General features: G+C 31.8%; 7 protein-coding genes across 7 annotated transcripts; 3 read left to right on the top strand and 4 right to left on the bottom strand.

Moving 5' to 3' along the window:
* Positions 1–491: 491 nt before the first annotated feature.
* LOC105787556 (homeobox-leucine zipper protein ATHB-40) lies at positions 492–2313 on the top strand. Its single transcript, XM_012614002.2, has 3 exons — positions 492–644; positions 733–1058; positions 1925–2313. The coding sequence occupies exons 1-3, from the start codon at positions 554–556 to the stop codon at positions 2162–2164; spliced, it is 657 nt and encodes a 218-aa protein (XP_012469456.1). The 5' UTR covers positions 492–553; the 3' UTR covers positions 2165–2313.
* Positions 2314–6693: 4380 nt separating this feature from the next.
* Positions 6694–8797, bottom strand: LOC105787554 (scarecrow-like protein 15). The gene has a single exon (XM_012614000.2). The coding sequence runs from the start codon at positions 8611–8613 to the stop codon at positions 7012–7014; it is 1602 nt and encodes a 533-aa protein (XP_012469454.1). The 5' UTR covers positions 8614–8797; the 3' UTR covers positions 6694–7011.
* An 11173-nt stretch (positions 8798–19970) lies between these two features.
* On the bottom strand, positions 19971–23613 carry LOC105787555 (probable protein phosphatase 2C 80). The gene is made up of 5 exons (XM_012614001.2): positions 23345–23613; positions 22034–22399; positions 21599–21923; positions 21326–21475; positions 19971–20450 (listed from the first exon to the last, which is right to left on the bottom strand). Exons 2-5 carry the CDS (start codon positions 22387–22389, stop codon positions 20154–20156), a joined length of 1128 nt encoding a protein of 375 aa, XP_012469455.1. The 5' UTR covers positions 22390–22399; positions 23345–23613; the 3' UTR covers positions 19971–20153.
* A 4303-nt stretch (positions 23614–27916) lies between these two features.
* Positions 27917–30987, top strand: LOC105787551 (zinc finger protein GAI-ASSOCIATED FACTOR 1). Its single transcript, XM_012613995.2, is given in 5 exon segments — positions 27917–28584; positions 28674–29070; positions 29163–29353; positions 29587–30493; positions 30495–30987. Coding segments are annotated over 5 exon segments (1662 nt in total). The 5' UTR covers positions 27917–28460; the 3' UTR covers positions 30538–30987.
* Positions 30988–35978: 4991 nt separating this feature from the next.
* Positions 35979–39015, bottom strand: LOC105787552 (zinc finger protein GAI-ASSOCIATED FACTOR 1). Its single transcript, XM_012613997.2, has 4 exons — positions 38354–39015; positions 37868–38264; positions 37575–37777; positions 35979–37337 (listed from the first exon to the last, which is right to left on the bottom strand). Exons 1-4 carry the CDS (start codon positions 38475–38477, stop codon positions 36412–36414), a joined length of 1650 nt encoding a protein of 549 aa, XP_012469451.1. The 5' UTR covers positions 38478–39015; the 3' UTR covers positions 35979–36411.
* Positions 39016–49179: 10164 nt separating this feature from the next.
* LOC105787550 (transcription repressor OFP7) lies at positions 49180–50375 on the bottom strand. Its single transcript, XM_012613994.2, has one exon. The coding sequence runs from the start codon at positions 50368–50370 to the stop codon at positions 49309–49311; it is 1062 nt and encodes a 353-aa protein (XP_012469448.1). The 5' UTR covers positions 50371–50375; the 3' UTR covers positions 49180–49308.
* Positions 50376–57419: 7044 nt separating this feature from the next.
* On the top strand, positions 57420–61028 carry LOC105787549 (uncharacterized). The gene is made up of 3 exons (XM_012613993.2): positions 57420–57783; positions 57894–58109; positions 60523–61028. Exons 1-3 carry the CDS (start codon positions 57547–57549, stop codon positions 60583–60585), a joined length of 516 nt encoding a protein of 171 aa, XP_012469447.1. The 5' UTR covers positions 57420–57546; the 3' UTR covers positions 60586–61028.
* Positions 61029–61092: the final 64 nt, after the last annotated feature.

Here is a 61092-nt window from a genome sequence, read left to right as displayed (position 1 = left end):
CCCAAAGCAAATTTTAAAGTTTTTGACCAAGTTGGTATACCCGTAATCAGTCTCAACTGATATTTTTATCTTTTACATGAAATCTAGAGAAAAATACATACTTTTAAACATAATTACTTTCACTCCATCGTGAATGTAATATAATCTAGTTTTAATTTATATATTTTTCGATTATTGGATGAAGTTTAAATTGTAAAAGATAATTATCAATATCATTGCAATATTATCTTTTCCTTTGTCTCTAAACTTGAACTTCTTTTATATATAAAATCCCCATACATGCACAAGTTTATTAAAAAGTGAAAACAAACTATTTAAAGCATAAACTTTCTTTTTGTCCCAAATTTGATATACCAAATATTGAAACACTAGAAAGGGGCATTGTTGTCATTCAAAATGCAAATGAAGTTCCCATCTTTGAATAGTGTACTCCTTTTGTAAGTCCTACTCAACCCTATAAATAAACAACATTACTTCACAAACATATCCACTTCTCTTAGCATAGATAAAACCCATTGCTAAATTCAAGAGCAAAAGAAAAAAAAAAATCATCATGACAACCCAAATGAAAGAGCTTGAAGATCCAATGGCTCTAATCACCCAAATGTACCCTTGCATATACACTCAAGTTGCACCACAACAAGGTAAATAATTTGTGTACTTAAACTCAAATCTTTATGATTTCTTTCATTAATCTTGGTAACTTATAGGAACCCTTTTTTTAAATGGCAGGGGAAATATCGAAGCCTCGACGACGACGGAAGAAGAACAAGGGAGGGGAAAGCGGGGCGGCAACCGCGGCGGAGACAGCTAAGAAAAGGAAGCTTAGCCAAGAACAAGTTGATCTTCTTGAACTTAACTTTGGGAATGAACATAAACTCGAGTCCGAGAGGAAAGACCGACTCGCTTCAGAGCTCGGTCTGGACCCTCGGCAGGTCGCGGTTTGGTTCCAAAACCGAAGAGCTCGTTGGAAGAACAAGAAGCTCGAGGAAGAGTATAGCAAGTTGAAGACAATCCATGAAGGTGTTGTTGTTGAGAAATGTCGCCTTGAATCCGAGGTGTATATATATATATATATATATATATATATATATATTTCATGCATTTTATGAACAGAAATGATTTAGTTGAATGTTTAAACACAAACTCTTTTCTTTATTTTAAGCTTTTAACCATTTTTAAAAAAACCCTTTTTTCTTTTGGTTTCTCAGGAACCAAACAGATGTTAATAATACTATCAGGCTGTTTCCTTCTTACCCATATAAAGCATGTCCTGTTTAATGGTCAAATTCTATTTTTAGTCCCTTTATTATTTTCAAAATTTGGATTTTCTTAATTATTCTAATTAAAATGCTGACTATATTTTTTGAAAATGCTTTCCAACTCATCATACTATCATAAATTTTTCTTTTTGAAAACAAAAAAGAAAAATCCAATTCAGTATTTGGACTAACTAATAAAGAAATTTGGGAGTGAATCTAAGATTTAAAATAGTAAAAGCACCAAAACTAAAATTTTGACTTTTTTTTTTTCACGAGGGCTTAGTTCCGCAATTTATGAATTTTTTTTAAAGAAAAAATTAATTATTAATTAACAAAAAGAATTAAGAGCGTTGGTTCGAAGAAAATCAAGCAAGTGCTTATCCCTTTCTTATCTTTTATCCTTTGAAAACAATAAAGACAAAAGGGTTTACCCCACCATGCATGAGCTCTAGGCTCGAAGAAAAACAATGCCATGTTGTTGGGTTTAGTCCATTAAAAAACCTTTCTAAAAAGAAATTTCGGACAACAATGACATGGAACAACAAACCTTTGCCTCCCTTTATTACACAACAAAAGAGTACTTGAAAAATCCCTAATCCAAAACATGTTTCTTTTATGTGAAATTCGAATCTCAAAATTTACGATTTCCTTTTTTTGGGTAGGTTTTAAAGTTGAAGGACCAACTTCGAGAGGCTGAAAAGGAAATCCAAGGATTGACAGAACGAGTAGACGGGGTTTCGAGTAATAGTCCGAGTTCGTCGTCGGTTCTTTCGATGGAAGCCGTGGATCCACCACCTTTCCTAGGGGAATTTGGAGCACAAGGATTTGAGGATCAAGATGTATTCTATATAGGGCAAAATAGTTACATTAATGGCATGGAGTGGATGAATCTATATATGTGACTTAACTTTAATATGTGTAGATAATTATGATATTTAAAAATATATCAAATGTAATGTAATTATATCCTAATTAACCTTAAATTTAGAGATTAATGTTATTAACTACTATATTAAGTAAACTTAGCTTTTGACTAGGATGGTTGGGTGAAGTTGCTAAAGTCTAACTATATTTCTTCTTTCTTGTTTTCCCTCTTGATTAATTAATTATCATAATTTCCCTTCAATTTTTGACTAATAAAGAAATTTTTATATACCCCAAAGACTTCAAAGTCTTTAACCCATTGGCTGAAATTAGTTCATCCAAATTTGAAACTAGGGTTCGACCTGTAGGTTCGTTTGTGTGTGGGTATGTGAGATTGAACTTGTATTATATAAAAACATTATAATTAATTCCACTCAAATGTAAAAGGACTAAATTTTAAAAATTAGAAGAGTACATGGGCCAAGGGCATAATTAAACCATTAGAATAATGCATACATAAAAATGATGATGATCTTCGCACACTTAGGGAGGTTTGGTTCAAGGAATGTTCAGTATGTTTGATTGATAGAATGGAAGATTATCTAGAAGCACATTTTATTAAATTGACTTTGTTATAGATTTTTTTTTAAAAAAAATTAATATTTTTAGTCTCAATTTTCATAAAATTTTTATAATTATTTTATTACAATTTACATATGAATAAGTAAATATATGATGTTAAAATAAATTTATAAATGATAATTATAATAATTCTTGAAAAGCAATTGCATTACCAATCATAATTAGACCTAACTTTTATTAGAAAAAAAAGATTGAACTGATAAAATAATAAAATAAATGGTAAACTGGTCTAAAGTTTAAGATTACTTCAGAATAGGTGGTAATTAATGAGATTATATCCTATATTACAACATTTTAACACTATTTAGGGTTGTGGGATTACAAAATGACTGAAATATTGAGAATTTAAACAATGTAATCTTATTCAAGTATAACATTACGGGCTATAATATAAGATGAAATAATATTTGATACAATCGTCGATGCATAAGTTTTGTGCATCATTGGTATTTAATAATAACATGTTAATCGTAACTATTATAAATAAATATTAACTCTTGAATTTAGGATCTTGAGCTTAAAGGTTAAGGGTCTCGAATCTCGAGTTTAGCATTTATTTATAAATCCTTCACTATTTTTTTACTTTATTTTATAATAAAATATTATGTTATTATTCTTTGATAATACTTAAAATTTATACACGACAATGCATCTAATATTCTCACAGGGAATATTTAAAATTCTTCACATTCATGTGGAACTTTTGTAGGGCATCATCATCTATAGGGGTGTGTATTCGATCGAGTCGAGTCGAATCAAGTCAAAAAATTTCGAGTTAGTCGAGTTGACGAATCCTATTTTAGCAACCGAACTCAGTTTGAATTTTTTTAGAATCAAATCGAATCGAGTCAAAAAATTTTGAGTCGAGTTAACGAATACTATTATTTATACTCAATGTTGCATTTACATGGACTGATTATTTAACTAGTAGACGAAGTATAAGATTATTTAACTATATAAACAATATAATGGTTTTGCCTTTTAACTTAATGAGTAAACATTTATCAAAACGACATAGATTTACCTTTTTAACTTAATGGTTTTGACTTTTAACTTTAGAAAATGTAAACTTTTAGCAAAACGACGTAGTTTTGCTTTTTCTTATTCGGATTTTCGAATAACTCGAATTGTGTAATTCATATTCGAGTTCAACCGAAAAACTTATTTTTTTATTCAAATTAATCCGAATATCTTAATCAACTCAAATAACTCGAATTATTTAATTCCTTTTTAGTGAAATTAAAACTTGATTGAACTCAAATTGATTATAAAAAGTTAACGATTAAAATTTGTCCAATACAATTCTAAAATTATCCGAAACAAAAATAATTTGAACTCAAAATAACTCGAATACAGAATCAACTAAATATGTTACAAAAATGGAAAAGCGGATCATGGAAGGGTATATTCATGAAAGATGCCGACGAAGATTACGAGGATGATCATGGTTTTTGTTTGTTGATAGAAGGGTAAATTAAAAACAAGCTAGCAAAAAGAATTGATCAAAGTATCACGAAGGCCTTTATATTAAGAGTCAGATTGTATTTTGTCTTCTCTACTAAAAAATAGACAAATTAATCATTGTACGTTAAATTAAAGAGTAAATCAGTCTTTTTTATTAAAAAATTTATCCATTTTGTATTACTAAAAATTGGCATGGCATGCCAAGTGTACCTCATGTTGATATATAGGGACCCGTTTTTAATAGTAGAAATGGATAGAATTTTTAACAGAATAATCAGTTTTCTGTTTGATCTAATGTGCAGGGACTAATCTGCCTATTTTTTAGTAGAATGGGTAAAATGCAATCTCACTCCTAATACTAAAACTTCCTTAGTATTTTTATCCAGAAGAATATTAAATATTTGCAATAATGAAGCTAAAAATGAAAGGATAAAATGATAAAAGATGATTGATGATATATAATGAACTTTTAACAGGGACTACCACAAGGACAACACAAAAATAAAAGAGATAAAAGCAATATTTAATCTTTGAACTTAGTATTTTTTTTGGTCTACATTATTATCCGAATTTGACAATTTCTTTCAATTGATTCCTAAACTTACGTTTAAGTAAAGTGTGACGAGATGACACTTTAAGATTTTGTCCTATTATCACTTGAAATTTTAAAAAGTATATGTACTTTCTTCATAATATTTCAATAATTCTTTTTAGAATTGATATAAATTAAGAAAAATTGAAAAAAAAATAGTGTGAACAAAAAAAAACCTCAAAGACCAAATTGAAAATTTTATCAAATTGAGGGATATATGAGGAATATATGCCTTTTGGGGGACATTGTGGTCCTCGCCACAAGATTGCATGAATTTGCAATTTAAGGTTGTTGGTCGGTGGCCAAGATAAGTGTTGTGTTGAATTTTTGTTATTTTTATTTTATAATAATAATACTTTTTATATAAATTTTGATACGATAATAATATGCGTTATATATAATTACATGATGTTGTTGGGAGGGACAGTCACAATCTCCGAATATAAACCGTAAAATGGATATGAAGAATACAAAAACAAAAACAAAATCTCTTTCTTTCAATTTAGTTGCTCTCTAGATATGTCACATTTGATCGGATCATGCATGATTAGTGGTAACATACTAAGATAGCTAACATTGACTTGAAATTTCGAGAAAAAGTCAAGTGTCATAACAGTACTTAATAGAGATCTCTGGTTGATCTCATGGGTCTTACATGACTTAGAAGCACATGTCAAATCTTTTATTACCCGTATTGATCATATACGCACATGTGATAAAATACATGCTATGATATTACTCTCTTGTATCGTTGAGTGCATGTCTTTATCAGAATTTCAATATCATACAGTTTGTTTCTTGTTAGCTTAAAAAGATTGTACCGTTATTTAATAATAAAAAACATATCAACAATAATTATTTCATCTATAGAACCTAGTGATTTTTCAATTATTATTATCAAAAATATTTTATAATCTATTGGTAATTTTCAATTTTTTTCAATTTCCTCCCCAATTATTCTTTAGGGCCATTGAGAGTCGACTTTGCTTAAAGTAAACAGCCCATCCATTAGGGTATCTTTACAAGCCCATTACAATTTATCGTTTTAGGCTATAGATCAACAATGCCATGATGATTCATTATATTTGGGTTAATTTCATCAACATATTTAAATTATCGTCTAGATTTTAAATTCATTCCTAAACTTCAGAACGTTCTAATTGAGGGATTGACCCTCAAAGTATCAATACAATATTAACGGCTAATTCATAAACGATGTGGATAATGTTTAAAGTACATAGATCAAAATTGACATACGTGTGTACCACCAGATAAGTACACTAGTGTTTACAATTTGATCATCGTATTTTAAATATAGTTCGAGTCGGATTTGAATCAACCTTTAATACTTAAGTTAATGATTAGGTTAATGAAAGAATATTGTCAATTTAAAATTAGAGCAAAGCCAAAGAAAATCAAGATAAAGAGCTCATGAAAAATAGGTCCGAGTTGTTTGAGATTGGTCTTGTTCGAATCTTGATTGTGTGTAACTCTTTAAGTTTACCTGATTTCATCTGCGTCGCTCCTCAACTTCGAGTAAACCGATTTGATAATGAGACCTTTTGGCACATGTTGATAAATCTTGTTATGTACTCTTAAATAAATATTATTTGGAGCCATTAGAATAAGATCTGATTTTATTACTTATTATATTAGTCTTATTGAAGAATAAAATCTTGCATTTTCAAGATTCGGATAAAAACTTCAAATTTACAAATAATTGTGTATAATATTATACTATTGTAACTTTTTTTTTATGACATATACTATCGGTTTATGATCCACGTTCAGAGTTCAGAGTTCACAGTTACCCCTCCCAATAATATCGTCTTAGAAAAAACTTCAACCCCCATCCACCGGAGCAAAGCAAAAAATAAATAAAATTTGATTTAATTATTGGGGTTTAACCCCTTGGATACATATTTTTTGGGTTACAAATTTTGTGTTGCATTCATATTTATATAAATATTATTACATATTTTTTATATAATTTATATATACTTATATATATATATATATATTGGATAAGGAAGAAACTAGGCACTAAAGGACTCCATTCTCCTACCTCTTTTAGTACAATTTAACTACCAGCAATTTTTTTAATTTAATTACCAAATTAAAATTTAAAAACCCCCATGCAAAAATACTAAAATTCTAAGAATTCCAGCTAGGCTAAATTTCTTACATTCAACACCTCCATGCTGACGTGGCAACCAAGGCACTCTCGTACCAGCAAAGCACCAACTCAGCTTGTCGTTTCGCCACGTGGAATCCCCTGACCTGAACTTTCCCCAGTAAGCACTCCGCTTGGAACTCCGCCAACTGGCTCAAATGCACAGCCCTCATCCCCGCCCCACGGAACCTCTCCCTCCACGGGGGAGCCGTACTCCTCGCAGCCGTTTCCACTGCCGCTAATATCCTTGGCCGGAGAAGCAACGTCTCTATTTTCCTCACCCATTCCCCGTTCCCCACGACCGCCGCATCCAAAGACTCAAACATCATAGCGTAGAATTCCAGTCCGTTAACGAAATTCTTCCGGAACGATGTCGTACCGGACTCCATCCATACCTCGTTATCAACAAACACGACGATGGTAGGATTAACCCGCCGGAGATCGTTCAAGAACGCCGTTAAGTTTAAACCCAAAGACCGAAAAATCAACGGAGATAAAAGGATCGCCGTTTTTTCACCGTCGATGAACTTAAAAGATTTAAAAGACAACATTTCGAAAGTACGAAGTAAAACAAATTCAATCTGGAACCTTAATTTAAGCTCTGAAGCGAACTGCACAAGGTTGTCTTTAATTAACCTTGTTTCTATAGCGTATTCTTCTGGTACCACCGCTGTTACACGTATGAACTTACGTGAATGGTCATGTCTTTCAAACATTTCTCTCATCAACGACGCGTATTGACCGCCGAATCCGATATCGAAATCGATGATGTGAATCAACGGTGATGATCCATCCAGTACTGCTTCCATTAAAGCTTGATTGGTCGTGAAATGACTAAACATCGGAATCGGATTAATCCCTGAAAAAGCTTTGTAAGCTTTGATTGTTTGAACGATGTCGTTCCACGACGATAACCGAGTCGTACGAGTTAACCCGCCGGTGAGAAGAGATAAAAGAGCTTCTTTGAAATAAAACGCCGCTCTTTGTAACGGCTTCCCGGACGGTGATCGTAGCCGCTGACCAAGCCGAGCTAATATCACCTGAGCTAGCTGCAATTCCTGGGTGTCGAAACAATCAGCGGCTCGTACAAGCTCTTCTATAAAATCAAACCCGGAATTGATGAAGTTCCCCATATTATTAAAACCATAAGTAGTAGTATTAGAAATATCAATATTATGAGACGGGTAGAAATCATATAGATTGTTAAACTCAGTTGGGTGAGTTAACTCGCAGGAAGTAAACTCAGGGAGGTTCTGTATATGATTCTCTTGTGGTGGAATAGTTTTGATGGACGGTACTGATTCATCATCTAATCCCAAATCTTTCATGATGGAATCCCAATCCATGTTTCGTAACACATGTTCATCCCACTCAAGTGGAGCTTGATGCTGCTGCTGCTGCTGTTGATGCTGATGATGATCCACCGGATTATCATGCCCGGGACTCGGGCTTCGCCGGAGTTCAAGAACCGAAGTAGGCTCATAACACGAAGTTGAAACACTGTTAATAGTAGCACCATGGAAACTTATGTTCCTAGTACTACTAGTGTTAGTATTGTTGTTAGGTTTAGGGCTTTGGCAATGGTTGCTTTGTGGAGAAGAAACGGGGACTCTCATAGCTTTTTGGGTGGGGGGTTGATTATGTTTAAATGAGTGTTCTTTTAGGGTTTGAAAGTGTAGGAGAAGATGATAAGGGGCTTTTAGAGGTTATAATTGTAGGCTTTTTATCTTTGCATGGAGGGGTTGAGGGGTCAATGGGGGAGAGGGTATGGGTTGAAAGCCATGGCATTATATGGGGATGATGACATATTATATACATACACAACATAAGATCAGACCTGTCTTCTTCTTTTTTTATCAACTTTGAAGCTTCAACCTCAAGCTTTTGCTTTCGTTTTTTTTCTTTTTCTTGTGGAGGATTCTCACCCTTCATTTTTGTTTCTTTTCAAGATTTATTTTATTAGGTTTTATATATATTTATATTACTCATTTCCTTTTTATTGTATTCGAGATTCACGATTTGTCATTTTCACATTACTCGTTCAATTATATATATTTTCATCTAATCATGAAAAATTATAATATAATCATTCAATTATTCAATTCGCTGCTTTCAGTCACCCAATTATCTTGAATCTTTGGGTATTTTTATTTTTACGCTAGCTAATTGGTGACTAAAAAGACAAAATTAAATTATTGGGTGATCATCTTATAACTTTTCATAATTAAATAACCAAAAAAAGAACATGACTAGATGACTACCAATGTAATTTACGTTAAAAACACGTAATAAAAACATTTACATGGGATGAAATTCGAAAATAAAAACTTAAGATCGTAAGGACTCAATCTTAATTAATAGACATGAAACCACACGTGTCATTTTGAAAAATAAGACAAAGGAATTACTCTAAAATCATAAGACAATATATGTCCAAACAAACAGAAAGCTAACCTTATAAGTAACATAACCAATGGTGTTGGTCAAAAGTGAAAATTTAAAATTTCATCAAAACCATATGAAATAAAATTAAACAAATACAAGATGCTATTTTATATTGATTTAACAAAATAAAATAAAATATGAAGATTGATGCTTTCATTAAAAGAGAAAGAAGTAAATAGAAAAAGGGTGTTTTAAATTTGGATCCAAAGATGACAAATAAGTCAACATTTTGTGACTTAAAGTTCTTCTTTCTTTCTTTCTTTTTTTATCTTTTTCTTTTATTTTGGTTTGCCCCCACAAAAGTAATAAAATAGGGAGCTAAAGACAAGGCAAATTCACCCCCCTCCCCCATTCACATCACCTTAGAAAGGGAGGGCATTAGCATAAAGTAGTTTTGAGACTTTGAGAGTCCACTTTATGAACCTCAAACCCCCCTATGATTGATTTGTAAACATATCTCCTATACATATATTCAATTTTATAATTTTCTGAAAATTGAAGGACTATATAAGAAATTTTTCATCTTTGGGGTTAATGTCACTTCCTATCTTCCTCCGTTTCCCCTTAATTATCTTAATAAATTTGGTGTCACGAGTGAACTCACATACTATTCTTAATTAATATTTTTTTTAAGACAAGATAACACTAAAACTTTTTTCAAGTAACTTTTCATCTTTAAAACTATCCACTTTTCTCTTTACGAAAGTTTATAATGGATGTGACAAATTCTTTATTTTTTTTTACCTACATTTTGTTCTAGTTTAGTAAAGAAGAATTAAAGGGAAAATGCATATTTGTAAGAATTTAATTAAAGAGCTTTAGCCTTTTAGGTTTTATTTCACTTTCGCTATACATCAATGATCATTAATCTGAAATTCAGATAAGATCCAGGTTTTCTACTCGCGACCCAGCTAAGTTCCACCAAATAGATATGCGCGAAGCATATAGTTAGGGGACAGCCAGGGGAGCTCTCACGGACTGAGGGGAGTTCACGATCCCAGCTTGCATATACTCAAGGAGTTCGCATGTAGGGGACCGCGAGGCTTAAAAAGCGACCCCAAACAATAGACGTTTTCAACATGCTCGAGGCCTACTCAGAATGTTAGTCCTATAAATAGTGGGGTCAAGTCTATGAACAATGGAGTCAAATTATGATTAGTGATAATATATATATATATAAATACCCGAATGTTCTCTTTAATGAGATAGACAAAAAATGACTCAGCAAGTGTGAATTATTAATAAAATATTAAAATTTTATGAATTGAATTTACATTATTATTATCATAATAATTACTGTTTTTTTTTCTTATCTTCTATTTAAAAGGTGAGAATAAATTTCTCTATAATTTTAAAAACATACAATTAAAATTATAGTGCATGAATAATTTACGAGTTAATTTACTTTTCAACTTTATGATGACCAAAAGCCTTCGTTGACTTTAATAGATACAAACGGTCTTAATTCAATCAACCAAATCTTTGAGCTGCAAGAAGTTCAGATTTTCAACTTAGAATCTCCGTCGATTTTCTCGACAACCAAACAACTTTAGAACAACCACGAATGATCTCTCATCCTAGAAAAAAAAAGTTAAACGAGGCACCTCCCCATGGATGAAAAATCATATCAAATTCACCCTAGAAATGTTCAGGGTTCGGATTATCCATCTGATTTCAAAGTTCCGTTCGAAATATAGATGGGTTTGGACGAAAATACAAAAACCAAAAAATATATTTGAACATAAAAAATAAACCTATTTAAAATACGAGCTGAGCTTGCACTTCAACAATTAAGCCTCGAGCTTGGCTTGACATGTTTTAATATAAAAAAATATTAAAACATTAAATAATGAATTAAAATTTGTTGAGGGGAGTTGGATCTCGGACCCTCAACGAAAGGTATTATCCTGCTCGAGGGTTTTGTCTCCCTACTCCGAAAAGAACCCAACCAGATTCACAAAGTTAAAACAGGTAAGAAATATAAGGCCTTAGTTGATGGTTTGATCTCCCGCAAGCACACTTTCCATAATTAATTTCTAATAATATTGACACTTCTCTCGTAAGTTTGTAGGTCGTATCTACATAAACCAGAACGCTTCTTAAGGGAGAAAAAACCCCTTAACGGGACAATACCTTTCGTTGAGGGTTCAAGACCTAATTCCCCTCGTCAAAAATAATATATATTTAAAAAAACCTAAACAAATTTACATTAACTATTTATAATATAAATGAATTTAAACAAAATTTTAAACCATATTTAATATCGAGCCGAGCTAAAACAAATATAAAAACAACAAACATGGTATAAACAAAATAAATCGCATAAACCTTAACAAAAAAATAAAAGAATAAAAGGTATTATTCAAGAATCGGAAATAGACGTTCACATTAGGGTAATAAACAGGCAGCAGCCCCGTCGGCAATCGCTCTGGTCAAAAATTTTTTTTAGAAACAGAAGTTAGGGGCTAATTCATCCAACTTCTCAAACTACCGCTTAAAATTTAAATTGGTCCCTAAATTACAAGATGTTTTGATCGAGTCCTTAAAATATTAATATTGTATCAACGATCTTTCCATCAACATAATTAGTGATCGTGGAATGTACATAAACACATGAATCAAATTGTAAACATATATACAATTACCTAGAGAATAAACAATTCGAATCTAACGTGTTGAAATAAGATAGTATTGTATCAATAAAATTTAAGCGGACCGCTTCTTTTTTCTTCTAGCAAATCAAATCCATGCGATAAATATACATTGCGTTTATAATTTGATCAAATATATTTCATATCATATTTAATCTAGCACTTAATCAAGGGCAAATGGTAATCGGAGCCAGGAGCCAGGGTCTCAAAAAAATGAAAAATTAATTAGGCCATCCCAATTTTTTTAAAAAATTTTAATTAAACCCTTTGATTATTATTTTTTGAAAATTTTAATTAAACTTCTCTAATTTAAAAAAAAAATTAATAGCCTCCTTTAAAAATTAATGTCAAGATCCACCATTGCACTTAATGTCTAAGGTAAAGGAGAAACTAACACAAAGACCAAACTAATACAACACTAAATCTTTGAGGATGTAAAGAGAAATTAATTGAAAGTATAATGGAATTCGTGTTGACAAGCCAAGTGATATGGCTTGTCTTTTCAAGTAAGGGAAATTGGACCCACAAATGGACATGCATGGAATCATGACGTGATTGGCCAAGTAGGACCATGACAGGGCCCCACTAGACGGCTTTTCTTGTCGGATATGCATGGATTTTGCCCATGACTTTAACCCAAAAAAAAAAAAAAAAGGTCCCTTCCATAGTAGTACCTACCTAGTTGGAGGTTAGTTTATTGTGAGTTTTAACTGATATTTGTTAGTGCAATAAAGCGCGTAGAAAACACGCCCACGTAGGACAGCTTTAACTTTTTGGCGGCGAGAGATCAGAGAATATATTCCGATCGATGATGGACAGTGTGGTGCCTTATTTTTCCATCGATATGATGTATCTCTATCCCATCTATTTTACGTACCATAAACAAACACATTTTGTCCCATGCCTCCACCCCTTTTTCTTAATGCAAAACTTATTTTCCTAAAAATAAATGTTCGAAAATTTTGTAAAGGTCGAAGTTTTAGATTCTTTAGTAAACGTAATTTTTATGTGTACTTGTCGTGGGTGACTTCTGTCGGATTATATGTTAGTTCTTTGTTTATTTTCTAGATGCTTTGTATTCTAGGGTAAAGCTAGAAATTATCTTTCGAGAGGCTAAAATTAAATTATGTATTTTTATGAGAATTAAAATGTAATTTTACCATTTTAATATTAATAAGATCTAAAGGAGCTCATTTTAAGGGGGTCTTGGTCATTGCCAGCCCCTCCTTCGTGTCGCCCATGTTTATAGCTAATCATATATGTATTTATAATTGTACTATACTTGTGAGTACAATATATTTATATTTGTAAACTTTCAAAAAAAAAATTCTCAAACTATTGCCTATATTTTAACTTGGTCCAAACACTAACATGATCTAATTCAGTCTTTAGGGTTTTGGTATCGTATATCAATCAAGTCCTTTTGTATGCTTAAGCATTTCAAATTTGACGCAGAGCATATTTGTAGCATGCGTATCAAGCTATAAATAAATCTGTACCTATTACATGGACAATTTGGGTTTAAAATGTTTACAAAGAAAAAGAAATTAGCCTTTTAAAATTTTATTGACACTCATTTTTTAGAACGTCAAACCCAAGACGTCAGTGAAGTACATACGTGTTTTTTTCTAATATTATATCAAAATTATTAATGTAATAAATATACATGCACTTGTTTTAAGTATATTTACATTGACCTCAATTTACATTTAGTGTCCGAATTGATAGTTAAATTAACGAAACAACATGATTGTTACATTATCAATACTTTTGAAGATTCAATTAATTTTAAATTTTATAAATTATTTAAAATCTTAATAATAATTTAGAAATTTTTGGTGAAAATAACCTATAAAATGTTTATATATGTATATATGTTCATGAATTACATAATACTATCACATTAGAAGCCTTTAAAACTAAATACATATAATTTTATTTTATGTATTATTAGTACACTAAATAGATTTTTTTTTAATAATCTCATTATAGGCTTTGATCATATCTGTTCTTTTTGACATAATGGCTAGAACTACCCATAGTCCCTCCTCAACCAATAAATAGGAGGATAATGCACTTCAACGCACTCAAACCCACACCCTCTTGCATTGACAACAACACCCATATATACCAATCGAGTTAAGACCCAATCGACACAATCTTTTATAACATCTTTTTGTGATGTAGTACGAATTTCGTAATTAAGCTATTGTGGGTCCTTAATGTTTTTCAAAATAATTTATACTTTAAACCTCTCTTTTCTTTATAATATAAAAATTAAAATACTATTAGATTTGGATGGCTCTACATGTGTGAATGCATGGGAGGGATCCAATGCTATTAAATTAGTCATTAATTTGTTAATATATGTTTAACATTGTAAAGATTCCACTAACAAGTGTATGCTTCTTTCTTGTTAGAGTTATTACTTAAATTAAATTATATTTATAATAATAAGAAGAATATTACTATTTTGTATTAAATAAAATAATTAATAATTTTTATAAGAGGAGGAAAATAAGTTGTCTAAGGATCGAACTCAAAATCGATATCAAATAAAATCATTTTAACGAAAGTTTATTTTAAATAATTTGCATTTATATATTTTTTAAATTTATAATTAAGTTTCGGCATCGGTTAAAAATGTTTCTAAATTTTTCCTCGTAAAATGATAAAAAATTTATTTTAAAAATTTTAATTGACATCGATCTCGAATTTAATCCGTTAACAACTCCTAACCGTTGTATAAAGAAAATAAAATTACTAAAAGGGAAGCAATAAAGTTAGGCATTATTGTTTTGAAAGAGAAAGGGCAAAGGCAAAGTGTAAACAAAAGCCTCTAAGAAGGCCCATGGTAAAAGGAAGATGTTTTATAAATTAAAAAGCACTTTTTTTTGTACCAACCTTAGTGTTGTATATGGATATTTAATTAATGATTGTTTTAAAGAATGAGAGCTTTATATGCTTAATCATGGATACTTCAACTAGAAAATTTGGAGAATAAATCAAGGAAAGGATTGTTTTCACATCAGTCCCAATACAACAATATCCATGGTAATTAATATTATACTAGTAGTGGTCGAGGGTTCGATCTTCACTCTGGGTATGAAACGGTTTTAAAATTCGTGGTCAGCATGGACCCTTTAATCTGCTTACAGAATGCGGATGATTAGTTACTAGACTCGCTTCGATAGATACCTTGAGAAATAAAAAAAAAATGTTATACTAGTGTATGAGATTAAGTAATCACCGACATACCATTTACTTATCTTTGTTGACATCAACCATCAAATTGTCGGTCTTTAGATTAATGAATGATCATATAGGTGAATTCCTTTTTCACTTTTTATTTAGAAGAGTGGTTTTTTAACGAATCACATTTTCGTTATAAAAAATAGGGAAGACTATCATATGTTTTTTTTTTTTAATGCTCAATTAAGGACATGTGGTAATTTTTTAATCTGACTTGTAGAATTAAAATTTTCCGCTGTCAATATACCAAATATTTATCTTTAAAATATTATATATAAAATTTTTAAGTATATTCATATTATTTTAACTATTTTTCTTCTTATTTGCTTAAAATATTATATTATAATTTACACAATGAATTCATTTGGTATGAACCATGACAATCAGGTCTTAGCACAGTTGATAAAAGACGAAGGCAGAAGTCCTAGGTCTTGAGTTCACATGTTTCAAATTCACCATAAGCAATTATATGTTTGGATCTTCGAGTCTCACCTGTGTGGATTTTAGTTTCATTTCATCTGCGCTAGTTTGGATCATCCCAATTTTTAGTATGTTTGTACTATACTAATTTATTCTACTTTATGATTGTTTGAACATGTATTTATATTTATACTTAACTATACTTGTTATAATAAACGTTAATAATGGTGGTAGAACGATCGCAAAGTAATAAGAAAAGAAAAAATAAGAACACACAAATTTTACGTGGAAAACCCTTTCGGAAAAAACCACGGACAGATGAGGAGAAATTCACTAATGTTAAAAACGAACGATACAAGAGGACTACATCTATTTAAGGGTTGGAGAACCCTGTTCTAATCAAAGTCAGATAGAAGAAAAATAGTTCTATACGAATATAACTTGCGTTGTATGGTCCATTCCCCAATCCAACTTTTTGCTTAATGGGGATTCGGCGCTTCGTCTCCACAGATCCCCTTATTTTATTGTTATATTTATTTCTTCAATAAGTAACGGAATTCGAGTCACACAATCTCTAACAAATACTGTACTTGTGACATGAATGATTAATATATATATATATATATATATTAAAATACTTGAAATAAAACCCTAAATGATTCCATTAGCATCTAAATTCCAAAAGAGCCAATAATTGTCCAACATCTCTAGATGATAAAACCCTAATCTTTTTCATAACAGTTTTAAAAAAAAAAAACATTTTTCTCATAGACACATGATTTACATTGCAACTTGTAAAGAATACTTATAGTATTTTATGGGAATATTTTTTTAGTCAAAATACTTAGGTATTAAGGTTCAATATATATATATATATATATATATATATATACACACGGGACGCACACGTTAAAGGCAAGAAGAAGAAGCTTGAAGTTCACAAAAGTTTTAAATTGGAAGATGTTTAGATTCTGATTTATATCATTCACAAAAAAAGATGGTCTCCCATTACTCCCTAAAAGAAAAATAAAGGCAAAGGCTGCCTTTGCCTTTGCCTTTTGCCTTTTGGGTATTCATATCAATAATCTACTCAAAAAAAAAGTTAGTATATTACATAAATTTTAAAGGGACTAAAATGATAATTTTACCATGTTGAGGGCGAAGTCATTGTCAGAACAAATTTGAAGTAAAAGTATCATAGAAGTTCCCGTAAAGTCAGATTCCATCTATTTCTATTGTTAAAAATCACTGATCTTGTATGTCAGCATGCGGTATACATGTTAACGACGCCAATTTTCAACAATAGAAACTCATTGAACTAACATTCAGAGACTCATTTATCTATTTTTTTTAAAAGAATAACAAAATACAATTTAACTCTTAGTATGAGAACTTCCATAATAGTTACGCCACGAAAATTACGTAATATAATTATTATTTATGTGAATATAGTGAAATATATGAATATTACTACATGAAACATTGTGGGGATGGATCTTTCAATCTTTTACTCAAATATGGAGGACTTTAAGGATATGTTGATTTTGCTTTGGGGAAAAAAAAATACCCTTTGATTCAATTAACCTAATATTATAATTATTTAGAGATTATTGTGATTCTTTCACAGTCCACATATATATTATATGTGGGATCCTATTTGGTGGACCATTAGGGGTTGCTAGATAGGTTAAGATCAAATGGTATGTGGTGTATGATTAAAGGGCTTAAAAGACTTAAAAGTTCTTTTTATTTATTTATTGAAATGATGAAAAGGCCAACTCTGGTAAGTCCACTAGATTTGGAATTTTTAAGTATCAAGTACTAATTTGTAAAATTCAAAAAAAATAGGATTGGATTAAAATATATATTTATTTAAAAAAATAGGTCGGATTTGGGTTTCAGTATTCGAGACCCAAGATTGATCCGGCCTCTGTTGTTATCTACTTCGTAAATTTTTGTTTTATTTTTATATATTATGTAATTTATATCAAATTAAATTAAATATATAGTACCATAATATGTGTGGATCTAAAATTGGTTTGAGTTAATCATTTACAAATAGGTACAAGTTTATGCAAAATTTGTGGCCTATATTTAGGGTCAGGTCAGGCTTGGACATGCATAAAACGTATTGATATCTTACGTAGACCTGATCAATGAACACATCTACTTTTTAATATATTTCAATTTGAGATTTATTTTATATACTTTAATTTGACATAATTCGATTTATTTACATTTATAATGTCATTGGGTAATTCATATAGTATAAAATCCTAATGTAGATTTTTTTTCCATATATGTTAGATAGAGAAATGATACAAACTGATTAAATTAAAGGTAAACTACCAAAATAGTCATTTTTCTTTGTCTCATGTTATATTTAGTTACTTATGTTTGAAAGGTTACGTTTAGTCACTTACATTATCGTGTTGTAATATTTTAGTCACTAAGCGTTAATTGTCGTTAACGGTGTAACAGTAAGCTAATGTGGCACGTTAAATCATCATTTCAAACAAAAATTTAGGTTAAATTATACAACTGGTCCATATTTTTTTCGTTTTGAGTAATTTAATTTTTTTTCTTTTATGTTCTTTGAATTTTCCTTTTTTTTTTTCTTTATTGTCTATTCTCTTCTCCTTCTCTATCTGTTTTCCTCCCTTCTCCATTACTTTTAACATAATTTTTCTATATTTTCCATTTGTTAAAACTAATTCCTATATTTTTATTTTTTCAAATAATTTAATTTTTTTTATTTCTTTATTTTTCTCTTCTTTTCCTTTTATTTTCTCTCTTCTCATATTTTTCACTCAGAAACATAATCTTTACCCACCAAATAAACCAAGTCCTTGTTTCTTCCACATGATTCCTAAATTGAACTTCACTAAAATTGAATATCAATCATTCTTAATCAAATCATGATTTTAATATAACCTAATTTTGAAACTAAAATTGGATCTAACTAATTAATATAAAAAATCATATACTTAATCAAATCTAAACATAAATTGAATTTTTATATTCAAAACAATTTTTTTTCTGTTTCCAAATTTTTATAGAATCGTGTAGTGTATTCTTTTCATTTTCTTTTCTTTTCTAACGAATAAAATTAAGCAAACGATAAAATTGATCTAAACCTTCTTGAATATTTCCAAGCAAGCTTGATTGGAAGTCGAGCATGGATAAACCGAAGAGAGAAAGGGAGCATAGAACCAAACTGGTTTGGGTAAAGTTGAGGGTAAGTTTCATATGATGGTCGTATTAGTCATTGAGAGTGTAAAAATTGTTTGAAGAATCCATGAAACAACATAGTTTCGAGAGTGCGAGAATGTTATAGGTAAGATAGATAAGGTGGTCGTGGGTTTGTAAGAAGGTTAAGGGAAAGGGCTCGGGAAACTTCATTGAGGATGGACTACTATAAGTCACGGCTAGCGAGGTCTTCGAGTGATGCAAGCTTGTGGACTAGGTCATTGAGAGATCCAAATTGATCCGTTAAAGCGATGATGGATAATGAATGCTTGTAATTGTAGGGTGAGAATATGCGAAGCAAGTTTTATTTTGGTTTCAACTTTCACTTTTTCTTTTTTCATAAACATAAAAAAGTTTTAACAGATGGAAAATATAGAAAAACTACGTTAAAAGCGATGGAAAATGGAGGAAAACAGTGGGCGAAGTAGAAGAGAATGAAAAATAAAGAAAAAAAAAAGTTAAAAACATAAAAGAAAAAAATTAAATTGCTCAAAATGAAAAAATATAAGGACCAATTGTATAATTTAACTTAAAATTTTAAATTCGAAACGATGATTTAACTTGTCACAGCAACTTACCGTTATACCGTTAATGACAATTAACGGCTCAATGACTAAAATGTTACAACACTTAACGTAAGTGACTAAAACGTAACATTTCAAACGTGACTAAAATATAACTTAAAGTAAATAAAAATGATTATTTTAATAGTTACCCTTAAATTAACTAGAAAATCGATTGAAGTGACGATTGAACAGATTTTTTAAAATTTTTAATAGTTTAAAATTGAACCGATGGTTTGATTGATTCTAATCAATCCGATTCTAAAACAATGCATATTTCTACATATATTTTGTTAAAAATAAATATTTTATTTTTATTTAATGGGCCTCATACCTAAGTCCATCAAAATGGATGAATAATTACTTAACCTCTTCTAATTAAGCATGAAGCAATTAAAGCAAAGATCAAAACTTTGTAAACTAAAGGATTGATGGAAAGTAAATATGAATTATTTATTTTCCATGGACAAAATTTAACTTAACTAATGAAGCTTTCCAACGCCTAAAAACCCACCATGAAAACTACTCTTAAAATTTTATACAAGGCCTCAATAGGTTCACCAACTCGGAGAAAACTCACACATCGGGGGAGCTAGTAATGAAGGAAACGACCACGGTGATGTCGTCAAGCTTGCCGCCGTTATACCGATACCCGGCATCTTGAGCGGCTTTGGCAAAGGGTGTCTGCTTGTTCTTATCCACTGCTCGTTCACGAGCCAAAGCTACTATCTCTTTAGCAGTCGATTCAGGACTGAAGCCAGCTCTTAAAGCGTGGACAACAACAGCAGCAACCTCGTTATTGTATAGATTATCGAACAGCCCGTCAGTTCCGGCAACAATGACATCACCTGGCAGAATGGGAATTCGGAAAACCTGGAAAAGAAATTCCAAACCAATAGTTAGGTTAAGGATATTGAGTTGCAATTAGAGTCAAGAAAGAAAAAAGAAATTTATATTGTTTCAACTTAGTCCTTGTATTATAGAATCTGGATCAACTTAGTCCCTCTATTATTAAATGGATAAATTTAATCTCTATACAATTAAATAGAATCAAATAAGTCCAAATTATAACTGAATTAACATTTACTAAGTAAAACTTATCTTGAAAATTATTTTTTCTATTGCAATTCAATTACAAACAAAAAATCTCATTTACAAAATCATAAAAACTTTTAAAAATTTAATTCTGTTAAATAGTAAATGATATTTTTTAAACTAAAAAGTTTAAATCTTTTCCAACTTGGCCTTATTTGATTCTTTTTAATAGTACAAAGACTAAATTAATCCATTTAATAGTAGAGGGACAAATTTGATCTGGTCCCTATATATAGGGACCTCTCAAGTACATTTTCTCATAATAAAACATGTTTTGATTATATCTCTGAGCACCAAGCCATTTAAGAAATGCAGCCAAATGAGGTCCAATGGTCAATTTCTATCAATCTTTAGCGCGCGTGGGTATATATATGTATGCATGCATGCATGCATTTTTGTGTGTGTGTGTCCAATGGTCAACTTTTATCGATCTTTAGCGCGCGTATATATATGTATGCATGCATGTATTTATGTGGGTGTGTCCAATGGTCAATTTTTATCGATCTTTAGTGCACTATGCATGCATGCATTTGTCAAGACAATGCCATTTCTACTATTTTCAAAGATATTGCCTTAAACACGGTGAACAAAGAAAGGAAAACCACTATAACAGATTCCTTTTATCAGGGCGGAGTAACGAGTCATCGACTAACCTGACCAGAGCTCGGTAGATCACCATTGTTACCGCTCTCCAACTGATAAGTAAAATTGAAACCGTGTTGCTGCACTGGGGAATGAAAAACAGTTGAACCATCTCTAACAACTATGAAACCGCTGTCCCCCAAATTTATTGCATGTAGTCCCTGTCGAGATAGTAAGTACATGAATCGGCATGAATGTAATCAAACTTGGGCAACCCAAGTTATATACCAAAATTCACTAACAATCAAACTCGATGAGACTAGCCTTTTAAAGTGAAAACAAACCTCCTTGTGAAGGGAAATGATGCATGCAGTTGAGGATCCTTGTGATTTTGTGCTTGAATGGGCCTTCTCTAATACTCTGGCCGGGTCAACTGAACCTTTGGGTTCATCTCGAATTGCTTTCACCGAATTAGACATAAGTTCACGAGCAAATTCACCAGCATCAATACCGACTTCAGCCCAGCCACCTACACCATCGGCTACTCCTATGGCTTGTTCATCAGCACAAATGAAGTGCGCGTCCTCCCCTCCCTTTTCTACCTTAGCGGGATGGGGGAGATAACATGACCCGGAAACAAGTGTCAATGTTCGCTCACTCGGAATAGCTCTGAAATCAACACCAAATGACCAAAATGTGGAAATTGAGTACAAGCATAGATAGCCAGTGTCGGAAATGTTTAAAGCATATAGTAGGGTAAATACAAGATGAGGACATACCGTAGAGGCAAACTTGTGGTTTGATCATCACTAGAACTGCCATCAAATGACACATCGTGGACGGCCCTAGAAGAGGAACATGGCAAAGGCGAAGTGCGACTACTTTTAATCCTTGGACCAAAAGGAGGATTATATTTGGAATTTCTCGACATTGTGGGAGAAACATAGTGTCCACAAACAAAGAGGGGTTGTTCTTGCTTTCTCAAAACCATACCAGCTTTTCGGCAACTGATATGGCTTCGATCAGCAAAATAAACCCCTTTAGGTTTCAAAAACTCAAAGCCATTCCCGCAACTCGACACTAACTCGTCCACATAAACATCTCCAAAAACAACCTTGGAACCAGACACAGCCATAGTTTTTTCCCTGTTACAAAGATGGATTAGAATAAAACCTAGTATCGGATATCTAATTACTCGGAATAAGGAAAAAGAGACTAACACAACAACCCTTAAATTCCAAAACAACAACAATTACTGTCTTGTTGAGGGTCGGTCGGCTCCTTTGGAAGAAGTCTTCAAAGTGTCGTCCGCTGAGCAACCGACCCGACTCCCAACAACCTAAGGTATTGTCCCTGACGAGAGTTTTGTCTCTCGTGCTCTGCCCCAAACCAGCTTGCCATGAGCTGACTACTTTGAGAGCTTGGTTCACAAAGCCAAGGGCACCTTGACCATACGTAGGTGTATGGCCACCCACCCACCAAGGGCGAGACGCTCATGGTCGTACACTCATGTACAGTCAAGGCAACCCCCTCCGCAGCCGCTCAAGAAACACTAGCTCTCCGCAGAAGCTGGGGACAAAATCCTCTCCCGAGGACAATACCTTCTGTTGTTAGTGGTCCAGTCGGCTGGCTGGCGGACGACACTTAGGAGCCGACCGAACCTCAACATGTGTAAACAGTGAAAACAGTTTAATTACACAACTGGTTTCTGCAATTGTCCTTCAAAGACTAATACATAACATATCAACAATTAATACTAATTCTACTCCAATGAAGCTTATTTCTTTCAAGTTTCAACACATAGAACAGTTAAAAACTAGAAATTTCACCATTTATGGATGATAAAAATGCAGATTTTTTTACTTCTAATATCCAGTAATTACATTTCAATGTATGGTCCCTAATAAAAAGAAAACAAAACAAAGCATAGCTTAAGTTTAATGATCCCATTTCAAAGCTTAAAGCTTTCTGCAAAACAATATGAAAACAAAATATGGGTAATTGTAAATAAAATTCACAAAAATTGAAACTTTTCGCAAATACCCAACAACCCAAACGCGAAAAAGGATTGAAAAATAGTAAAATTGAACCTGTTCAAGTAGCTTTGTAGCGTTTAATCTGCTAATATTCGATGCCAGAGGAACCTTAGGTAAAAGCTATTATCGAATCAGTAAAAAAATCGTAAAGCGAAAACAAACAATCGAGGGTGAAAGAAAAGAGGAAAGATCTGAAAGCTAAATTGGGTCTTTTTTACGGATTGACGATCCGAAAGATGACCCGGATCCGACTCGAATATCTCCGGTGCTTCTTCTCTCCCTCTTTTCCCTCTCCCTCATTGGCTTTATTTACAAAGAGAGGGGATAATGAAGGTGATATAGTCTTTTTTATATCGGTCTAATTCTAGTTTTGGTCCTTTTATTATGTTGGAATTTGAAATTTAGTCATTTGAGGGGTCAATAAATTTTTGAGGGGTCGGAATTAGTTGTATGTTTTTATGAGAGTTAAAATATAAATTCACCATTTTAAGAGTTGGTATATTTATAATCTTTTAAATGACTAAATGAAAGTTTTATCATTTTAGGAGCTAAAGTATAATTTTATCATGTACTAATTAAAATTTTATGAAATTTAAAGGACCAAAACTAAAATTTTCATTTTAGGGGTCAAAACCATAATTTGACCTTTTGATATCAACTCCCATATATTGTTTGTGATAAAAAAATATTTAGTTTTTGATAACTTTTCTGAATTTGATCCCTAAACTTAGATTTCGCTAAGGCATAATCACATTGCATACAGAGATTGTGTCACATGATCATACCTTAACGAGATTCATGTTTAGGAACCAAAATGGGAAAAAAAATCTATCAAGTTTAGAGACTAACGTGGACAAAAAAAAATTAGAGACCAAAGTGAAAATTTTTTATCAAATGTAAGGACTAAAGATTAATTTATCCCAATTATTTATTACCGAAATAACCCTCAAATATTCCATTCGAGCATCAAATATATACCCTTTTCAAGGTTCCTATTCTTTGTTCAATTTAAAATGTGCACCAATGCATGCATGTTGGTGACAATATCAAAGGATCTTTTTGTGACAAAATCAATTAAAATAAAATAAAATCTATACAAAAATATGACAAAATTTATCAACTTTTTTGTCCATGTTCTTTTTGTGACCAAACATAAAAAAATCATGTTTAACTTCAAAAAAATATTTTTTAGAAAGGACAAAATTAATAGTGTGGTTAGTGAAAATTTCAAGAATATATAAAATAAAAATTTTGTTGGTTAAATTAGTATGGGTATTATTGTCAATGGAGGAAGATACGGGTTCGAATGTGCTAAAGCGTATTATACTCACAAAATCAAGGGTGTGGTTGGTGTAAATTTTGAGGATGTATAAAATGGAAATTTTGTTGATATGGGAATGGACAAAAAATAGTAAGCTAGGATTAAAGATTACCACAAAAAAACAAAGGAAAAAAATAAAAATAAAAGAGAGAAGCTTAAAATTCTTATCCATTCTTATCTATTTTATGCTTCATAGAAATAAAATCAATTATGGGCCATATATCTACAATCTACAAATTTACAAATTTATTCTATCTTGAATTTCTTTTGTTTTGGGGTAAGGATAAGTTGGATTCGGTTTTCGATTTTCGATTTTTTTCATTTTGGATTTTGGGTTTTTGTATTTTATTTTAACAAAAACGAGTTTTGTTTTATGATTTTTTGGATATTATTTAGTGAAATTTCAATTTTTTAATAAATGTTTTTAAAAAATCAAGTGAGTAAAAAACAATTAATAATTATTATACAATGTTTTTAAAATTAGTTTTTTTGGTAAATTATAATAATAAGGCAAAGTTCGAACAACCAACGTGACTGGCATGACTCAAACTCAGGTAAACACTTTTAACCATCGGATCACACATGGGGTTAATTAATAAAACATGGTAGGTGGGAATCTTTGAAATCCAAAACCCATGAATGGATGCTTTTGCCTAAAAACAACCCATCATTGTTTAAGATCATTTCAATGTCTTTATATCTCCAAATTGGGTTTTGTTTGGGCCCTTTGATGGATCCCAAATGGGCCTTTACCATTTATTATCATTAGGTTAGGTAAAGAAATTAAAAATCGATTTGAACAATAGTATTTGGTAGGCCTTTTTAAGATTTGTTTAGTGCACTAAGTTTTGTAGGTACTTCAAGTTCGTACCATTTAAGTTCTACATTGGACATGTTAACCATCACGGGAGATTCAATTAACCCATTTTCCATCGATTGAGTCTTATTTCGATTAGAATGGATATTATTGTATTGTTGTCAGTTAGACCTGTCCATGGGTCGGACGGCCCGCCCGAAATATGGGAGGGTTCGGGTAAATTTTGTTACTGTTTTAGAGGGACTTATTCACTAAGTTGCAATTATCTTAGTATTATTTAATTTTTTAGTGTATTTGATGTATTATATTTTTTAAATTTTGTTTTATATAAAAAAAATTAATAAGGACTAGTCGAGCTTGAGTTTAGCATTTTTAATTTAGGTCGGGCTTTGATAAAGTTTTAAGCCCATTTTTTGGGTCAGGCTCAGGCCTAAAAAATAATCCTAGAATTTTACATCGGCCTGACTCGACTCATGATCTGGTCTAGTTCTAATATTCCGTGAAGAGTTTTTAATTTCTCTTATATCTTTTTAGACACCTTTATATCGACCAGACCCGACCCAACTCATGATTAGGTCTAATTGATTTTATCTCTTTTAATTTTATTATGTTGAAATAAATCCTTTTTTATAGTTCGCAACTTGGGATTTGTTGAAATAAATCCATTTTATTTTTAATCACCTTCAAATTAATTCATGCTAAGTACGATAAAAAATAGGTGAAAATTAGTTATATATTTTTTATTATTTTAGCTTTTTTTAATTAAAATTATCTCGATGAAAAGAGAAAAGGTGAATATAATTATATGAATTTTTATATTTAATTTTAGCATTAAAATATTATCCATAAATATAATCTACATGCTATAGGTCACTAGTTTAATCTCATTATACACAAACTCTTCCATTTACACCGTGGATGAGGCAGGCCTTATAAGTTTTATAAAATTATAAATTAGTGTATGGTAAAATTACATTTTGATCCTCAAAATCATAAAATTTCAATTTAATCATTTAAAAATATAAAATTACAAGTTAATAAAATCATAAAATTATATTTTACCTCTTATAATAACATCTAACTTAATTTTTATCTACACTCTTAAAATTTTTTGACTTCACCCTTGCTTTCACATGTAGTTTTTAGCATCGTTATTTAATCGTGTGAACCACTTTTCATTGACTAATAGTGGTGCCCCGTGCCTTTTTTAAGAACGGGAGACAAAATTTTGAACCTAAAATCGAATATAGACACCTTAAAAACGAAACAAAATTAAATAAATAAGTTTTGAGAAATAAAATTAAGACAAAACCCCACAAGGTGGTTATGAAAAATAAATAAAACTAACGGGCAACAATCTAATAAGCTCAGTTCTAGCGGTTCATACCACGTGCCGGCGAACAATTGGCCGAAAGCAGTGAAATAAACCAATCATCTAAACAAAAGTGGTTTGACTTTACAAGAAATAAAATAACACCGACCACAGCTTCTTTGATCTTGTTCGATCCAGTTCGGATGACCACTTCACTACACGACAAAACACCTCTTCCTCACAACTCCCTCACGGTAAACAGTAAAAAAGTTAAAATATGTTGTTAGTCCCTATAATTTAATAATATTTGATATTTAGTCCTTATACTTTTAAAAAAATTTTTATTTAAAAATCTATGTCTAGTTGTTAAAAATAGTAAGCATTTTTATATTATATTTTGTCAATTTGGAATTTTAATTTTTCTGTCATCATATGACACGATAGAATATAAAGATGTTAAGTTGATAAATTTTGATAAAAACTATCAACAACGATAATGAGTGGACTAAAATTTTAAATGGTTAAAATTTGCTTCGTGTCGTTGTACTCTTCAATTATTTAGAACTTAGTCCATTTACTTTTCAAATATAAAATACATGAATTCTTCTTGTTGCATAGCCACCAAATCAATTATTTAGAATTTAGTCTATCTACTTTTCAAATATATTATTTTTTTCTCGATTCAATAGAAGAAAAAGAAAAGAAAAGAGGTGAATAGGGTCCCAAATAACGAGAGATATGTAAAAAGAAGGCCCGATTACGCCCATTCAATTTATACTCTTTAATACCAGCTTTGAATCCAACACTTGCTTTAGTCGCTGTTTATGGTGACACCCTCCCTACAACTCATGAATTAAGAATTCTCGCAACAACAAGGTCAACTCGATATAAATGAGGAGTTAATGAAACATTTTCGAAGAAATCTTTCAAAAAATTATCAATGAATCCAAAAGGTTCCTTATTAGACCATGGTATTTGATTCGCCAAATACATCATTATTCTATATTCTTTCATATGTATGGCGCAACCCGAAATATAATAAGATTAACTATTAAATCAGAATTTTAAAATTAAATTAGAAAGAATAAAAAGAGAACTACAGGGACTAACTGCTAAAAAATTGCTGAAACCCCACTTAAAATTAATATATTCATATATCTTCTGAAAAGTAAACCAGGTACGGCAATTGAAGAACTTTAGAACACTCTCTCTCTATCTTTTCTTTAATATTTTTTGCTCTAAAACTTTCACACGAAGTTCTGTATTTCATTTTTTGTGTGTTCCTTTTTAGCCTTGTTAATATATATATATATATTTTAACTTATCCATATATAATCCTGGGTTTTCTTTCCTGTGTTTTAATTGTTTATTATTTGCTCATCTTTGACCGTTGGATCATTCAGTTTGCTGGGGAGGGTTCTTTGATTCGATTTGGTTACTTGGTATTTAATTGATCTTTTTGGGGTTTTGGATTCAACTTCAAAGTTTAAACTTTTTTTTTTCTGGGAAACGTAAGAAGTTGATCTTTCTGTGTTTGGGTTTAATCATTGAGCTTCTGTTTGGGTACTGTGAAAATTTTTGGTCAAAGCACAGAGCTGGTAGATGGCCTAAAGATTTTTTATATATATAAAGCTGATTGACTGGTAGATAAACGAAGCTTTACAAAGGGGAAAAAAGAACCTTTTTTTTTTGGTTCTAGTAATTTGATTTTTTTAAAGCTATGCCGGTTGAGGTTGACAATTCCTCCACCGTCTCCGGCAACGCCAGCGTCTCTTCCACCGGTAACCAAAGCCCACCTCCCAAATCCACCGTTAAGAAGAAACGTAACCTCCCTGGAATGCCGGGTACTGTAAAATAAATTAATTATCCAATAATCAAATCAGCCTTAATTTTGGTACTTTATTTTGTTATGAATTTAATTTTTTTTATACAGATCCAGATGCAGAGGTGATTGCTTTATCACCTACGACTTTGTTAGCTACGAACCGATTCGTGTGTGAAATTTGTAACAAAGGGTTTCAAAGGGACCAAAATCTTCAGCTTCATAGACGAGGTCATAATCTGCCATGGAAGCTGAGGCAAAGATCGAGCAAGGAAGTGAAGAAGAAGGTTTATGTTTGTCCTGAGCCGACGTGTGTTCATCATGACCCTTCGAGAGCTTTAGGTGATCTCACGGGGATTAAGAAGCATTTCTGTAGAAAACATGGTGAAAAGAAATGGAAATGTGATAAATGTTCTAAGAAGTACGCTGTTCAATCGGATTGGAAAGCTCACTCTAAGATCTGTGGCACTCGAGAGTATAAATGTGATTGTGGAACTGTGTTTTCCAGGTGTTCGACTTAATTCCTAGGTGAAAAATATGGGTTCTTTTTTCTGGGATTTGATTGTTGATTTTGGATTCTTTTTGTTCATTTTTTTGTAGGAGGGACAGTTTTATTACCCACAGAGCTTTTTGTGATGCGTTAGCAGTGGAGAGTGCTAAAACACAAACGAATCTCAGTTCGGAACCCGACCCAAAAGTTCAGGCGGCGGATTCATTGCCACCGCCTGCATCTCCGCCAGTGTCTGCTCCGAGTGCAGTAACTTTTTCAGATATGCCGATTCAAAGTTCTGGTAAAACACATAATTAGAGAATTTTGTATCTTGTTAGTTTCGGTTTTGCCCTTTTTTTATGTAGTTTGAATTGAAACAAGGACAAATTTTATTTATTTATTTTGTTGTTATTATGTCTTTGGATGAATCTTTGGAGTGTAGTAGTTTTTGTCTGTTATTGGTCTTTTGTCGATTTCATGTTTAAGACTTTAAAATGACTGTATATATGTCTTATATATGGGTTCTTGTTGTAGTGTTGGCTGAAGTTCCAAGTATTATCGTGGAAAAAGCTGCAGCTCCAGCACCAGCTCCAGCACCAGCTCCGGCACTGGCACCGGCTCCACCTCCAGCTAGCTTAAATGGAAGTTGTAGCACTAGTGTCAGCTTGATTAGCAGTGGTTGTAGCAGCAGCAGCGGTGTATTTTCGAGCTTATTTACCTCCTCGACTGTATCTGCAAGCATTCGACCTCCTCAACCTACGGCACCAGCTCCACCATCGGCTGGCTTAAATGGAAGTTGTAGCGGTTGCATCAGCCTGGTTAGCAGTGGTGCTAGCAATAGCAGCAGCAGTGGTGTATTTGCAAGTTTATTTGCCTCCTCAACTGTATCTGCAAGCATACAACCTCCTCAACCTCCTCCTTTAACCAATTTAATTCGACCTGACCTTGCTCCATCTGCATCAATCGAACCAATTTCTCTATGCCTCTCGACCAGCCATGGCTCGTCAATATTCGGGACTGCAGGGCAAGAGCATCGGCAGCATGCACCGTCGCTGCAACCTGCTATGTCAGCCACTGCACTACTTCAGAAAGCTGCTCAGATGGGAGCAGCAGCAAGTAATGCATCCTTGCTTCGTGGTCTCGGTATTGTTTCGTCATCAGCACCACAAGAAAATTTACAATGGGGTCAGGCACAAGTGGACCCTGACAATGCCTCCATTGCAGCAGGGGTTGGACTAGGGCTTCCCTGTGATGGAAGTTCTGGATTAAAGGAACTGATGATGGGAACCCCAGTGTTCGGTCCTAAGCAAACTACTCTCGATTTCCTTGGATTGGGGGTAGCTGCCGGTGGCAACCCCACTGCCGGCCTGTCAGCTCTAATTACCTCTATCGGAGGAGGATTTGATGCTGCCACGGCGGCAGCATCGTTTCGAGGTGGAGATTACACCGACAAGGACATTGGAAGAAGCTCATGATACGTTGTGAAGGGTTATCTATTATCAAAATATACGGCATTGCAGAAGAAAACAATGGCAATATATAATTCCGATAAAGAATAGCGGTTGCCGAAGTTAGCACCGAGCCATCTAAGTGGCAATCGGGGTCTGCCTTCTATGTAACAATGGTGGCAAAAACAACTTCCTTGTAGGGGTATATAGCCTTTGTAGTACAAGGTAAAAGTTGATGAACCAGATGTATATAAAGTATGTTGTAGTTAGAAAATTTGGAACACAACATCTCTGTAAAGAGATTTTGGTTGCTTTCAGACATGTTTGTGTCTGTTTTTTTTTTTTTTTAAAGCTTGGAAACATCAGCAAAAGAGCAGGTTTTTTCAAGCTTGAAAAGCCAACAATGGAGTGGTTCAAAGTAAACTTTTAAACCTCTGTATTTGTGTTCATTATATTTACAATTAATAATTTAAATTGTTTATTTTTATTTATTTGCTTTTTAATTACTTCATTAATTTCCATTCTTCACTAATTAGTACATTAATCCGGTTTAATTGGTCTATATCGATACGTGGATCAATTGATTTTTGTTTTGTTTTAGACCAAATTAATGATTTTTTGTTCAATTAATCCAATCAATTAATTAATTTTCGATTCGATTAATAAATTCAAGTCATTTTAAACTTAATTCATGATCCTGTCTCTTCTTCAAAAAGAAAGTCATTGAACCCCATGAAAATATAATCTCAAATGATCCTTTATAGCAAGGCTTGATTCCAAGTCTAATACCCCTAATCTGACTTTTTTGCCTTAGGGAAAATTGACTTTAGAGCCCTTTTAAAGTGATCCTTTGATAATTTGGCCCCAAAAAAGTTATCCTTTGATAAAAAGGGTAAAAAGGTCAAATCATGATGAATGAAACATTGATGAATGTCTTGTTGTTGACTTATCTATTAAGCGGGGCCCCGGTCCTTAATTAATTTGATCTTGCTTGGAATCCATTTTAATTCTGTTTTTTTTTTCATATTAGAAATATTATTTTGTAATTCAATTAATTTAAATTTGATTTAATTTTGTTAATATACAATATCAACGAGGGTGGAGAAGGTGAGGAGTGGGATAGTGATGACGAAGGTCAATTCGCCTTCACCGGGGCCGAGAGCTAAAAGAGTGGAGGGCTCAAGTGGAGTAGGATGAGAGCTTAGTGTGTCAAGGTTTTGAGAGAGAAGAAGAGTCCCCTACTATGTTGATATCTTGAGGTATTTATAGAAGAGTGATGGTTCCCGAGTGGCCCACTCTTGAGAAGAGTGTACCCGTTAATACTAAGTGGCCTAACTGAGGGTCCAATCGGATGGTTAATGATGGATGGTCTCTTCCATGGGTTATACGAGGCATCCAAATGGTATAAGACGAAGTGCCACTCGCGAGTGTCTCTCCAGTCGATTCTCATGTTGCCACGTGTTCCAATCAAGGCAGGATATAACAAATTAATTTGATCATAAAAGGTGAAAAAATCGAACTCGTCTAACCCAAAATGACACATGTTATAAATGAATCAAACTTGAAATGACCTAGACGAATAATCTAAAATGACCTTAACCTAAGATGATTCAATCCAAAAAAAAACCCAAACCTAAAATGGGCAAATCATTAATAGTTTGAACTCAAAATAACCTTAACTCAAAATTGACTTAAACACGAAATAATAGTGTTGATACAAAGGATCGAATGTGCTCATTGAGGATGATTCTCACAATAACCATGCGGAGACTAGTAAACAGTGGTAGCTAGAAGAAGGAAGAAGAAACCAATTTGGTAGAATAATGGTCCCCAACTGCCACATCCCATCATTTATATCAATGCTTTCAACAACAACAACAACAAAAATCTTTTGTATTTACAAATATGAAATTTTCAAATATTGAATTGACTTGAATCGAATTTATCTATTTTTTTAAAAAAATTTTAATTTATTCGATTAATTATTCTGAAAGAGATATATTTGAATTGTCATCCTAGTCCTCAACCATAATTGTTATAGACAAGGACGAAGCTAAAACATCTTTTTAGGGGCTAAAGTATTATTTTAATATTATAGCATTTGGGGAAGGGATCAGGGTCATTGCCTATAGAAGTATCTTCTCAATTTTCGTAAAGAACGAAGATCAAAATTTTAATAAATTAAAATAGGAGGATTAAATTTTGAAAAATTTAGAGTTTTTTTGATGCATTTTAACGGTTCAAGTATTCAATTGAGTGCAAAAAAAAAAAGGTTTAATTGCTTTTTTTGAAAAAAATTGAAGTACTCGTAATGTTTTCATTTTAACTTTCTGAACATCTCGGCTTTATCAAATTTGGTTTCGAAATTGACATTTCCGACATTGGCAAAAATTAGATCGTTACAATAATTTTTTAAAAAAATTTATTATAATCCTTAATGACCATTTAAAATTCAAAAAAAAAAAGAAAAAAAAAGTTTGAGCAACAATTTTATTATTTGGAATAATTACAAAATAATATTTCTAAGTCGACAACAAGACATTAATGTTCTCCAACAAAAGGCAAGCATCAATGTCTCATTATTTACCAAGACTTGACCTTTTTACCCTTCTAATGTTTTAAATTTATTATCATGCAACTAAGTACAATTGTACAAACACAATCTCTCGACCAAAAATAAATACTAAAACAATATCAAAGCATCATTAAAAAAAGGGGTTAAATTATTATTTGGGGTCCAAATTTGACAAAAAAAATTACATTGAGGTCTAAACTTTTTGGTATCCAAGTTGGTTCTCGAACTTGGTAATTGTTCTCATATCAGGGAGTGAATTAGACAATTTTTCTCTCACATTAGGACTACAATTTTTTTATTCAAGTTAGTCCCTAAACTTGACAGTTATTCTCACATCGAGAGTCTGAACTAACTTGGACCAACTTGGACCAAAAATAATTCAAGCCCCAATACATGAACAATTGCCACGTTCAAGACTAACTTGGACAAAAAGAAAGCTCAAGCCCCAATGTGGAAAATTTGCCAAGTTTAGAAGCTATTTTGGACCAAAAAAGTACAAGCCCCAATGTGGTTGTAGTTGCAAAGTTCATACCCCAGAAAACGACTAAACCCTTATTAAAAAAAGGTAAACTACTTAGTTGGTCATCCAACTTTTAGGGTGCTTTCATTTTAGTCACTCAAGCGTTAAATCTCTAACAGCGATTAACTGTACGCACCACATCATGTTTACACTTTCATTTTGGTCACCCAAAAAATATTTTTTTGAAGTATTGATTGGGGTAAAAAAAAATCAAGGATTAAAGTGAAAAAGCGATGGAAACCAAAATAATACATAAAATTGTTAAATTGTACTTGTTTGTCCCATTGCCGAAATTCTAATTTTTATTTTTTTAACATTAAAATTTTAAATTTTAAAAACATTAAAATAAATTGTTGAAATTTTTTTATCCATTGATAATATCAACTGATTTGTTACTATAATATTAAAATTAATTAATTTAATCTCCTTTTAAAATTTTATTTTATGCTTCTAGATTATCCTTAACGAAATCCTAATAAGTTCTACCTACTATTGGATTTGAATCAATGACTCCCGTCGTATGAAAGCAATACTCTAACCGCTGAGTTAAGTATGTCATTTATTACCATAAGGAATCATAAAGAGAAAGAAAAGGGACCTATTACATCGATGGATTATAAATCCAATATTACTTCTAAGCAATACCAATCAAACCGACCAAAAGGGTATGATTATGATGTTGGATCATGTAGTATTCATCTTGACAAGAAATTATCTACATAATATGATAAAATATGTATCACAAACACAAGGGCTATAGCTCAGTTGGTAGAGCGCCTCGTTTACACATGCGCCAATGTTTTTCAGGGAAGTCTATCATGCAATCAAAAGAATTGATCTTTTTGAGAAATCGATGTCTTACTCCATTACTTTGAAGGAACAAAACAAGAGAACAATAGCCTGACAAATGGTTCGGTCCGATTTGGGTGCCGTTTAGGCAAGATCCGAATCGAACCCATCATTGATTTGAGATATTGATAGGGTGAATACCCGGTCATTCAATGCTAGGCATAATGAGTATAAGGACCTCAAAAATGCTTTTTTCGTCCTATGAATCTTAAGGTGTATGAAGTTTCATATTTGATTTTTTAATCAGGATGGTAGAGACTCCATTTAACTTAGGTTGATCTAGGCCAGAATATACGATATCAAATCTTCTATGCCAAGCTAAAACTAAAGGAAAAAATACTTGTAATTAATTAAATTAATTGTTTGTTCTTCATTTGCGTAAAGAAGTGATGAAAAAATTATCAGTTTTGTTTGAAATGAAAGAAAATTAATTAATTAAATTAATTGTAATGGTTTTTCTTTGCTTTTAGCTTACCATGGAAGATTCAAGATCATAAAATCAAAAGAAATTTGAGTTTCAGAACAACTATTAAAGATAATCATTTTCATTGATAATTTTGACAAATAATTTCAAAACATCAAAATAAATTAAATAAATTGTTGAAAAAAATTATCCTTTGATAATGTTAGCTGCTTTGCTACAATAAATTTTGAATCTTAATATTTAAAATTTATATTTCAAAATATAATTTTAGAATGTTCAAGAATGGGATGAATACGCACAATTTGACAATCTTTTTTTTTGTATTTTTTAGTTTCTACCACTTTTTATACAATTTGACCTAAAAATTGAGTGACCAAAATAAAAGTAACGTGTTCGTTAGAGATTTAACGCTAAGTGAGTAAAATAAATGTATCCTAAAAATTGAGTGACTAAATTGTAAAGATACCCAAAATAAAAACACCTTAAAAATTGGATAATCAGTTTACCCTGTAAAATCACTTTAAAAGGCTTGTAATTTAAATAATAATATTTTGAAAAACTCCTTTATATATATATATAAGCATCACCTTAAAAGGGCTCTAAAGTTAATTTTCCCAAATGCAAAAAATCAGATTGGGGGGTTTGGACAATAGAATCAAGGGGGACCATGGTTCAATAACTTGGCATTTAAAATCCTAGCTATAAAGGACCATTTGAGATTACATTTTCATGGACTTCAATGACTTTTGAAGACTTGAGAAGGTGGAGATAATAATAAATTACTCCTTTTATAATTATTTGATTAAAAAAATTCGTAATTCAAATAATAAATAATTCGAATTACGAATTTAATCGGATCTAAATTAATCACTTTCAAAATGAATGATATAAAAAAATAATATTTTTAAAATCGAATCAGTTTGATTGATTGAACCGGTCTATCTTTATACAAAAAAAAACTAATATTTTCAAAATCAGATTAAATTGAATGGTCAAACCAGTTGAACTAAAAACAAGGTTTCTATTGATTCTCGCAATCCCATGTCCAAAGTTTCTTCCTTGTTTCATTGTGAGATGGAAATTCATAAAGTAATTAAAAAGTCAAATAAATAAAACAAACAAATTGAAATTATGCCCAATAATCATATCAGAATCAATCAAAATCCCACCATTTAAACCAATTTACCACTCCACTGTGAAAAGCTTGGAAAAAAACCTGCTCTTTTGCTGATATCTCCAAGCTTTAAAAAGAAAACCAGACACATACATGTCTGAAAGTAACCAAAATCTCTTTCCAGGGATGTTGTGTTCCAACTTTTCTAGCTACAACATACTTTATACACATCTGGTTCATCAACTTTTACCTTGTACAACAAAGGCTATATATACCCCCACAAGGAAGTCCTTTTCGCTGCCATTGTTACGTAGAAGGCAGACCTGGATTGCCTCCTTGATGGCTCGGTGCTGACCTCCATAATGGCTATTCTTTATCGGAAATTATATATTGCCATTGTTTTCTTCTGCAATGCCGCATATTAATGTATCACGAGCTTCTTCCAATGTCCTTGCTGGTGTAATCTCCACCTCGAAACGATGCTGCTGCTGTGGTGGCATCAAATCCACCTCCGATAGACGTAATTAGAGCAGACAGGCTGGCATTGGGGTTGCCACCGGCAGCCACCCCCAACCCAAGGAAATCGAGAGTAGTTTGCTTAGGACCGAAGACTGGGGTTCCCATCATCAGTTCCTTTAATCCTGAACTTCCGTCACAGGGAAGCCCGAGTCCAAGCCCTGCTGCAATGGAGGCATTGTCGGGGTCAACTTGTGCTTGACCCCATTGTAAATTTTCTTGTGGTGCTGAAGATGAAACAATACCGAGACCGCGAAGCAAGGATGCATTACTTGCTGCTGCTCCCATCTGTGCAGCTTTCTGCAGTAGTGCAGTGGCAGACATAGCAGGTTGCAGTGGCGGTGCATGCTGCCGACGCTCTTGCCCTGTAGTTCCGAATATCGACGAGCCATGGCTGGTCGAGAGGCATAAAGAAATTGGTTCAATTGATGTAGATGGAGCTAGGTCAGCTTGAATTAAGTTGGTTAAAGCCGGAGGTTGAGGAGGTTGTATGCTTGCAGATACAGTCGAGGAGGCAAATAAGCTTGCAAATACACCACTACTGCTACTGCTGCTAGCACCACTGCTAACCAGGCTGACACTACCGCTACAACTTCCATTTAAGCCAACCAGTGGTGGAGCCGGTGCCAGAGGTTGAGGAGGGTGTATGCTCGCAGATACAGTAGTGGATGTAAATAAGCTCGAAAATACACTGCTGCTGCTGCTGCTGCTGCTACAACCACTGCTAACCAAGCTAACACTACTGCTAGAACTTCCATTTAAGCCAGCCGGTGGTGGAGCCGGTGCCGGTGCTGGAGTGGGAGCTTCTTCCACAACAGTTCTTGGATCTTCAGCCAACACTACAACAAGAACCGATATATAAGGCATATATATAGAGTCATTTAAAAGTCTAAAACATAAAATCGACAAAAGACCAAAAACAGACAAAAACTGCTACACTCCAAAGGTTCATCCAAAGACATAATAACAAGAAAAATAAATAAATAAATTTGTCTTTGTTTCCATTCAAACAACATCAAAAAAAGGACAAAACTGAAACTAACAAGATACAAAAATTCCCTAATTATGTATTTTACCAGAACTTTGAATCCGAATATCTGAAGAAGTTATAGCACTTGGAGCAGATACCGGCGGAGGTGCAGCCGGAGGTGAGCGCCGTGGTGATGAATCCGCCGCCTGAACTTTTGGGTCGGATTCTGAACTAGGATTCGTTTGAGTTTTAGCACTCTCCACTGCTAACGCATCACAAAAAGCTCTGTGGGTAATAAAACTATCCCTCCTACAAAAAGATAGAAAAACCCCAAAATCAACAATCAAATCCCAGAAAAAAGAAGTCATTTTTTTTTCACATAGGAATTAAGTCGAACACCTGGAAAACACAGTTCCACAATCACATTTATACTCTCGAGTGCCACAGATCTTAGAGTGAGCTTTCCAATCCGATTGAACAGCGTATTTCTTAGAACATTTATCACATTTCCATTTCTTTTCACCATGTTTTCTACAGAAATGTTTCTTAATCCCCGTGAGATCACCTAAAGCTCTCGAAGGGTCATGATGAACACATGTCGGCTCAGGACAAACGTAAACCCTCTTCTTCACTTCCTTGCTCGATCTTTGCCTCAACTTCCATGGCAGATTATGACCTCGTCTATGAAGCTGAAGATTTTGGTCTCTTTGAAACCCTTTGTTGCAAATTTCACACACGAAACGGTTTGTAGCTAACAGAGTCGTAGGTGATAAAGCAATCACCTCCGCATCTGGATCTGTATAAAAAAAATTTAAATTCATAACAAAATAAAGTACCAAAAAGAAGACTGATTTAATTATTGGATAATTAATTTTTTTACAGTACCTGGCATTCCAGGGAGGTTACGTTTCTTCTTAACGGCGGATTTGGGAGGTGGATTTTGATTACCGGTGGAAGAGACGCTAGCGTCGCCGGAGACGGTGGAGGAATTGTCAACCTCAACCGGCATAGCTTTTAAAAAAATCAAATTACAAGACCAAAAAAAAAAATTCTTTTCTTCCCCTTTGTAAAGCTTTGTTTATCCACCAGTCAATCAGCTTTATATATATATATATAAAATCTTTTAGGTCATCTACCAGCTCTGTGCTTTGACCAATATTTTTCACAGTACCCAAAGAGAAACTCAATGATTAAACCCAAACACTGAAAGATCAGCTTCTTACGTTTCCCAGAAAAAAAAAGCTTTAAACTTTAAAGTTGAATCCAAAACCCCAAAAAGATCAAATCAATACCCCAGTAACTAAATCAAATCAAATCAAAGAACTCTCCCCAGCAAACTGAATGATCCAACGGACAAAGATGAACAAATCATAAACAATTAAAACAGAGGAAAAACAAACAGAATTATACATGGATAGTTACATATATATAACAACACAGAAACAAATGAAATAGAGAACTTCGTGTGAAAGTTTTTCGAGCAAAAAGTAATAAAGAAAAAAGAGAGAGTTCTAAAGTTCTTCAATTGCCATAGATGGTCTACTTTTTAGAAGATTATATATATGTGTGTATATGTATATATGAATAAATAAATATATATTAATTTTTTATCAAAAAAATATTATTTTTAAGTGGGGTTTCGGCAAATTTTTTTTTAATTTTACGGGGTTTTTTACATTGAGCAAGTTGTCGGAAGGTGGTGCTTTGTCGTGTAGTGAGCTGGTCGGATCGGAACTGGATTCGGACAATATCAAAGAAACTGTCGTTGGTGTTTGCTTTTATTTCATGTAAAGTCAAACTGCTTTTGTATATGATTTAATTTTTTTTACTGTTTGTAGCCAATTGTTTGTCGGCACGTGGTATGAACTGCTACAGCTGAGCTTGTTTGATTGCTGCTCTTTTGTTTTATTTTTGGTTTAAACGTGCCAAAGTCCCTGTGCTCTTTTTGAAATTCAAAATTTAATCCCTGTATTTTTTTATTTAAAAATATTGGTCCCTTACCGTTAAAGTTAACAATACCATAAAATAATTTTTTTAGCTCTCAACATTTACTATTTTCTTTTCAATTTGGTCTTTATCCTTTCTACATATTGAGGAGAATTGTCTTCATTTTATTTAATTTTGACACGTTATAAGGGAGTATTACGAGGATTTCTAATGTTGCCAATAGAAGTTTAGGAAACGGAGAGTCAATAGAATTTTAATATGCCCAAAATTGTCTTCCGTGGGATTTTGTCTTTCAAGTCCACCACAATAAAATTTGTGAAGTGCCATCTACACTTGAAAAAAACACCGTTAAAATGTCTCGCCTATCGTAAAAACTAAAGAGTTCATGTATTGTGGGATTTGAATCTATGATCTGTAACATGTAGCCATTGATGGGTAAGTCTTCTCGTTGAAGGATCGAACCCTCAACATATCCCGTATTGCGTTATAAAGGATTTTGTGTTCGATTTTAATCTAAAGATTCCATCTTCGTCCCCAAAAAGATCTATTAGATAGTGGAGGGTGATTTACACTGTTAAATAACAATATGAAAGCCATATGCGCTGTCGACTTTGTCACAAATAAATCTATAAAATGTCATCTACGATTGCACCTAAATCGACTGCAAAAGGAGAGCGTCTCACCCACCATGAAAATTGAAGAGTTTGTACATAGTCGATTGCAAAATAAGAGCATTTCACCCATCACGAAAATTGAAAAACTTGCATATGGTAAAGTTTAACCAGCAACCTATAACACATGAGTTATTTATGGGTAAGTATAATACCACTTGTATCATAATTGACCAATTGAGACGTCTTTGTGTCTTCTTTAGCAATGAATGACAAAATCTTAAAACTAAAATTTAAACATAAACATTTCGAGAATATAATATTGAATATTTATATAATTATATACATTTTTCGCCTTTTTAAGTTTTTTAAAGAATTGAAATTAATATATATAATATTAAATTTTTTAACTATTTTACTTTTCTTTTTACGAACTTCATTTTTTTACCGGCATTCAAGCTAAGTGTTTACAGCACAAATTAATTCCTAAAATTAGTTTAAATACAAATTAAAGGTTAATAGTTGCTCTTTGGAGAGCGCAGTACGATGAAAGTTGTAAGCTGTGTTCGAGGGAAAGTTATTGTCTATCATTAACCTCTATGGTAGAATCAATCGAGGGCCTGAGAGTCGGTGGTTTACCCTGTGGCGGATGTCAACGGTTCGAGCCCACTTATCTCCAACTCGTGAACTTAGCCAAAACAAAGCTATATGATAGTACCCAATTTTTTCGATTCGACAGTTAGTTCAATCTATGATTTATTATTCATAGACGTTGATAAGATCCTTCCATTTCATTTAGCAACACCTTAGGATGATATAGCCTTAAATTAAAGTAAAGTTAATGCTCATTCAAGCTTTACAAAGGTAAAGGATTTATTTCAACATAATAAAAACAAGAGGACTTAAAGTGATAAAAATTTATTTTTTAACGTAAAATAAATAATCCCATTCTATTCTCAAGAATTTTTCTTTTAAGTTAGGTGACCTTTAGTAAATATGAGTGAACTCATTGACTATTTATTTAAAAAGGACCATTAATGACAAATCCAACTACCCTTTCAAGTTGAGTCATCACTTCTTTACTTGATATAGTAAATTTTCGTTATTAACAAAATTAATTTACTACCCTACATAACCTTAAATTGAAACCCTTCAAACTCCAAATTAGGAATGAAGTAATTAATTTGCAATTTAATTTATTATTTTTAATTTAATTAAATGTTTATATATAAACTTTGATTCAGTTCAATTTTGTTCCTCATCTAAATCATTTTTATGTAACAAAATTATGGTCTGAGGTCAGCTAAGAGGAGGAGAGATGTAAGTAGCTTGGTCTCATCCCAAGACCCCTGGGTTTATAAACTTATCATCTCCTGTTTCGAAGTGTCACACATCAAGAGCAAATGACTTGGTACGATAGACTTAGATAAAGTGACATTATAATGTGCCCTGAATCGTCTCGAATGAAACACGGTGATTGAAACTTGATGTGTTGGTTAATGAATGAATCTGCATGTCGAGTCAATCGTGGAGGGATTCCACAAAAGTTCTATTTTATGCAAAATTGAAGCACATGTCGTGCACGCAATTAACTTTAAGCATCCTCGGTGCTTTTCATGAACTACATTATAAAAGCAGAATCACATGAACAATAAGAAATGAGTTTTTTTAGTGCTAGTGTCAATTATTTGTATTTGATTATTGTTTTTGAGTTTCAAGTGGGAAAGCTAAGAAGAGGATATATACAACCAAATGGCCGGCATCTTTCTGGTCTAATTATGCTATAGTCCCTATTCTCTCGAGGCTTGTAAAATTTAATCTCTATATTTTTAATAAAAATTTTAATCTATTTACTTATCTAATTTAAAAATTAAAAAACAATTTAATTTATTTTTTTATTTCAATTTTTGAATCAGACGTATAAAAATAATAAATTCTTAAAATTAGAATTGATAAAATAAATAAATTTCAAAACTTTAAAGGGTATGATGGCATGGGCATGCCACCCTTGAGCACCTTTATTGAATAGAAAAAATTCATTTTCAGTCCCTGCAAAAAAATGTGCATTTTAGTTCTTTTCAATTTTGGTCCTTCCAAAATTTTTAGCTTTAGCCACCAAAATTTTATAATTTTATCTTGAGCCCTCTCCTAATTTTTTTTCTTTTTTTCAGTTTAGAGACGGCAAGGCACAAGACCAACTTTGCCTATTGATCCATTAAAAAAGGTTGATGTTATCTTATTCCATGTGCTTTTTTTTTTTTTAAAGGACCTTTTTAAAAAATTTCCATTTTCTCCATCTTTTATACTAAAAAAAAGTGTTTTCTGCCCTTTTTTTTCCTCCTTTGTTTATTTAGGTTAACTAAAATTCTAATACATTGTATATGTCCATATCTAAATTATTGTCTTTTGACTTCCCACCAATTTCCAACCTGGGATTAAGACTTCACATTAGAAGCATAAAAATTTAGAGGTTAATTTTCAATGTCCCAATAACTAATAGATTCCAACCCCTAAATCTTATCTGGATTCAATAATGAGTTTCAGATACAGATTGCACTTTTAAGGGGAGGATTTAAATTCGAATTTTGGAGACGATATTATTTGGAGGGACAGTCACGAACACCGGACATGAACTGTAAAACAGATTTGTGTTTAGTATGAATTATATTTCATAACCATATTCAAATATATATTTTAGGAATAGCGTTGAGGAAAAGTATGCGTTGACCACCCAAAACAAAAGATAAAAACTAAAAGTTGTGAAAGCAGTGACGGATCTTAACGTTTAAAAATTCTGGTAAGTATAATTAAAACATTCAAAAATCTTAAAAGCTTAACGAAAATTGACAAAAATTTTAAAAGTCTAACTAAAAATTTTGAAAATTTGAAAGGTTTAATGGAAAATTCCAAAATTTTCTTAATTCTTATTATAAAGTAAAGAGTCAAAGAAGGTTTTGTTTTATTTTTTGGTTTTTCTTTAAATGTTTCCTTGGCCTGTTGTTTTCATGATATGTGGTATACCAAGTCACGCTACCTTGTTGAAAACTACAGCCAAATTGACTTCTCATTTATACAATTTTTTAAGGGTAAATGATGTAACTAAATTATTAGTAAATTTATATTTTGATCACTCAATTTTAAAAAAAAAGTATAAAATAGTCACTAAATTTTCTGAAAGTTTTCATTTAAATCAATTGGTTGTTAAGTTTTTTTATTATTATTATTTAAAGTCTAGCTAGCATGATTCAAACATGATTTGGTTATTGGTACGGTAGACCAATGCCCATCGACGTGTAGAAGAACAGACTTTAGATCCAAGTCGATCTTACGATCAATGTAGAATATTGAAGAAGAATGTTGTTTGAACTTTGATTCGTAGATTTGTGAAGTTCAAAGTTATTAAATGAAAATAAAACTAAATTGTAGAAAAAGAGAGGAAAAGCTTTTGATGAGTGCAGGCAGTTCGAACAGGATAGGCCATACAACAACGGTTTTAGTAGCACAATAACTTAAATGAAAATTTCCTAATAGTTCAATAATTAGTTCAAATTTAATTATGGAACAGTCCGATTTGGTAATAAAAAATTAATAATTTGAAAAAAAAAAATCTGAATTTAAAATATCTAAAAATAATCTAAATATATAATGACCAAGGGGTGTAGCCAAAAAAATTTTTTTGAAGGGGAAAGAATTAAATTTTAATTTCATGGAGGGATTAAAATGTAACTTTATTGTTGTCTCAACTTAAATTGTTATAACTTTAAAGGGGTTAGAGTATAAATTTATCATTTTTGGAGGGACTAAATTGAACTATAACTCTTTGGAGGGAGCAAAAAATCAATTTCACCATTATATTGAACCTCGGTTTGCCTCCTTACAATGTACTTGTAATGATCTAACTTGAAAAATCCAAACACAAACAAAAAAAAATTTAGCATCTATACAAACCCGAACCCAAATCTTCTTTTGAACAATTTCATTATAGGTTTTGAACATATCTGCTCTTTTTAACATGATGCCTAGAACTACCCATAGCCTTCTCCAACTCATAATTAGGAGGATAATATGCTTTAGCACACTCAAACCCACGACCTCCTGCATTGATAATAATATTTATACTAATCAAACTAAGACTTAAAGAACAAACTCGAACCCAAATTTACCTAAATTGAAATTATCACCAATTGAAAGTTACATTCAAATCTCTAATCAAAAGCTCTTTTGATTGGAAATTTAGAACCACCTATTTTAGCATCTTAATGCTAAGTGCTTTAAGATAAATATAGAAAATGGAGCAAAAGTGTCAACAATGATATAATGTTGATCTTGAATTTCATTGATTTCTTTTGATGATTTTAAAGTCAAATTACAATGAAATTGCAAGATACAACCTTAAGTAGATAATGACTTTAGTAAAATAAAATAAATATTAATTGTAAAAATTGTGAAATTTCAATGTTAAATCAATGGTAGATCTAGAAATACGATTTAGGAGTAGAAACGGTTAGAAATTTTTCGGGAGGGCCAAAATTAAATTATATTTTTATGATAGTAAAATGCAACTTCGTCATTTTAATAACCTATATTTTGATAATTTTAGAGGATTAAATTAAAATTTTATCATTTTTGGGGCCCAAGTATAACTTTACCATTATTAATTTAAAATTTTAAAATTATAAAGAGTCTAAATAGAAATTTAGGAAGGGTGGGGCCCTAGTTCCGCCCCTAGGTTAATTTCTATATTATTCTATCTGTATAAGTTATGGATTTAATCTCTTTACTTTAGTTCAGTTTATTTTAATCTTTATTTTTTCGAATTGGTCAATTTTAGTCTTTATATTTTTAAATTTCAAGTTTCAAACTTTAAACAAACGACAACTATTAATTCCATTAACTGTTTTTTTTTTAATAATATGGGCAAATAGCAAGATCACATAGCATTTATATGTGATAAGAGGAAAATCTATAAATTTTTTAGTAGGTCAAAACTTAATTATAAATTTTGGAGAGATCAAAATATAAATTTATCATGTATTAATTTATGATTTCACCATTTTGAAGGGACTAAACAGATTTTTTTTTTCATTTTGTCAAGACGCAATTATTAATTTATAATTTATATATAAGAGGGCTGAATATTTTTTTTTTTTTGAGAACTAAAACCCTTACTTGTCCCATTTGATTCGCCTTTGCATGTCGCAGTATGTTAGAAGCATCAAATTCTGAAAATGACATAACTTAATGAATTTAATAGACATTGTTAATACTAAAATTGTAAAATTAAAAAATAAACAAATTAATATATAGAGAATAAATCCACAAAAAGACTAATATCAATATTCAACCTAAATTCATTCATCAGCCTTCATCTATGGGGCAATTATGAAGATGTGGGAGATGACCCAATGCCTATAAGCAACAAAGGTCTTTATCTTGCTGGCCTGGGTCTTTCTTTTGGGCTCAGCAAGTGAGCTTGATGGTCCAAACCACATTTGTTATGGTGGGTCTTTTGGAGTCCCTCACCTTTTCAATATTATCAAAATCGGACTGAATTGATAAGTTGAATCGATGTTCCATTAGTCTTACATTTTTATGTTGTTAGTCTTTGTATTTTAAAAATTTTTGAGATTTAATATCTATACTTAAAAAATTAAGAATTAAGTCCCTTTGCTTTTATTTATATAAAAATTTCAATCCAGTCATAAAAACCGCAAGTATTTACCGTCAAAGTTTGTCAACTTTGAATTTTGATTAAGCAATTCTCATATGACGTAACATATAATTAATAGAAAATAAACATGATAATTTGACAAATCTTGATACAAACGACCAACGACGATAATGATTAGACTGAAATTTTTAAATTGAAAATAGTAAAAGGACTAAATTTTAAACTTCTAAATACAAGGACCAAATCTCAAATTTTACACAAGTACAGGGACTAACAATTTAACCTTTCTAAAATTATAAGTTATTTAGCAGTAAAATTATACTTCTACACTCCCAACATGATAAAATTTCTTTTTAATCCATTGATAGAATGGAGCTTCCATACCAATGGCTATAACACACTTTCACATCATCAAAAGCAACAAGCCAAAATGATCATGATATTAAATTAAGCACTAAAAAAAAAATTGAGCCTGTAACAGCATGCTGTAAACCAGATACTTGCACTGTATATATATATACAATTTTTTGATTCATTTTCATGGGAAGAAGTGCTTATCTTAGTCAGATTCTTCAAGTTGGTAAAAGAATCTCTCTGATACCGTGTATTCTCTTCGATTCTTCCCTATTTTTGAAATTACTCTTTACTGGCTGTTAAAAAAAGTTCGTTAAATTTCACCATTAGTCATTTTACTTTGTGCAAGTTGGGATTTTAGTTTGTGTAATCTAATTTGATTAGCTTTTAATTTAATTTTAGTTAAACCCGTTAGGTTAAATTTTACTATTTGTCTTGTTAAGGGGAGATCAGATTTTCTTAAAAGTTTTTGAAGTGTTGTCTGCTTAGAAGCTGACGAATCCCTTAACGGAATGTATTGTTCTTGTGTCACAGTTTTGTATCTTGACTTTATGGAGAGCCCTAAAGGGTTCACAAAGTGGAAGCTCATGCATTAGCTCATGGTGCAAAGGTAATGTCATACATGCCTTGGGGTTCGAATACCCGTAGACCCATTCTGCATAATTAATATTATGCACAATACTAATAACTCTCCCATGAGCTATTGTAAGTCATATCTCTACCAATCTAGTTTGCCCTTAAAAGCTAGTTTAAATATTTAAAGGGATAAATCTTAAAACTGCACATGAACTTTGATTCAATGTACAATTTGATATATTAACTTTGATTTTGTGTAATTATACACATGAAACTTTGATTGTAATTGATTTATACATGAAACTTTACTTTTAATTCAATTGTATACATTTAAGTAAATACATAAATTTATTTATATATTAGATAAATATAATTATTTGGGTATGCAACAGTGATTTGTGAAAATTAAATCAAATAAAAATCTCATGTATACAATTACAAAAAATTAAAATTAATATATAACATTATGTATCTCGTATCTTAAAAAAATATTTGTATTATTTAAGCCGTATCCGAACCAACCCAATCCGACCCAAAATATTTTTTTGGGTCAAAATCAGACTTAAATCAAGTCGGGCCTACCAGACCGAGCGGGCTGCCGTCCGCCAGGGCATTGGACAGCAAATATTTATCTGATCGGTTCCGGAGGAGTCTCCGATAAAGCTTATCACTGACGGATCGTACATGCCCAACAAGTATCCGGTCGGGAGTGCAGACCGGTTCTGGGGCTCAGGCTAAGCACCACACGCGTGTTACGTGTCAGTAACCGGCAGCCATGTCCCTTTTTCCTTTTTCTGTTTACCACACTGGCTGACAGATATGATATGATAGCTGGTTGAGAGAGTAGGACAAAAGTGAGTTGAACAAGAAATGAAGGGTATAATACTGGTTTTGGTCCTTCTACTGCATTGGAATTTGAAATTTAATCTCTCTAATTTCAATTTAGTGTAATGTGATGTTTTACTTTGATATTAATTGTAAGTCCAAATTTATGTTTACCTTACATGTGAATTTTCACTTCATCATACTAATTAGTGGAAAGAGTGTTATAAAAGTAGAGACCTAAGTCATGAAAGTGTTTGGTGGGGAAGCACTAGTGTCACAAACACAGCACAAAGGAGTTCACAACCAAGGCCGACAGGATTGACTCATTACTTGAAAGAGACTTAAAGCATATCTACTTGAATTTTGGTTAAATTGTAAATTGTATTTTTACCAGGACAATTATTGTAAATCCCAAAGTAAAATATAAATAATTTAAATCTCGGAGTGTTCTCTTATTATAAACGTGAACTAATTTCAATCATTAATTTAATTTCATCTGTATCGTTGGATCTAGGGAAACTCAACTATAAATATAACCCTTTCACTTCTTTCTCTTTTTAATTGTTTTTGCTTTATTTTCGATGCCTTAGAGAATTTTCGAGAAAATTCTCACTTTTTGAGAGTTTGGCTGACTTAGGTAGATTTGAAGCAAATAAATCATCTAAACCGCAAGGTTTGTCAAAATTAAGTTTCAACCCCATGACACTAAGGGGTTGGCAGGGGCTTTAGCTCCCTCTAATTTAATTTTTAGTTCTTTACAATTTATAAAATTTTAAGTTAATATATGGTAAAATTACACTTTATCCCTCAAATGATAAAATTTCAATTTAGTCCTCTGAAGAATTATAAAGATATATAGACTATTAAAATGATGAAAGTGCATTTTAACTCTCTTAAAATATATAACTTAATTTTGACCCCACAAAAAATTCTAACAATGTTATCGGTTTAGATTCACTAACAACATTATAAAAGAAGACGAATTGAATTTCATCAAATTAGCAGTGTTATCAATTTAGACTTAGTAATAACATTATAAAAGTAAAAGAATTAAACCATGTTACATTAACTGTGCTAGTTACTAATGATATTATAAAATAAAAGGACTAAATTATCACACAAAAATAGAAAGATTAAAATTTAAAATTTAATATAATAAAAGGACTAAAATTAGAATTAGACCAAAGATAAAAGTAATTAAAAAAAAGGGAGCGTGATCAATGGAATAATCACCGTGCAAAGCGGAGAAGATTGAGATTGGAAGCATCAAATCCAACAATTTTTGAGAAAAAAAAATTTAACAAATTTAATGGAAAAAAATATTTAATACATTACCACTTTAATTTTTAGATTTCGTAATCGGAGTTAAAGATTAACAAGTATACCATTCAATTGTTCGTGTATCAAATAATAACCTTAAAAAATTATGATTTCAAAATTAAACCTCTTTGATGGAGCCAAGCGGATCCCAAATAGGGTAAGCTTGAGTTCAAATTTGATTCTAAGTTTAAGATTCGATACCCTACTCAAGCTCAATCGAACTTAATTTTTTTAATTTAAATTTATTTATCTACTTTCCCACTCGAGTTAAATTAAATTCATTTGTATTCAAACTTGGACTAGTTTATTTTAAACTTTATTTTTTTATAAAATATATAACATTGAAAGAATTTAAATAATATTTCATTATTTACTTCACTATAAATTTATAAATAATAATAAAAAGATTATAAATATTGAAATTCACATTAGACTAAATTAATACATTTTACAATGGCATGAGTAAGAAGATAGGGTTATAAACCTTAAAGAAGTGGGATAATTTATAAAATTTACCAACTACTTACGTTTAATATTCAATTTAACCCACAAGAAACTCGAAAACTAGTTGATCTTCGTGAAAACAAAGCTTCCCAAATCTCAGAAAAAGCTTCAACAATGGCGCCATGGTGATCTCTTGAATTCAAGGACAAGAAGCAATGCAGCAGCTGTTCCAAATCTTTTTCATCAAACATTTGTTTCTCTAATATCATGTCCATCATCGACTTTTTGAAATCCTCGAACGGATCCTCCGATTTCTTAACAACCGCAAAGCTGTCTCTCACTTTGCCTTCCACCGTACACGGCACCATACGTTGCAAGAAGCTCGACAATCTCGCTGGAGATTCACTCTCCTCCGACGAAGAAAACCTCAATGCGTAACGTTTGGGTTTAACTTTCTTGGGTTTCTTCTTTTTTTGCCTTGTTTGCCTAGTTTCGTGTATGGCTTCCAAGTTGGCGGCGAACATCATCTCCGATGATGAATCGGTGGAGACTAGGGTCTCCGTTTCGTCTTCTTCTTCGAAGCTTTCGCTGCTGAACAATATACTTTCGGCCGATGAAGTGCTTACACGGAATTTCGGCGTCGTTTTCTTCTTTTTGTAACGTCTTTTTTTCTTCACCGTGTTGGGAGGCGGCGGCGGCGGAAGCGGAGGTAGTGGTGGTGGGAATGAATCGTTGTCGATTGCGGCATCGTAGACTTTGTTGCGTCGTGGGGTTTCGTTATTATTATAAGCTTTGGCTATAACATGCCATCCATCTTCTTTCTCCCAGTGAAACTCCAACGTCGGCTGCGGCGGCGGCGATTCACTGCGGTCGGTTTCAGACAAGTACTTTGCCGACGATCTTGACCGGAGACCGCATCCGATTGACGAAAACGCGGAGGTAACGTGACGTTTGAATGAGGAGTGATGAGGCAACTTTGACGAAGGTGGTGGTGGTGGTGGTGGTAAATGGCGAGTGATAGGGTGGTTGTTGACTGAAGAAAGTCTACAAAATGAAGGGACAGGATTTGATGGGAGATTAGAAGGGTCTTTTGAACGGCAAGATTTGAACGAAGCGAAGACTCGCGGTATCTTGAACTTGAATCGTTTCGCCATTTTCTTTCTTCTTTAAATTATGCGTTTTGTTAGAGAAAAGTTAGGTTTATATATAGTGGGAGAAATGTTAATATTATAGGTGAAATTTCTTGTCAAGTCCCTCTATTATAGGGATTATATCAAATTAGTCATATTATTATTAAATAGATTAATTTAATTCTTGTACTATTACAAAGAATAAAATAAGGTCAAATTATAATAGAGTTACGATTTACTGCTAAAAAAAATCTAAAATTATTTTTCCATTTGCAGTTTAACTTTGAACATTTTCTTTTACAAAACCATAAACAACTTTCAAAACATTAACTTTGTTAAACAATATTTGACATTTTAAACAGTAAATATTACCTCTATTGAAATTTGGTCTTATTTGCTTCTTTTTAATAATACAGAGATTAAACTAATCTATTTAATAGTAGAGCGATTGATATGATTCGGTCCCCATATTTAATGGACCGATAGGTACATTCAACCAATTTTATATTAATTAGGTAGCCGATTTGAATATTGCATGGAGTATATTTAAAATATGTGCATCAAATTATAAGTACTTGTGACATTTATTGCATAAATAGCTTGAATTTAACTTTTAAAATAAGTAAATAGTGTAAATAAAATTCAGGACAATTATTTTGTCAAAATTCATATTGTAGTTAAACGCATGTTTTAAATATGCTTCATGTCGGATTGAGTTAACATTTAACACCAAAGGTAATGATTAAGATGACGGAAGGGCTTGATTGATATGATGCTAATACTTTGCAAACTTAATTAAAATGTTTAAAAATTTATGACCAATTTAGAATCCAGGTCATAGTTTGAGGGTGTATGATGAAATTATCCCTGTTTTTAATTGTCAGTTGTTGAAGGAAAACAAGGGGAAAAAAACAGTGACTCAGTGAGTTTGTTAATGTCGTGTATGAAAACAATCACTTGTTTTGACCACTTTCCATTGCTTTCTAGGTGAGAGCCTAAAAAAATTCAAACATATTATTATGTGTTTGAAAAGAGGGAAAAAATGTGTCACTAAAAATGTTGATAATTCTTGAATTATTGATCGATTAAGACTTGAGAGAAGGGCAATGATTTCTTCAGCATGGTTGACGAAATAATCAGATAGTAACATGTAGTTTATCATGTGTACCTCATGCTGACATAAATGGATCAATTAGTTCTTTGATCTAACGTACAAGTACTGATTTGATCATTTTTTGAGTAGAGGGGGCAAAATGCAATCCAACTCCTAATATATGAGCCTCCATGCTACTTTTACCAACTAAATTGACATAATTTATAAATATTAAGAGTTAAAGTTATTATTATGCCAATTTTAAAAAATAACACTATTAACTAGTAGATTACCAAAAAAATAAAATTAAACAACTGAGTGATTATTTTGTAAATTTTTATATTTAAATAATAATAATTACTAATAATTAGATGACTACTATCGTAATTTACCCATTTGCATGATGAAGTTGGTAAAAATACCAAGGCAAGAAAGCCAATGGATAGAGGGTCACCACCATTCATTGAAATTACCATGCATATATAGAGGTATAACCCTAATCAATAGCAATCATGGGGATCACTTCAAAAAATGGTAGGATTCGTCGATTAGCCCTTCTTTTTCCTTTCTCTTCATCAAAAGCAGTGCTCATCCATGGCCTACCCTTCTGCAAAAAGGAAATATACATACATAGTTCAGACTTTATAGCCATCGTCGTCTTTAGTTATATACCCATTATTACAAGTTAATTTACAGACCTGAAAACATGCTGGGACAATTGCCTCAGGTGATCTTAGTGCACCTGCTGTCAGTTTTTCTGGCTCATCCTGCTTAAAAATTAAAGTCTTTGGGGGGCCGGAAGAGCCGCCTTCCAAGATAACAGACCCGACTGTCATTCACGACGATACATCTAAACATTTGGGGGAATGTTGTAATAAGGGATAAAGTAATATTTAATCACTTAACTTGATAACTTTTCCATTTTGGTCCATGTTCTAGAGCAATGGCGGAGCTAGAAACTTTTTTTTTTGGTCGAAATTAAATTGTATATTTTCACGGCTATCATAAAAATATAATTTCACAATTTTAATAGTCTATATTTTATAATTTTTAAAAGATTAAATCAAAATTTTATCATTTTGGGGGATAAAGTGTAATTTTACCATTACTAATTTAAAATTTTATATATTATAAAGGGTCAAAATGAAAAAAAAATTATTTTAGGAGGTCCAGGCCCTTGCTAGCCCCTCTTGGTTCCACCACTTTTCTGGAGTGAATAATTTTATGAGAGCTAATGTAATTTCATCATTGTGTTGGCATATATCTTTATAGTTTTTTAGAATGATTAAATCAAAATTTTATCACTTGGGGACTATAAATTTATCCTGTATTAACTTAAAATTTTATAAAGTTTGAAGGGCTAAAACAAATATTCCTACTTTAGTGTTAGTCTTGGAACTTGACAACTTTTCCTAATTTGGTCCCTAAAATTGGATTGCGTTAAAGTGTGATAATGTGGTATTTAATATTGTCCTACGTTATCATATTTTAACGAAATTCAAGTTCAGGAACCAAATTGGAAAAAAAATTGTCGAGTTCCAAAACTAACGTGGACCAAAAAATGTTCAGGGATCAAGTAGAAAAATTTGTCAAGTTTAGGAACTAAATGCTATTTTATCCCTTGTAATGATAATGATTTGTCTATACATTCACAACAATATATATTTATATAATTCCTTGTACCGTATATCTCAAACTATTACCTAGATTTTAAATGTCTCTAATATTTTAATTAAGTCCTCAAAATATCAGTATCGTATCAATCAAATTCTTTCGCTTCTCTAGTTATTAACTTGGATGGTAGATTTTAACTTAGGCATGATATAACATAGAAGGGCGAATCCAATAGGATCAAGCAAGGGTTTTTAATTGAGCCAATACACCTAAACTAACGACTAGGCTATCAAAAGGACTTCATTCAGAAAATATTAATACTTTGAGGGTTAAAATAAATAATTTTAAAGAGTTTGGAGACATATGTAGTAATTAACCCATATAATATATAGAGAGAGAGAGATTTATAGGTGCATAGAATAGTATAGCGATGGAATCTATTTTCTTACTGAAAACTGCTGGACTGATTTAAAATATGATGAATATATGACAGTATTGGAGTAATTTCAAATGAAGTCACGACAAAATTCGTATCTGAAAGTTGGAATTTTCATGGTCCTTTCGTTCATTTATTTTGAGAAGCAAGCAAGAAGAATAATGTAACATTCCCAAAAGAGATTGTTAGATTTAGTGGAAAACAATCGATGGAAGGATTTGATTGATATAATAACGATAGTTTAGGGATGTAATTAAAATATTTTGATGTTTGACGATTAATATAAAATAAAGGTTATAATTTGAGGATGTTTACTACAATTAACTTTTACTTGGATAGTAATTACCTTTTAATTATAAGGATTAAAGAGTGTAATTAGAGTATTCAATTACACTAAATTCAATGAAATCCGCTATTTACATCTCATTATCGAATATGTTATCGTGTATAAATGCAACTACACCGGATCCAATTAACGATGACCTTCTAAATATACCGTTATAATTTTCATATTATCACTTAATTTACTCTTTTGAAATTTTAATCCAAATTTTAAAATATAAATTCCTTATAGTTTTATATTCATTAAATATATTATTCTTTTCAATAAAAGTATCATAAAAGTTTTTGTTCTAAGAATCGGATTACATTTTGTCTTTTTTTACTCAAAAAGAGAAAAATTAGTCCCTGTACATTAAATCAAAGAGCAAATTGGTCCTTTCTATCAAAAATTGCATCCTCTTCTACTGATAAAAACTGACATGTCTGACAGAATATTCAGATAATTATACCTTAGTGTTTAATGCAAAAGAATTGAAGAATATTATTAATTAATTAATGCTATAATTTTCAAAAAGATTCTTTAAAGCAAAAGTTTGCACGCATGGGCTTATTATCCATTTACTTGCATTAATCTTAGGCTGAGGAGCCTAATGGGAGCTGCCTAAACCTTAAAGCTATGTTACACCTCTTGGAGTAAAGGTTGAAAATATTGAAATTTTGGGTTAATTGCCAAATGTCCCCAAATTATTCCCATATTTTATATTGGTCTTTGAATTTCAAACCTTATTTAATTTCTCAAAGTATCAATATTCTGTTAATCAAGTCTTCTCGTCATCTTAACTATCAATTTAGGCGTTAAATATCAGTTCAGACCTAATCTCAATTAAATTGTAAACACGTGTATACTTAATGCATGAACAGTTGAATGACATGCTTAAGAAAACATGCAATGTTAATAAAATTAAATTTTGGGTCTGATCTAAGTAGTCCATACAATAGGTCCACATATGCTTACAATTTGGTCCACATCAGATTCGAGTAGAGTTTAACGTCTAAGTTATATGACTACATTGACCAGATGACCTAACTGATACAATATTAATATTTTCAGAACTCAATTAGAAAATCTAGCCGGGATCTAAGGACTTGTGGCTAAATTAACCCTTGAAATTTAAATCCAAATGTGTTTGAACGTTTTTAATTTACAAGTTACTATTATTGTTTTACTTTATAGGAAATGAGATATGGCAGAGCAGTAATGATAGCATTGAGAGCTTAAACGCGTGCAATAGGGAAAGAGGGGTAAATTGTAAAAAGATGAAACACAAAAAAGGAAAATCTCTAGGGCAGAGAGAAGATTGTAGACACTAAAGAAAGAAAAAAGTCAATCCAAAGAAGCTCCATTTAAGCTCACATGGTGGGGATCCAAGGAAACCAACATAATCATCCATATTCCAAATGTCCCCCCTCCCCCTCTTTTTTTACATTTAGATCCTTTTCAGAGGGACATAACTCGGGTTTTGGTCAAGACTTGTTTGCAGCAGTGGCTAGAGTTTCTATCTCGCATATAGATAATACAAGTTCAAAATCAGAGGCTAAGCTATAAATAGAGATTGCGCTATATATTTTCATGAGAGCTAATGTATAATTTCATATATCTTTATAATTTTTAAAAGGACTGCATCAAAATTGTATCATTTTTAGGATTAAACTATAATTTTAACATTTATTTACTTAAAATTTTATAAGTTTTCAACAACTAAAAACATGATTCATTTCTCCCCTTTATCCTTAATATAGTAATGACAGAAAAAAAAATGTTGGTTTTGAGTTTTCATTTAATTTTGGTAATATTATGGTTTGGGTTCTTCTGTTATGCTCTAATTTAGAATTTAGTCCTTACATTTTAAATGATATAGGTCCATTTTTATAATGTTATTAGTTAGTCTAAACAGTTGGAGCAGATAAAACATGTCCTAGCTCAAAAGTTTGTTCGTGCTTATTGGAACCTTAGAAAACTTGAGCCTAAAATAATCTCGATTGAGAAAGTCACGGCCCGAGCCCGAAATTGAGATTGATATGAGACAAAATTTGAAAAACTTAAAATTATAATTAAATAGAAATAAATAATTAATATAATTATATGATATTATTTAAAATAAAATGCAAATCAATAAATGATAATTATTTAAATTATGATAATGTATTTATAAATATGATATGATTATATTAACAATAAAAGTAATCAATATTAAATCTTTATGTTAATTTATAATTTAAAATAATTTTTAAAAACATTAATTTTAGTATAAAATATTTTTTATGCAATTGTTTTATATTTATAATGAATATACAAAATTAATAATTATTTAAATTTACGAAATTTAAAATTAATGATTATATAAAAATATAATGATGTGATATATTAATTTAGTATAAAATCCTCTTTATTATTTTTAAAATAATAGCTAAATTTATTTTATTTTATAATTAAATTTGTATATAATGTATTAGTTTTATTATGCAAAAATTTATGTGCCAAGTCAAATTAAAAAATATATATTATTGTCCAAACTTGAGTTAGATCGAATTGTATTTATCGAACTTGGACAAATTTAATTATAACTTAATCAACAATATTTCTATTTATAGTTCGCGATTTAAAAATTCAAGTATCTTATATATTAAACATTATTTTAATCAGTTTTGTTAATTGAATTAGTTGGGTTGGTTTTAGGTTGAGTTAATTTAAGTTTTAAAATATTCAATAATTTCGGGTTTTAATCATTCTTGGATTTGAATAATTTTGAGTTTGGATCATTTTAGCTTATAGTTATTCATATTTGCTAGTTGAGACATTTTGGGTTTATATCGTTTTAGGTCTGAAGCTCGAGTTCAGGTTAATTTGTGCTAGTTGTTACGATCATTTAAATTGTTTTAGGAAGATCCAAAGATGAATTCTAAATTTTTAGAGGTCGAAGTGCAAATTTATTATTATACTAACTTATATTTTCTTAAAGTTTGAAGGGGCTACAAGGCAAATCTGCCCTTTCAAGGGGGTGGGGGAAGGCAGCTACCAGACCCCTTGTCTACTCCCTAATTTTGAGTCCAAATTATTTCGAGTTCAAGCCCAACGAGCTTGGATTATTAATCTTTTACTATCAAAGTGAATTACTTTAAATTAATCAAGTTTAAGTTTCCAGCTAAAATGTCATTTAAGTAAAAGTTATTGATTCGTAACATTAATTCAATTAAATATTTAATAAATTTCATAAAAAATATTATTTTAAATTATATAATAATTAAATTAGTATCATGAGTCACTGGTTATAAATAGAGGTGTCCATAGGTCGGCCTATACTTTTTTGAGCAGCCAATAGGCATCTCTCGTTACCGACAATGAATAATGCAATCCAATAAATATCATGAACCTATGGAAACGACAACGTATAATGTCGGTAGCCCTGTTCATACGAAGAATCGACAAAGTAGTCAAGTACGATCACAACACCGTTAAATCACCCATCAAAATTCATATCGAGCGGCTAATATTTTTCCTAAAAAATATAATTAAAGTAAAAAAAAGCGAAATTAATCTAAAGCGAAGTGTCCCGCTAATAATAAACATACAATTAATTAATAATTTCTTCCCTCCATTAAAAAAGCAAAATCTCATACTTTTAATTTCTTAATTATAAAAAAAATAAATACGAAAAAAAAATTTATAAACAAAAATTCCTGAATTTTTTTTATTAATCCTTTAAAAAAAATCGAAATGAAGGATGATGACACTCTGCCAACGACGACGGCGACGGCGAATTTGAAAAAGGAAAGCTCAGATTCATGTTTATTTGGTCGTGGCCGGTATAAGTTTTGGGCATTCGCGGCGATTTTGTTGCTGGCATTTTGGTCTATGTTCACCGGAACCGTTACTCTCCGTTGGTCCGCCGGTAATCTCAATCGTCTTTCCGATGATATTGGTAGCCCCATTCACGACGATCTAGATGTCCTCGTACGTTCTCTCTTTTCAATTTTTTTTTTTTGCATTAGGATAAAGAAAATTAAAAATATATGTATTGTGTATGTGTGTGTGTGTGTGTGTTTTAATTTTCTGTTTGTTAGGAAATGGAGGAGAGGGAGAAGGTGGTGAAGCACATGTGGGATGTGTACACTAACAGCCGTCGGATTAGATTACCACGGTTTTGGCAAGAGGCGTTTGAAGCTGCATACGAGGAGTTAACCAGTGATGTGCCTGGAGTTAGGGAGGCTGCAGTTACTGAGATCGCTAAGATGTCCGTACAATATGTGGATCTTGATCCTCCTCCTATCCAATCAACGGTGAGGATTTAGGGTTTCATTTTTTTTTTCTCTTTTTTGAACCATTGCTGTGATTTGATTCATGATGTAATTAATATTTGTTGTTTTAGTTTAGTTCTTTTGTTTTTTGGTGATTTTGAAAAATTGTCGCTGTTCATGCACTTAAAACTGTTTATTGAACGCATTAATAATTGACCAAATAAGCTGAGTTTTTGGCTAATTACTATTGGTCCCCTTAGCTTGACTAGATTTTATTTCCCTCCATTAGAGTTCGTTTTAAACCGATTACTATTTTGCTATTTTTCTATGTGGTTCTTTTGAAATTTGATTTCTATTGAAGTTGACTAGAAGAGGTAATTTCCCTTGCTATTACAATTGGCTGGTAGTAGCTTAATGGAACTTTCCTTCATTTCTATTTCATTTGCTACTTCTTGCAATGTTCTATTTTATATGCAAATTCCATTTCGGTTCATGCTTCTTGTTCTTGTTCTTATTATTTGTTTTTCCTTTGATCCTCCCAAATGTATGATGTATATTTATATATCAGTTTATTAATTATGCCATCATCCAATGAGATCCTGAATTTGGATTCTTAGCAGTCTAGCAGACACCAACCAATTTTTGGAATACTTTAGTTGTGTTCATCTTCATTTCGTCCGAGTCAAGGGAATTTGTTTCCATTTCTAGTTGAGCTGCTCTTCTCATTAGCTCTAAACATTCTGTTAGAGAATTAAGGAAGTTCAAGTTTTTTTTTTTTTTTTAAATAATTCACACTAGACCGTGATGAATGCAAAGTGCCACTTGATCTGTAGAGGTGTGTGAAATCAGTTCTGTCAAAGCTGTAGTTAAATCTTTTTCCGGGATTTTTCCCCTCTAGAGTTTGAAGCTCCAATTAAGTGACATTTGCCAAGGTGTTGCAATTAGGTTGGAATATTTATTTTGCAAAATTTTGGATGGGGGTGAATCTGTAAGGTTTTTTTCTATAATCCACACTAGACCATGATGAATGCAAAGTGCCTCTTGGTCTGTAGAGATGGGTGAAATCAGTTCTGTCAAAGCTGTAGTTAATCTTTTTCTAGGCTTTTTCCCCTCTAGAATTTGAAGCTCCAATTAAGTGACATTTGCCAGGGTGTTGCAATTAGGTTGGAATGTTCATTTCACAAAATTCTGGTAGGAGGTGAAGGTGTAAGGTTTGGTGATTCATTTTTCTGTTATTGAATGCTATGGTATATAAGGCCGAAAGGAATAAGCTTAGGTTAATTGAATGAGACCGGTGCATGTTAAAATTTAATGCAGAAAGGCAAATCCTATCAATCGAATTAACCAATATGTCGGCTCATGACAATCAACCTGTTTGACAATTGGAGCATATCTAACTTTGACATGAATTTGCAGCGTGTTTGTAAGGAAAGAAACTATGAGCTGGGAGCATACTTCCTTTTCTTACCATGCATTTGACCCCCTGGCCCCCTTTGGCGTCAGCACTTTCAGAATTCCAATACTAGAGCTTCTAGACTTTCTTTGTTTGCTACTATCTAGATTGCTATATATTATCCTATTAGCTATTATGACAATGGGTGTCAGCATGTTCACTTAAGTCTTAATTTTCACTCTCTTTTTAATGATTGTCTCCATTGGAATCCTTTAATTTTACTCTTAAGATAACATGAAACTTAATCAGTTGAAGTGCCCTCTATTCTATATAATATATAATGGCTTTACTGCTCACATATCGAACCAATTAAGTTACATCAAATCATTTCATTCTTTCATTTACTATTCCAATCGTTTGCATTTTAGTTAATGAGCAACACATTCTAGATCTCAGAACCTGTTTATCAATTTAAGAGCCAGGGTCTATTCCTTATTGGCAAAAGTATCATGGAGGTCCCTGTATTAGGAGTTAGATTGCATTTTGCCCCTTTCACTCAAAAAATGAGCAAATTAATCCCTGTATGTTAAATAAAAAAGCATACTAGTCCTTTCGGTTAGAATTTTCATCCATTTTTACTATTAAAACTGACGTATTCGTCGGAATAACCAAATAATTACACATGGCAGGAATGAATTAAATTTTAACAGAAGGACCAGTTTGCTTGTTGATCTAACAGGGATTAGTTTGCTATTTTTTGAATAGAAGAGGCAAAAATGCAATCCAACTCCTAGTATGAGGGCCTCCATGGTACTTTTACCATTCCATTTTGGATGTGAATAATGCATAGTAGAAATCTTTATCATGGATGAGGATCCAAAGGGTAAAAATATCATATCCATTCCAACTTTTAAGGTGGATTTGATTATAAAGCTAGTAAAATTCTATTTAGTAACAACTGAAAGTGTAAATTCTTTATTTTATGCTGTTTGCTGTTGTATGAAACTGTGTGTGGAATTTAATTCATGTCAGCCTCGGGGTTCTTACCATTTACGTTGGCAGAGTGTAAGAGAACTGAGCAAGGGTCTGAAAGGCAGATCCAAGGTAACTTCAAGAGGTCAATGATGTGAAGAAAGCTACCGGACCCAAGGATTTTAAATGTCTTCCCAACTTTTTATACTGTCATTTTGCTGGTGAGCTGCCCAAGTTTATCAGAGGTAATGATCGGCAAAACCATATAGTTTTATTCTCACAGTGGCAAGCTCTGTATTTATGTAAGTTAGGTTCACGATTCCATTTTAAAGGTTTTTTTGCTGTCAATGTCTTGTCCTATGGATTGGGTGGTGAAGTTAAAAAACAACCTTACCTTACCCAGAAGATTTTGATTTACTTATGTTCAAGTGAACAAAAAAGTTTTTAACCCATTCTTGCTAAATATGGGGAATGGGAGAAGGAGATTTGAAAGGGTACTTCAATTCATATATCAACACAGTTTTGAGTATGTAGTATTGGATACTCTTTTTTATATATTTTTGAGAAAAAAATGCCTTATCATGAATTTATTGAAATTATGCTTTTATTATTAGTAATTTGTTTATTTACTTGGTCTGTTTTTTTACTTTGAGTAATCAT

Source organism: Gossypium raimondii, chromosome 2 (assembly GCF_025698545.1).
Source record: "Gossypium raimondii isolate GPD5lz chromosome 2, ASM2569854v1, whole genome shotgun sequence".
NCBI lineage: Eukaryota > Viridiplantae > Streptophyta > Magnoliopsida > Malvales > Malvaceae > Gossypium > Gossypium raimondii.
Note: the sequence above shows the minus strand (reverse complement) of the source record. Positions and strands in the feature narration are given on the sequence as shown.

Coding starts and splice junctions, on each gene's coding strand:
- LOC105787556 (XM_012614002.2), top strand. CDS start 554: ATGACAACCCAAATGAAAGAGCTTGAAGATCCAATGGCTCTAATCACC. Junction 645..732: donor TCAAGTTGCACCACAACAAG/GTAAATAATTTG, acceptor TTTAAATGGCAG/GGGAAATATCGAAGCCTCGA. Junction 1,059..1,924: donor AATGTCGCCTTGAATCCGAG/GTGTATATATAT, acceptor TTTTTTGGGTAG/GTTTTAAAGTTGAAGGACCA.
- LOC105787554 (XM_012614000.2), bottom strand. CDS start 8,613: ATGAGAGTCCCCGTTTCTTCTCCACAAAGCAACCATTGCCAAAGCCCT.
- LOC105787555 (XM_012614001.2), bottom strand. CDS start 22,389: ATGGCTGTGTCTGGTTCCAAGGTTGTTTTTGGAGATGTTTATGTGGAC. Junction 21,924..22,033: donor ACCACAAGTTTGCCTCTACG/GTATGTCCTCAT, acceptor TGTTGATTTCAG/AGCTATTCCGAGTGAGCGAA. Junction 20,451..21,325: donor ATCTACCGAGCTCTGGTCAG/GTTAGTCGATGA, acceptor TTTCTTTTCCAG/GTTTTCCGAATTCCCATTCT.
- LOC105787552 (XM_012613997.2), bottom strand. CDS start 38,477: ATGCCGGTTGAGGTTGACAATTCCTCCACCGTCTCCGGCGACGCTAGC. Junction 38,265..38,353: donor TAACCTCCCTGGAATGCCAG/GTACTGTAAAAA, acceptor TTTTTTATACAG/ATCCAGATGCGGAGGTGATT. Junction 37,338..37,574: donor TATTCGGATTCAAAGTTCTG/GTAAAATACATA, acceptor TTCTTGTTGTAG/TGTTGGCTGAAGATCCAAGA.
- LOC105787550 (XM_012613994.2), bottom strand. CDS start 50,370: ATGGCGAAACGATTCAAGTTCAAGATACCGCGAGTCTTCGCTTCGTTC.
- LOC105787549 (XM_012613993.2), top strand. CDS start 57,547: ATGAAGGATGATGACACTCTGCCAACGACGACGGCGACGGCGAATTTG. Junction 57,784..57,893: donor ACGACGATCTAGATGTCCTC/GTACGTTCTCTC, acceptor TCTGTTTGTTAG/GAAATGGAGGAGAGGGAGAA. Junction 58,110..60,522: donor CTCCTCCTATCCAATCAACG/GTGAGGATTTAG, acceptor TTACGTTGGCAG/AGTGTAAGAGAACTGAGCAA.